This window comes from Saccopteryx bilineata, chromosome 3 (genome assembly GCF_036850765.1).
Source record: "Saccopteryx bilineata isolate mSacBil1 chromosome 3, mSacBil1_pri_phased_curated, whole genome shotgun sequence".
Lineage (NCBI taxonomy): Eukaryota > Metazoa > Chordata > Mammalia > Chiroptera > Emballonuridae > Saccopteryx > Saccopteryx bilineata.
In genome coordinates, this window is record NC_089492.1 from 198,800,527 (window position 1) to 198,872,615 (window position 72,089).

The 72,089-nt window shown below is 37.1% G+C and overlaps 1 long non-coding RNA gene across 1 annotated transcript; it reads right to left on the bottom strand.

Annotated features, from left to right (window-relative positions):
* Window positions 1-21,725: 21,725 nt before the first annotated feature.
* LOC136328966 (uncharacterized) lies at window positions 21,726-23,659 on the bottom strand. The gene is made up of 3 exons (XR_010730121.1): window positions 23,562-23,659; window positions 22,483-23,008; window positions 21,726-21,776 (listed from the first exon to the last, which is right to left on the bottom strand). It is a non-coding gene; the product is annotated as an uncharacterized lncRNA (long non-coding RNA).
* Window positions 23,660-72,089: the final 48,430 nt, after the last annotated feature.

Sequence of the window (72,089 nt, forward strand, 5' to 3'; positions counted from 1 at the left end):
TCCTCCAATTTGGCCGATTAACTTTCTGCCGGTCTTACTCTCTCCTCTCCTTGAACTACACTACCCATAAGTGTTACATCTCCCATTATCTTTTCTCTTCTCTTCCTTTCTCTCTATAGGGTTGCACTCCAAAACCCTTACCTCTCTCTCTCTCTCTTTCTCCTCTCTTTTTTCTTCTTTTAGTGGTTCCCACTTTTTTTCTCTCTCTCTCTCTTTCTTTTCTCCCTCTATATTAGTTTCTTCCTTTCTCCTTTACATCTCCTCTAATTCAAACTTCAATAACAAACAAATTATCTTATCTGGTACTCAAACTTATGTTTGTGGCATTTTGGGGGGTTTTTACTTCACCTTTTTAACTCACTAGCAGTGCTCCCATCCCTGGCTCTCCATATTATCTACTTCTTGTTCCACTAAATACAATAGTAATTTTTTAATTTCCCCCACATTTTTCCATTTTCCTCTTATTCCTCTCATCATAACTCTTAGACAACCAACACCTAAAAGCAAATCATTTTATTCTTGACCCAAATTTTTTCCTTATTTGCTTTTTGTGGGTCCATACGCTCTTTTTTTTTTCTTTTTTCTTTTTTTTTCTTTTTGCCCCTTTATTACTTTTCCCCAATTCAGGCCCTCCATCACAGGCATTGTTTGTTATAATTCACAGTTCACCACAAGATTTTCTCAAGAAAGAGGGGAGAGGAGAGGAGAGGAAAAAAGGAGGGGGGGAATAATTTCATTTTTTAAAAAATTTTTATTTTATTTTATTTTTCTTTATTTCATTATTATTTTTTTTAAAAAAAACAACTCTTTTTGATTTTTTATTTTTTTATTATTTTTAAAAATTTTTTAACTTTTTATTCTTTATTAAATCTCATTAATACTATCAACAAAACCACCCTCAGATGCCATTAAGGAAGAGAAAATCGAATATCATGGATACAAAAGAAAGAGAGGTAACACAGCTAGATGAGGAAAAATCTATGGAGAAAAAATTTATTATATTGGAAACCTTGGAGCTAAATGACAGAGAATTCAAGATAGAAATCCTAAAAATCCTCCGAGATATACAAGAAAACACAGAAAGGCAATTTAGGGAGCTTAGAAAACAACTCAATGAACACAAAGAATATATGTCCAAGGAAATTGAAACTATAAAAACAAATCAAACAGAGATGAAAAACTCAATTCACGAGCTGAAAAACGAAGTAACAAGCTTAGCTAATAGAACAGGTCAGATAGAAGAGAGGATTAGTAAAATAGAAGACAAGCAACTTGAGGCACAACAGAGAGAAAAAAAAAGATACTCAAAAATTTAAAAAAATGAGAGAGCCCTACAAGAATTATCTGACTCCATCAGAAAGAATAACATAAGAATAATAGGTATATCAGCGGGAGAAGAGAGAGAAAATGGAATGGAGAACATACTCAAACAAATAATAGATGAGAACTTCCCAAGCCTGTGGAAAGAACTAAAGCCTCAAGTTCAAGAAGCAAACAGAACTCCGAGTTTTCTTAACCCCAACAAACCTACTCCAAGACATAGCATAATGAAATTGACACAAACCAAAAGCAAAGAAAAATTCTCAAGGCAGCCAGGGAAAAGAAGAATACAACATATAAAGGAAGGCCCATTAGATTATCATCAGATTTCTCAGCAGAAACTCTACAAGCTAGAAGAGAATGGACCCCAATATTTAAAGTCCTGAAAGAGAGGAACTTTCAGCCATGAATACTATACCCATCAAAGCTATCCTTCAAATATGAAGGAGAAATAAAAACATTCACAGATACAGAAAAGATGAGGGAATTTATCATCAGAAAACCCCCACTCCAGGAATTACTAAAGGGGGTTCTCCAATCAGATACAAAGAACAAAAAAAAAACAGAGCCACAAGTAAAAGCTCCAAGAAGAACACAATAAAACCAAATTTAAACTGTGACAACAACAAAAAGAAAGAGAGGGAGAAGATGGAGATTAACAGTAGCAAAGGAGGATGGAGTGCAAAAGTACTCACAAAATAGTTTGCTACAATGAACAGGGTAGGGACCCTTTTCATTACTCAAAGGTAACCACCATTGAAAAAACCACCACAGAAGCACATGAGATAAAAAAGATAGCAACAGAGGAAAGATGTATGGAATACAACCAAATAAAAACAAAAGATAGAAAAACGAAGGAGAAGGATCAAACAAGACACAAAACTAACAGAAAGCAAGATATAAAATGGCAATAGGGAACTCACAAGTATCAATATTTGCACTAAATGTAAACGGATTAAACTCACCAATAAAAAGGCACAGAGTAGCAGAATGGATTAAAAAAGAAAATCCAACTGTATGCTGCCTACAGGAAACTCATCTAAGTAACAAGGATAAAAACAAATTCAAAGTGAAAGGCTGGAAAACAATACTCCAAGCAAATAACATCCAAAAAAAAGCAGGTGTAGCAATACTCATATCGGATAATGCTGACTACAAGACAGGAAAAGTACTCAGAGACAAAAACGGCCATTTCATTATGGCTAAGGGGACACTGAATCAAGAAGACATAACAATTCTTAATATATATGCACCAAACCAAGGAGCACCAAAATATATTAGACAGCTACTTATTGATCTTAAAACAAAAACTGACAAAAACACAATCATACTTGGATACCTCAATACACCGCTGACGGCTCTAGATCGGTCATCCAAACAGAGAATCAACAAAGACATAGTGGCCTTAAACAAAACACTAGAGCACCTGGATATAATAGACATCTACAGGACATTTCATCCCAAAGTGACTGAGTATACATTTTTCTCCAGTGTACATGGATCATTCTCAAGAATTGACCATATGTTGGGCCACAACAACAACATCAGCAAATTCAGAAAAATTGAAGTTGTACCAAGCATATTTTCTGATCATAAAGCCTTGAAACTAGAATTCAACTGCAAAAAAGAGGAAAAAAATCCCACAAAAATGTGGAAACTAAACAACATACTTTTAAAAAATGAATGGGTCAAAGAAGAATAAGTGCAGAGATCAAAAGATATATACAGACTAATGAAAATGACAACACGACATGTCAGAATCTATGGGATGCAGCAAAAGCAGTGATAAGAGGGAAGTTCATATCACTTCAGGCATATATAAACAAAGAAGAGAGAGCCCAAGTGAACCACTTAACTTCCCACCTTAAGGAACTGGAAAAAGAAGAACAAAGACAACCCAAAACCAGCCGAAGAAAGGAGATAATAAAAATCAGAGCAAAAATAAATGAATTAGAGAATAGAAAAACTATAGAAAGAAGTAATAGAACAAGGAGCTGGTTCTTTGAAAAGATCAACAAAATTGACAAACCCTTGGCAAGACTTACCAAGGAAAAAAGAGAAAGAACTCATATAAACAAAATCCAAAATGAAAGAGGAGAAATCACCACGGACACCGTAGATGTACAAAGAATTATTGTAGAATACTATGAAAAACTTTATGCCACTAAATTCAACAACCTAGAAGAAATGGATAAATTCCTAGAACAATACAACCTTCCTAGACTGAGTCAAGAAGAAGCAGAAAGCCTAAAGAGACCTATCAGTAGAGAAGAAATAAAAAAAACCATTAAAAACCTCCCCAAAATAAAAGTCCAGGCCCTGATGGCTATACCAGCGAATTTTATCAAACATTCAAGAAGATTTGGTTCCTATTCTACTCAAAGTCTTCCAAAAAATTGAAGAAGAAGCAATACTTCCAAACACATTTTATGAGGCCAACATAGCCCTCATACCAAAACCAGGCAAGGATGGCACAAAAAAAGAAAACTACAGACCAATATCTCTAATGAATACAGATGCTAAAATACTAAACAAAATACTAGCAAATCGAGTACAACAACATATTAAAAAAATAATACATCATGATCAAGTGGGATTCATCCCAGAATCTCAAGGATGGTTCAACATACGTAAAATGGTTAACGTAATACACCATATCAACAAAACAAAGAACAAAAACCACATGATCTTATCAATAGACGCAGAAAAGGCTTTCGATAAAATACAACACAATTTTATGTTTAAGACTCTCAACAAAATGGGTATAGAAGGAAAATATCTCAACATGATAAAGGCCATATATAATAAACCATCAGCTAACATCATATTAAATGGCACTAAACTGAAGGCTTTCCCCCTTAAATCAGGAACAAGACAGGGTTGTCCACTCTCTCCACTCTTATTTAATGTAGTACTAGAGGTTCTAGCCAGAGCAATCAGACAAGACAAAGAAATAAAAGGCATCCATATCGGAAAAGAAGAAGTAAAGGTATCACTTTTTGCAGATGATATGATCATATACATCGAAAACCCCAAAGAATCCACAAAAAGACTACTAGAAACAATGAGCCAATACAGTAAGGTCGCAGGATACAAAATTAACATACAAAAGTCCATAGCCTTTCTATATGCCAACAATGAAACAACTGAGAAGGAACTCAAAAGAATAATCCCCTTCACGATTGCAACAAAAAAAAATAAAATACTTAGGAATAAACATAACAAAGAATGTAAAGGACTTATATAATGAAATCTATAAACCATTGTTAAGGGAAATCGAAAAAGATATAATGAGATGGAAGAATATACCTTTTTCTTGGTTAGGAAGAATAAATATAATCAAGATGGCTATATTACCCAAAGCAATACACAAATTTAATGCAATTTTCATCAAACTTCCAATGATATTTTTTAAAGAAATAGAGCAAAAAATCATCAGATTTATATGGAACTATAAAAAAACCCAAATAGCCAAAGCAATTCTAAAGAAAAAGAATGAAGCTGGGGGCATTACAATACCTGACTTCAAACTCTATTATAGGGCCACGACAATCAAAACAGCATGGTATTGGCAGAAAAATAGACACTCAGACCAATGGAACAGAATAGTAAACCCAGAAATAAAACCACATATATATAGTCAAATAATTTTTGATAAAGGGGTCAACAACACGCAATGGAGAAAAGAAAGCCTCTTCAACAAATGGTGCTGGGAAAACTGGAAAGCCACATGCAAAAGAATGAAACTGGACTACAGTCTCTCCCCCTGTACAAAAATTAACTCAAAATGGATCAAAGATCTAAACATAAGACCTGAAACAATTAAGTACATAGAAGAAGGCATAGGTACTCAACTCATGGACCTGGGTTTTAAAGAGCATTTTATGAATTTGACTCCACAGGCAAGAGAAGTGAAGGCAAAAATTAATGAATGGGACTACATCAGACTAAGAAGTTTTTGCTCAGCAAGAGAAACTGATAACAAAATAAACAGAAAGCCAACTAAATGGGAAATAATATTTTCAACCAACAGCTCAGATAAGGGCCTAATATCCAAAATATACAAAGAACTCATAAAACTCAACAACAAACAAACAAACAAACAATCCAATAAAAAAATGGGAAGAGGATATGAATAGACACTTCTCCCAGGAAGAAATACAAATGGCCAACAGATATATGAAAAGATGCTCATCTTCTTTAGCTATTAGAGAAATGTAAATCAAAACGGCAATGAGATACCACCTCACACCTGTTCGATTAGCTGTTATTAGCAAGACCGGTAATAGCAAATGTTGGAGAGGCTGTGGAGAAAAAGGAACCGTCATACACTGTTGATGGGAATGTAAAGTAGTACAACCATTATGGAAGAAAGTATGGTGGTTCCTCAAAAAACTGAAAATAGAACTACCTTATGACCCAGCAATCCCTCTACTGGGTATATATCCCCAAAACTCAGAAACATTGATACGTAAAGACACATGCAGCCCCATGTTTATTGCAGCATTGTTCACAGTGGCCAGGACATGGAAACAACCAAAAAGCCCATCAATAGATGACTGGATAAAGAAGATGTGGCACATATACACTATGGAATACTACTCAGCCATAAGAAATGATGACATCGGATCATTTACAGCAAAATGGTGGGATCTTGATAACATGATACGAAGCGAAATAAGTAAATCAGAAAAAACCAGGAACTGTATTATTCCATACGTAGGTGGGACATAATAGTGAAACTAAGAGACATTGATAAGAGTGTGGTGGTTACGGGGGGGAGGGGGGAAAGAGGGTGGGGAGGGGCACAAAGAAAACAAGATAGAAGGTGACAGAGGACAATCTGACTTTGGGTGGTGGGTATGCAACATAATTGAACGACAAGATAACCTGGATTTGTTATCTTTGAATATATGTATCCTGATTTATTGATGTCACCCCATTAAAAAATAAAATTATTAAAAAAACAAAACAAAACTGTGCTATGGTATTCTTGGAGTATATTACTAAAACTGGGATGGGTGGGTCAAAAGGCAGTTTGATTTTTAATTTTTAGAGGAATTTCTATACTGTTTTCCACAGTGGCTACATCAGTCTGCATTCCCACCAGCAGTGCAGGAGGGTTCTCTTTTCTCCACATCCTCTCCAGCACTTACTCGGTTGTTTTGTTGATGAGTGCCATTCTGACTGGTGTGAGGTGATATCTCATTGTGCTTTTAATTTGCATTTCTCTAATGATTAGTGATGTTGAGCATTTTTTTATATGCCTACTGACCATCTGTATGTCCTCTTTGGAGAAGTGTCTATTCATCTCTTTTGCCCATTTTTTTGATTGGACTGTTATCTTCCTGGTGTTGAGTTTTAAAAGTTCTTTATAAATTTTGGTTATTAACCCCTTATCAGACGTATTGTCGAATATGTTCTCCCATTGTGTGGTTTGCCTTTTTATTTTGTTCATGTTGTCTTTAGCTCTGCAAAAGCTTTTTAGTTTTATATAGTCCCCTTAGTTTATTCTGTCCTTTATTTCCCTTGTGCGTGGAGATAAATCAAATATATTGCTGCGAGGGATGTCAAAGAGCTTATTGCCTATGTTTTCCTCTAGGATGCTTATGGTTTCATGACTTACATTTAAGTCTCTTATCCATTTTGAGTTTATTTTTGTGAATGGTGTGTGTTGGTGGTCTAGATTTATTTTTTGCAGGTAGCTGATCAATTTTCCCAACATTATTTGTTAAAGAGACTGTCTTTACTTCATTATATGCTATCACCACCCTTGTCAAATATCAATTGTTTATAACAGTGTGGGTTTATTTCTGGGTTCTCTGTTCTGTTTCATTGATCTATATGACTGTTCTTATGCCAGTACCAAGCTGTTTTGAGTACAATGGCCTTGTAGTATAGCTTGATGTCTGGAAGTGTGATACCACCCACTTTATTCTTCTTTTTCAAGATTACTGAGGCTATTTGTGTTCTTTTTTGGTTCCATATGAATTTTTGAAATATTTGTTCTATATCTTTGAAGTATATCCTTGGTATTTTAATAGGAATTACATTGAATTTATAAATTGCTTTTGGTAATATGGACATTTTAATGATGTTTATTCTTCCTAACCATGAGCACGGTATATGCTTCTACTTGTTTGTATTTTTCTTGATTTCTTTTATCAATGTTTTATAATTTTCTGAGTATAAGTCTTTAACCTCCTTGGTTAAATTTACTCCTAGATATTTTATTATTTTTTTGTTGCAATAATGAAGGGGATTGTTTTCTTAATTTCTCTTTCAGAAAGGTCATTGTTGGTGTATAAAAATGCCTCTGATTTCTGAATATTAATTTTATATTCTGCCACCTTGCTGAATTCATTTATCAGGTCAAGTAGTTTTTGACTGCAACTTTAGGGTTTTCTAGGTACAATATTATATCACCAGCAAATAATGATAGTTTTACTTCTTTTCCAATTTGGATGCCTTTTATTTCTTCTTTTCTGATTGCTGTGGCTAGGACTTCCAGAACTATGTTGAATAAGAATGGTGAAAGGGGGCACCCCTGCCTTTTTCCTGATCTTAAGGGGATTGCTTTTAACTTTTGCCCGTTGAGTATGATGTTGGCTGTGGGCCTGTTATAGATGGCCTTCATCATGTTGAAGTACGTTCCATGTATTCCCACTTTGCTGAGAGTTTTGATCATGAATGGGTGCTGGATTTTATCAAATGCTTTTTCTGCATCTATTGAAATTATCATGTGGTTTTTGTCTTTCTTTTTTTTTTATGTGTTGAATCACATTGATTTGAGAATATTGTACCAGCCTTGCCTCCCCAAAATAAATCTCACTTGATCATGGTGTATGATTTTTTTCATGTATTGCTGAATCCAGTTTGCTAATATTTTGTTGAGAATTTTAACATTTAAATTCATCAGGGATATTGGCCTATAGTTTTCTTTCTTTGTGTTGTCTTTGTCTGGTTTTGGAATCAGAATTATGCATGCCTCATAAAAGAAACTCGGAAGTTTTTCCTCCTCTTGAATTTTTTGAAATAGCGTGAGAAGGATAGAAGTTTGTTCTTCTTTGAATGTTTGGTAAAATTCACCTCTGAAGCCATTTGGCCCAGGGGTTTTGTTTGTTGGAAGATTATTGATAACTGTTTCGATCTCATTTGTTATACTCGGTCTATTTAGGTTTTTTGATTCTTCCAATTGATTTTTGAAAGATTACATTTTTCAAGGAATTTATCCATTTCATCTAGGTTGTCTAATTTATTGGCATACAGTTCTTCATAGTATTTTCTTACAATCCTTTGTATTTCTGCTGTGTCCATTATTACTTTTCCACCCTCATTTCTAATTTCTTTTATTTGAGTCCTTTCTCTTTTTTTCTTGGTAAGTCTGGTGAAGGGTTCATTGATTTTGTTTACTTTCTCAAAGAACCAGCTCTTGGTTTCATTGATCCTCTGTATTGTTTTTTAGACTCTATGTCATTTATTTCTGCTCTGATCTTTATTATTTCTTTCCTTCTACTTCCTCTAGGCTTTACTTGCTGTTCTTTTTCTAGTTCTTTTAGTTGCAGGATTAAGTTGTTTTTTTGAGCTTTTTCTAGCTTCTTAAAATATGCTTGTAATGCTATGAACTTTTCTCTTAGGACTGCTTTTGCTGTGTCCCACAGATTTTGAGTTGTTGTATGCTCATTTTCGTTTGTTTCAAGGAAATTTTTTCTTTCTTTCTTTTTTTTTTCCTGTATTTTTCTGAAGCTGGAAATGGGGAGAGACAGTCAGACAGACTCCCACATGCGCCCGACCGGGATCCACCCGGCACGCCCACCAGGGGGCGACACTCTGCCCACCAGGGGTGATGCTCTGCCCCTCTGGGACTTCGCTCTGTTGCAATCAGAGCCACTCTAGCGCCTGGGGCAGAGGCCGAGGAGCCATCCCCAGCGCCCAGGCCATCTTTACTCCAGTGGAGCCTTGGCTGCGGGAGGGGAAGAGAGAGACAGAGAAGAAGGAGAGGGGGAGGGGTGGAGAAGCAGACGGGTGCTTCTCCTGTGTGCCCTGGCCGGGAATCAAACCTGGGACTTTTGCACGCCAGGCCGATGCTCTACCACTGAGCCAACCGGCCAGGGCCTTATTTCTTTCTTGATCTCATTGTTGACCCAGTCGTTAATAACATGCTGTTTAGTTTCCATGTGTTTCTGTGTTTTTCAGTTTTCCTATTGTAGTTGATATCTAGTTTTATGACCTTGTGGTCAGAGAAGATGCTTGATATAGTTTCAATCTTCTTAAATTTGTTGAAACTCATTTTATGCCCTAATATGTGGTCTACCCTAGAGAATGTACCATGAGCACTTGAAAAGAATGTATATTCTGCTGCTTTAGGGTGGAATGTTTTGAAGATATCTATTAAATTCAGTTGATCTAGTGTATTTCTCAATTCTGTTGTTTCTTTGTTAATTTTCTTTTTTGAGGATCTATCCAGTGATGTTAGTGGGGTATTGAAATCCTGTACTATTATAGTATTGCTGTTGATCTCTCCCTTTATGTCCATCAAAATCTGCTTTATATATTTAGGTGCTCCTATATTAGGTGCATATATATTTATAATTGTTACCTCTTCCTGTTGGATTGCTCCCTTTTTCATTGTGTAGTGACTTTCTTTATCCTTTACTATAAGCTTTGTTTTAAAGTCTATTTTGTCAGATGTAAGTATTGTTACCCCAGCTTTTTTTTCATTTCCACTTTCATGAAATATTTTTTCCATCCTTTTACTTTCAGTCTATTTGTATCTTTTGTTATGAGGTGCACCTCCTGTAGACAGTATATGTAAGGGTTCTGTTTTCTTATCCATTCAGCTACCCTATGTCTTTTGATTGGAGCATTTAATCCATTAACATTTAAGGTTATTATTGATATGTAGTTGTTTATTGCCATTTTATTCTTTAAAGTTATATTTCTCTTTTACTATATTTTCCCCCTTTTTTCTGTTTACAACAGGCCCCTTAATATTTCTTGCAGCATTGTTTTGGTTTTAATGAATTCTTTGAGTTTTTTTCTTTTGTCTGGGAAGTTTTTTATTTCTCCTTCAATTTTAAACAATAGCCTTTCTGGATAAATAAGTCTTGGTTGTAGGCTCTTGTTCTGAATTACTTTGAATATGTCTTGCCATTCTCTTCTGGCCTCAAGTGTTTCTTTTGAGAGGTCAGATGCCATCCTTATGGGGCCTCCTTTGTAGGTGATAGCCTTTATTTTCCTAGCAGCTTTTAATATATTCTCTTTATCACTTAACTTTGGTATTTTAATTATGATATGTCTTGGTATAGATTTCTTTGGGTTTTTCTTTTTCTTTTTTTTAAATTTTATTTATTCATTTTTTTTAGAGAGGAGAGAGAAAAGGAGAGAGAGAGAGACAGAGAGAGAGAGAGAGGAGAGAGGGACAGAGAGAGAAGGTGGGAGGAGCTGGAAGCATCAACTCCCATATGTGCCTTGACCAGGCAAGCCCAGGGTTTCGAACTGGCGACTTCAGCATTTCCAGGTCGATGCTTTATCCACTGAGCCACCACAGGTCAGGCTCTTTGGGTTTTTCTTTAATGGAATTCTTCATGCTTCTTGAACTTGTGTAACCTTTTCCTGCATCAATTTAGGGAAGTTTTCAGCTATGATTTTATTTGAACAAGGTCTCTATCCATTGTTCTTTCTCTTCTTCTCCTGGAACTCCTATGATGCAGATGTTGTTTCATTTTAGGTTGTCACAGAGCTCTCTTAGAGTTTCCTTAGATTTTTTTTTCAGTCTCTTTTCTTTTTGCTGCTCTGCTTCCGTGCTTTTACTTATCTTGTTCTCTAAGTCACTGATTTAATCCTCTGCTTCAGCCTGCTTTTAATTCCTTTCTGTGTAGTCTTCATTTCTGATATTGTGTTTGTCATTTGTGTTGTTCTTCTTTATGATTTCTGTGTTATTTTTGATGCTTTCAATTTCTTTACTGAAGTGTTCATTTAGTCCGTCCATTGTAGCTTTGAGATCTTTTAGCATCCTAAAAATCACTATTTTATACTCTGCATCTGGTAATTTGATTACTTCTGATCTGTCCAAGACTTTATTAGAGGAATTATCTTGTTGAAGCATACGGCTTATGCTTCTCTGCTTACCCATTATTCTTTATGACTTTTAGACTTCTTCCAGCTGTGATCTCCTTACCTAATAGAGCCTCTTTGAAGTCTTAATTTGTTTGTTTTTTTCTCAGTTTTCCTAACTCAGTGGTAGTATTGTTTACTGATCTTATCAGGGGACTTATTTGAAGCTGTATCCAGAAATGAAGGTTACACTGAGACTCTGAAGGTTAGATCATGCAACTTTTCTCCAGGGGCGGGGTGCTTTCTCCATTTCAGTAGGGGGAGGTGTATCTCAGATCTCCATGGAGACCTTAGTTACTGCTCCTCTTCCCCACTTTCTGTTTTCAGCTGTGTCTTGTTGCTATGATTGGAGCTGGAGAGCTTTCTGGAGGTGTGTCACCCAGAACCACTTTAGGCTTATGCTTTGTTGAAGGTTTAACCCCTCCCCCAGCTATAACTACCTTTGCACTGGATGAGTCAGCTTCTCAGGTAATCCCATGCATTTCTTTTTCTGTCACCATCTGTCTCTCTACCCACTTTTCTTTTGGAAGACAATGCAGCCCTCTTAGCACACTTCATTTCCAGGTCCCCAAGCAAGTGGCTGTGAGCAATATTTTGTGTTCTTCTCCTAGTAACGAGAGCCCTTCTGGGCTCTCAGTCTCACCCCACCTTCGTTTCTGGAAGCAGGGGAGACCCACCATGCCTCTGTGCTCCATACCAGGCTTGGTGCAGTTTCTTCTTTGCTCCTTAGTTTTTGAGACCTGTTATTTTAATCCAAAGTTGGTTTTCACACTGATTGTTCCCAAATTAATTGGTAATACAGTTTGTTGGTGTGAGCTGGTAGTCTGTGCAGCTGCCTACTCCGCTGCCATCTTGACTGGTCCCTAAGGCTTAGTTTTAAGACTAAGCCTTTCCCACCCTAAGAGGCTTTATATCAGAGACTTCCTTGTTTGTATATTGGATTAAAGATTTTGATTTCTACACTATAAAATGGAGCAGACCAGGAGCTTTCTCTCTCTCTCTGTTCCTGAGATTAGCATTAGAGGGGAGAGCAGAGAAAGGCCACATGGAGGAAAGGAGAGGCAACCAAGATGGTGGAGTGCTGAAGGAGAAGCCAGTTTGTGCAGAGAGAAGGAGATGGGGAACAGAGGTAAATAAGGTCAGTGAGGAACAAAGCTTTGATCCTAGGAAACTCGGGTAAGTCAGTAGCTTTGTAAGCACTGAATGAGTGGGTTTTGAAGCCCAGTGTGTGTTTTTATTTGCCCGCCAGGTGCAAGCTAGGATTAAAGGTAATGCCCCACCAGTTCTTGGCTCTGTTGTTTCATTACCATCTGTCCGAATCAAATGTGAACCTGCATGGGCCAGGAGGCTATGATGGTGGCCGTGGCTACTGGCTTTACAGGGCCCAATACACAAAGGGCACATTTGGCTTATTTATAAAGTATGTCTATAGTTATATAGTTATGTGAATTTGTCAAGGATAGGTAATTAATTATAAATTATCAGAGGCTTTAAGCTTAGCATAATTCATATTATGGATTGCATATATTTTATTTTAAATTTTAGTACCTGAGTTTACTAAACATCAAAAATCAATTTAATCTCTATTAACTGATAAGACTATAAAGATTTTGTTCCTATTAGAAGCCATATAATTTAGAATAGACTATAATTAATGCAGGAGAATAAGAAACTAAATTAGCAAATGGAAATAAGGCCCACTATCAATCTCCATTTTTCAAAGTCTAATTGAAGCATCAACTTTAAATATTTATTAGTAAAAACAAAGCTGAAGGGAAAAGATTGGGTTAAGGAAAAAGCATTTTGTTGGCATTTGGTCTTAAAAGATGTCACCCATTCTTTTAACAAATATGTATGGTAGACAGTGGAATATAAAGGTGAAAAAAATAGACAGAGTCACCCCCTTATTAAAGTCTAGGAATGAAAGACTCACATTCAACACATAATAATGGGTGGGTACTGCATATAAGGATGAAAGTGGAGAGGAATTCAGGGCATGATGAGACTATCTAGCAGAGGAAATAGCCCATTTCTAACCTGAGTAAGTTCTGACTTCTTTAAATAACAAGAATCATTTTTTTCAAGTCTGGGCATATATTGAGTCCATGATCAGAGATATTAAAAGAGTCACTTTTCCCTTTACTTTATCTTTTTCTGGATATTTCTAATGTTTAATGGTCCTGGGCTAAAACACCATGAATGACTACTATAGCGAAAGTTTATATTGTCTCACAAGGTAAAACTGACTAAGTTTCCAGTTTCAGATAATTTACAGTGAATTACTCTCCTATGTTGCAAATTTTATAGTCTCAGATTTCTAAGTATGCCAAGAATAAGTGATACTAGAATTTAAAGCAGATCATTTGAGCATCATTAGAACTCTTGATGCTGTAATTTTATGTCACTCTGAGAGATTTTTGCAATTCATTTGATTTTACAAAAGCAATAGGTTATTTTTTTAATTCTATTTACTATATATAATGCAAGTCATATTATTTAGGATAATCACAAAATGTCACATTGCATTTCACAATTTAGTATCTAGCTCTGCCAGGTTCTGAATGATTTATGTTTATCAAACAAAAGTACATTATGATCCTCTCTTCCAGTGCCTACTGGTAAATATCTGCACTGACCCAATTCATGCCCCAGCTTTAGGCATATTTGGACTCTGTTAAAGTGGCAGGCATTGTTTTTTCTAGTGTACACATGTGGAATGAAATACATTTATCACTTTTTTCAAGTATTTACAATAAACTAGATTTCAAAGCAGATGGTTACTCTGCCAACCCAGGGGTGGGACTCTGGCATTTCTTACTGAATACTTTGTGCCATTGAGGGTTTCAAACAAGGAGGGAAAGTCTAATTATGCCTAGCTGTGGAGGTTACATTTTTATAATGTCCCATTTTTACAGCAATTTAAGGTTTTATGCCAAGCCATAAATATTTCTAATTTCAACTCAGATCCTTAATCTCAAACATCATGTGCATCTTTGTCTGATTCCTAAACTCTCAAGTTTGTGAAAGTGCAGGGAAGTGGCAACTGCATGTGTTATCTGACTATGGCTGGTCACTAACAGCACCTGTGACCACTCTCAGTTAATTCTCGGTGGCACAGCCAGGTGCCTGTCAGCTCTAATGGACTCATCACCATTAATAAGTTAGGCACCTAATTTACTACGAGTTGGCACTAGCAGTGACACTGAGGAAAGATCACATGTCTCAGTTGATGTGCTGAGTCTCCCCTGATAAAATGGACCTTCATGCCAAAGTCAATGAAAAGAACTGACGGTGCCAAGTGACTAACCCTCCATCTCGTGCAGGGAATTTGGCAGCATGTACCTTTTTGCAAAACACAGCATGATTTTTAAATTCCTTCAAATACTGATGATAATTATAAAGAGATACTTAGCAAGATGGGAAAAGAATGGTTTTCATAGTCTCTGTATGGAACCTACAAAAGCCAGATCAGTGTTGGCAGCAAGGACTTAGAATCACATGTCACAGTGGATTGATTGCCACTGAGCCATGCTTCACTTGCCTGTGCTGTTGGCCAAACAAACATGTCTCATTGGCCCAAGTTGAAAGGCTAGTTTCTGGTCTGTTGGGAAGGATCAAGCAATGGAGAATGAACCCCTTCAATAGCCCCTTAGTGTCTTCTTTGTTCTGGAGAAATGTCTGGAGAGCTGTATGCTGGGTTTTTTTTGTTTGTTTGTTTTTGTTTTGTTTTTCTCTTAGTAACTAGGCATGCCTCTTCCAAATAATGATGTCTAAAGAGCTTATGTGATTTGCAGTTTTATCATCTCTAGATGACCTGGGCATGCCCTGGGCATCAAATACTGTTCTGAGGATATGCACTCCCAGCAAAGGATAATGCTTAGACAATGGAGATCATTCCTTCATATGTCAGGGGCATGCAGAAATAGATCCCCCAAATTAAATGATTCTTCTTCTGCTGTTGCGAAATTTAGATCTCCCATTTTGGAAATATGAAGTCATTGAGGTTTAAGGGCTCAATGTATTTATTATTTTGTGGGATTAAACTGAAAGCTCATGCAAACAAAAAATAGTGAGCTTTCTTCAGTGCCATGCAATTCACGCTTTTTTTGCTTACAAATGTAGACTATGTTTTTTAAGCTCAATAGTATTCCAGATTCAGATTTTAGTTTTAGAGTTAAAAAGTTCTAAAATGTTAAATTAAAATAATTTAGGACCAGCTAAGCGCTGAAAAGAAATAAGTGTTCTGATTATAGTCTATGAGGACAAAAGAATGAGTATGTAAAAAAGATGATTTTGCGTCATGTCCCCTCTATTCTTTTCTTCTAAGACACTAATTGTATGTATTTTAGATCCTTTAATTTTGTCACTGAGACTTTATTCATTTTTCTTTCACCATTTTTCTCTTTGTTCTTCAAGTTAGTTAATTTCTATAGATTGTTAAAAATCTTTTATTATCTCCACTCTTCTGTTATGCCCACCAAGAAGTAAATTTTTGTTTCTCGATTCTATTTTTTTGGATCTAGTTATTTCCAACTGATCCATAATAAATATTCATTTCTCTGATGAGTTTCTCTGGTTGTTCATTTATCACACATATGATTTCCTTTATGGCTTTTTTTTTTTAAGTGAGAAATGGGGAAGTGGAGAGACAGACTCCCACATGCACCTGACTGAGATCCACCTGGCAAGCTCACTAGGGGATGATGCTCTGCCCATCTGGGGCATTGCTCCATTGCAACCAGAGCCATTCTAGCATCTGAGGCAGAGGCCATGGAACCATCCTCAGCACCTGAGCCAACTTTGCTCAAATGGAGCCTTGGCCACAGGAGAGGAAGGAAGAGATAGAGAGAAAGGAGAGAGAGAAGGGTGGAGAAGCAGATGGGTGCTTCTTCTGTGTGCCCTGACCAAGAACCCAGGACATCTATACACTAGGCTGATGCACTACCACTGAGCAAACTGACCAGGGCCTCCTTTACATCTTGAAACAGATAATAAAATTCTTGTCTGCTAATTATACTATCTGAGTCATCTTGGGTCAGTTTTCATTGAAACTTCTGAGTTTCCTCAAATGTTTAACTTTTAATTCAGTTTGGATATTGTGATTGATTTGTTGTAAGTACTCTGAATTATTGTATGCTTTTCTGAAGAGTATTGAGTTTTTTTTTAGCAAGTAGTTAACCTGACTGCACTGAAACTGCAAACACTCTCTTCCGAGTGACTTCCTTCTTCCAAGTGTAGACATCCCTACACTTCTGCCTGCTTTCAGTCTCTCTCCAGTGCCTCCTAGTAATTGCTTTTTATATTTTGGTGTTTTTTGTTTGTTTTCCTCAGGAGTTTTTGGGGTTTTTTTCCTCCTCAGGATTTGGTGAAAGTGTGATGATATTGCAGGGCAAATAAATAATGTAATTGGCGGCTCAGCTTACAAAAGTCTTAATAAAAGCCTAAGGTAAACATTATGAAAAGAATAAAAGTAGCACTTTAGCGTAGCCAGTGATGGTGCAGTGAATAGAGTGTTGACTGGGATGCTGAGTTCCCAATTTCAAAGGCTCAAGTTCTCCAGCTTGAGCTTGGGTTTATCCAGCTTGAGTGTGGGGTCGCCGGCTTGAGTGTGGGATCATCGATATGATCTGAAGGTCACTGGTTTGAGCCCAAAGGTCACTGGCTTGAGCAAGGGGTCACTGGCTCAGCTGGAGCCCCCCACTCACTTCCCTGCCCTGCCATCAAGGCATATATGAGAAGCAATGAACAACTAAAAGTGACGCAACTACAAGTTGATGCTTATTATCTCTCTCCCTTTGGTCGCTCTGTCTCTCTCTCTCTAAAGAAATAAATAAATAAGTAATACTTTAGAGGCTTCTTTTGAATTTTTTTTCTCTGAGTCCTATGTAGTCAAGGCAGCAGCAGACAGCATTAAGAAAAACAAAAGGCTAAAAGGCTATTTGCACTCTTGTCAGTGTGGGACTCAGATGAGGTTGAGGTTGTTTATTGTTAATACTTGCAATAGTCTTTGTGGAGGGGAAGAAAAAATAAAATTCCCTTGAGCTAATTTTTCATACTTCTAGACTAGTAGATGAAAGGACAAGGACAGGATTACATGTGTGTCAGGGAATCTGTCCTTTCATGAAAGAAATGTGCTTCTTATATAATGGAAAGTAGGATGTAAGAGAGCATTTTCTTTCTCTGGGAACAGAGCATTTTTAAAAAGTTGAGATATAATTGACATATAACATTGTATTGGTTTTAGGTATGAAACAATGCTTTGATATATGTATATATTATGAAGTGATTACCAAATAAATTTAATATCTATCACCTCATATATTTACAACTATTTTTGTGTGATGAGACATTTAAGATCGATTTTCTTAGAAACTTGCAAATATACAATGTAGTGTTGTGAATTATAGTCACCATGCTGTACCATACAACCCAGGATTTATTTATTTTATAACTGGAGTTTTGTACCTTTTAATTGCCTTCACCCATTTTGCCCATTCTGCCAAACTCTGCCTCTGGCAAACACTAATCTCTTCTCTGTATCTGTGAATTCAACTTAAAAAAAAATTCCACATTTAAGTAAGACCATAATATTTCTCTGTCTGACTTATTTCACTTAGAGTAAGGTCCATTTATGTGGTTGCAAATGGCAGATTGTTTATCTTTTTAATTTTTATTTTTCAATTATAGTTTACACTTAATATTATTTAGTATTAGTTTCAGGTCTACACATAGTAGTTAGACAATCACATTCTCTACAAAGTGATCACCCCTGTATTTCAAGCACCTACCTGGCACACTATTATGGACCATATTCCTTATGCTGTCCTTACATCTCCATGACTATTCTGTGACTACCAGTTTATACTTCTTCATCCCTTCATGTTTCTCACACTGTCCCCAAACCCCCTTCCCTCTGTCAACCCTCAGTTTGATTTCTGTATCTATGTCCTTCTTTTTTATGACTAAATAATATTCATGTATTTCTTGACCAGTGCTTACAGTTAATAACCATGGGATGGTTAGTGTAATAAGAACTACTGTTCCACTACCATAAACTTGAAGTCTTTGTATTTTTTTGAATTATAATATTTTTAAACATTTCTACTTGAGGAATCTATTTATAGATATATTATGCATAAATCATATTTTTCTATGGTATGTTTTGATTGAGTTATCAAACTCTATAATGTATCCAAATCTCATAATAGAATCTTTGATTCAAAATAAAACCCCATAAAATATATTTTAATTACACATTCTATGCATTTATTTATTCATTTATTCACTTAATAAATATTTACTGAAGGCTTGGTATGTGCCAGACACTGTGTTTGTGATGAAGATAAAATGGAGAATAAGACAGGTATAGTCTCTCTCTTAATAGAATAATTAATAAAATAATTGTAATGATTTCTTACTTTTCTATGTTTAAGAGAAGAGGAAAAAAGTGAGTACAAATCTTGTCCATACTAATTTTATTAGGATAAATAAAATGAAATAATTTCAAAGTAATAGTCTTCACACAGGTCCTGGAAAACACTGAAAATAGAAGTGTAAATTAATCTTGTTCAGAAACTAGCATGGTGGAGATCCTGAGCTTTTTCTTCCCTCTATACTATAGTGATTTTCTTTAGTACAGTACTTAACATATTATTCTTGAAATTTTAAAGTTGTTGCGATGGGAAATTTGTGTCTCATGCTCAAATACTTCACGTTATTATGTAAGATGTTTCTACTCAGATGCCTGCTCAACAAACCAATCCCTTAAATTCGGGTGAGAACTCTAGAGCCAGACATCATTTACCCTGATTCTGAGTTTAAGGAAGACATTACCTAAGATGTGGGAGTGCAGTAGACATAATTTAATTTGGCACTGTACGGGGTATGGCAAAAGTAGGTTACAGTTGTTCATATGGAATATAATACAATAATAAATAAATTACAAGAATAAGCACTGTGTTTCATGTAATCACAACTATAAACTTACTTTTGTTAAAGCCTGTATTTTGGAAGAAAAGTGGAATGCTAAAGATGAAGATGTAATGTCCTGTGATAAAAAACATTGGTTTGGGGTGTCAGAAAATCTGATTTCTCTCCTAAACCTGTTAACCACAGACTTGTCACCCCATTTTATGGAACTCAGTTTCCTCACCCATAAAATGTGAAGACTGGACAATTGATATGCCAATCGAAACAAAATCTCAGTAAAAGAATAATGGGCACTTTTATTATCATGAAGAAGGAAATATCTGATTAAAAGAGAGGGATGTTTATGCTTAATAGGAGATAGCTCCTCCTTGCTCCTGTTATATCCCACCTTTAATCTTTAAGCCCAAGTGAAGATGACTCTCTAATTGCAAAAACAGAAATATATTTGGAGTTCAAGTAAAAATATTTTAGAGGGAGGTCAGGCAGATTTCCAAGACCTCTAAAGTATCTAGTTCGTGCAGGTGCGCACACCCAAACAGACATAGTTTCCTAAGTCTAAGTCCAAGGGCAACACTGAAAATAGATATTCTTAAATCAAAAATGAAGACCTCTCTAAATTCTAGATTTGAACTAAACTAACAATTCGGTCTGTAATTACTCTGGCCCAAAGGCTCTAGTGTCCTATACATATGCACACAGCTGTTTATTTACTGCTAAGTGCTGTGCCTTGCAAGTCAGAGCTGGGGAAAAAAGCTGTCTATGTTCTCTAATCCTCTGGGGCATTCCTGGTACTCTGTGCCTAATGTCCATGACCTGTCATGTGAGCCAAAAAAAAAAAAAAAAAGACTATTGAATCCTGCCAATCTGAGATACTAATGTGCCAATTGACTGGGAATGTTAACAAGGAACAAACAGGGAAGGAGAAGGATACTGGGCCCTGGAGGCAGAGGAAAGAAACATTGTAAGTAGGTGGTGGCCATGGTGGTCTAGCTGAGTCAGTCCAAGAGGCTACTGAGAGATGTCATAGAAGAAGGTATCACCCAGAACTTTAATCTTTTTTTTTTTTTTTTTTAGGAAAAAAACTTTCCAGAGAGGGCTCATACTCAGATTTTGGATGCAATTATTTGTCCCCAAATATTCAAATACAAATCTCCCTTAGATTATACTCTGTTGTCCCACAAAGTCTACTCCAAAACAGCTGTTGGCTTCAAGAAATGTCTAGAATTCCCAAGTTGGGTTCTCTCTTCTGGCCTTGGTGAACCCCACCTTGGAGTATTTGGTGTCTTGGGTGCTTGATGGATATAAAAAAGCAAGCTCTTTGGGGGGCAATAGCTGTGTGCCCTACTTCTTCATCTACCATGTTATCTCCTATGCTCCTTAGAACATTTGTGTCACTAGGTTCCTACAAAAATTGTGCTTTGATTGGTAATTTAGTGATAAGTTTTCAGTCTTTTCTTTATTCAATGACTAAAAATGAATACCTAGGGTGAAACAAGCCACTCTTTTCAGTCCTGGTCTTTGTTCCAGGTCTGTCTCTGAGGATCACTGAGTCAGCAGAAAAGGACACTAACAATGGTCCTTTTTGTCTACTGGGATTCAGAAGTCCATTGCTGGTGAAGCAGATGTGTCCTTTCTTTCAGTTTCCAACATAACCTCAATAACCAAGAGGGCCTTCCAGAAGCAAGGATACTGTCAGCTCTGATTAAACAATTAGGCCAATTAGGTACTTGATAAAGTAGGTTTGAACTTTGTTTCAAATATCTCAATAGGTTGAGAGCCTTTAGAGAAAGGGTTTCCATATGAGTTTGGGGAAAAAAGAGATATGAATGTAGTAACATGCAGGATGGGTTGAGAAGCCCATCCTGCATTCTGGCCTCAGATTGGAGAGGGCGTGAAACTCTGAAGCATTTTTTTTCTATGAGGGCTGTCATGGAATGTCTTAGAGGGAACCCTACTTTCACCTGCCAATGACTGATGACACTCAACATGTGAGTCAAAGGCAATCATCCATAGTTTGGAAAAGCCAGGGGAATGACTTCCATGAGGCTTCATTGTGAAAACCAGCCCAATAAACAGTGTGACCTCAACAATCATTTCTCTCTTCCAAAAAGAGTGAATAAAAGTTAAACAAAGAAGAGGTGATTTTTCCAAACTTGGGCTACACCCTAAACTCCAGGGAGTTAATGTTCTGTTCTCCATATGAGTTGCCAGCAGATTTTCAGTTTGGGGAAGAGTGGCCTACAGTCACTCTATAGCCCCGATACTTCAGTAAATTTCTGGCAACGAAAGCCCAGCACTGAAGGCAATCTGTCCATGCTATTTTCTGACAATTTTAAACTGCCAAAGAAATAAAAGCACTATAGCATATTTTCATTTGAAATCAGGGAGAAATAGTAATCAGGACCTCTGGTCTTTTTATATCAGATAGTTTATCAAGAAATCATATACTGAAATAAAAAAATAAAACTTAGAAAACAAGAAAAAGGAGCTTGAGTATTTTGGTCATTCTCTGAGCAGTCTATAAGCTTCAGAGCTCAGGTCAAAGTCTAAAGCAGCACCTCCATATCCATCCTTTAAATTCTGAGCTCCAGGCCTCCGGCAGTGGCTTTTGACAGTGAGCTAAGAAGCATTGAAGTGCTCTGCCTCCAAGCTGGAAGAACCTTCTTTTTCTTTGAGATCTTATCTCTGAGGTCTGAGTCTGCCTCCATGTGTGTCTGCTCAGTGGTTTTGATAAGCACTGTCTAAGAATTGTGCTGGTTTGCTGTGGACAAGGCCCACCAGGGGTGAGGATGATAGAGTCTCAGAGATCTGACTCCGGAAACTAGGTTCATTGACGCAGATCCGCTTTATTCAGGAACTAAGCTAGCTTATATACACAGGTTCAGGCTACAGGGTGTTACAGAGAGTTCTTCAAAGCCAATGGCTAAAAAGATCAGGGAGCTGCCTGGTTGGAGCTAAGTCACTTCCTTATAGCAGGTGAGCTCCCTCCTGGTTGTGCCTAGAAGGGTTTCAGATGTTGGGGTGTTCTCACAGCATTGCATCAGCCACAGCTGCTAGGAATGTGCTCTGTGCTCTACCTACATTTCCCTCTCTTCTTTTAATTAGGGCCAGTTGGACTTGATGAATGACAGCTTGCTGTTGTTGTCTCTACGGGCAGGATAATGCCAGGGTGGCGAAAAGCAGCCCAGATGTGGGGATCCATCGCATCTGGGAGTTAGTGGTTACTGTAGCACACATAAGCAGGAACAGAGTACCAGGGCCTGGGGGCCCATCAGGGGCCATTCTCTGGGCTTGCTCCACTAAAGCCTTTATATTCCCCTCCAGGAGATGGGGTGCACACATTGGCTGCAAGGTCTTCTCCTGGAGCACAGAGGACCTCCTCCAGGCAGCTGTTCATCAAGGGCGAGGTTTGCCATCTCTTGGGTTGGGGGGCTTGTTAGAGGGGTCATCTTGGGACACTGGAATTGGTCGAATATTCTGTCCTGGAATCCAAATGGGCTGTGAGCTGTTTTCTGGAAAGATACAAGCATAACCTCTCCCTTGCAACAGAAGAGGGTGTGGTCCCTGCCACTGAGCAGTGGCTCAGTCCTTCCAGTGTACCAACAGAAACAGGGTCAGTTGGCTACGAAGGCCTCCCCAATGCCTGAAAGCAGGAGTTATGCCATCAGAATCAAAAGTTAAATAATTGAGAGTGAATACACCACTGAGGAGCACTTCTCCAGGTTAGGCCCCCGGGGCATTAGTTTTGTTTCTGCATGCTCCGCCACAAGTTTAGCAAACTCAATGGCCCAATTACCTTCCTTCTCTACAGGGGGAGGTGAATATGGGGGTAGGGGCTCCTCTGAAAGAGGAGTAGCCTGTAGAACCTTAGGAACCGGTGGAGGTTCCTTAGCAGGAGCACCAGACCAGCAGGCATGTATTGCTAATAGGGTGGGAGTGAGGCTGAGAGGGAAGGTTTGTCCTTCATGTACTTCGGCTGAACAAAAGTGTTGGAGAGCTTGGGCCCAAGTGTCTGGGTCCCAGAGAGGCACGTCCCCAAGCCAGGGATTGAAACCAGAGAGGATCTCCCAGTAAGTACAAAGATCCTTTTCACTAACTTCAACTCACCTACTCCGCAATAGGGCATGGAGGGCTCGAGCTTGCAGGGCTGACTCGGGAGTGAGGAAGAAGGTTTCCCATTGCAGAGGGTCACTCACCTGTCCCTTGGATGCTGGTTGGGTCCCTGTTCAGGTGCCAATTGTGGACAAGGCCCACCAGGGGTGAGGATGACAGAGACACAGAGACCGACTCCGGAGACCAGGTTCATTGATGCAGATCTGTTTTATTCAGGAAGTAAGCTAACTTATATACACAGCTTCAGTCTATAGGGTGTTTCAGTGTGTTCTTCAAAGCCAATGGCTATAAAGATCAGGAAGCTGCCTGGTTGGTGCTGAGTTACTTTTTTACAGCGGGCGAGCTTCCTCTTGGGTGTGCCTAGGAGAGTTTCAGGTGCTGGAATGTTCTCACAGCATTGCATCAGCCACAGCTGTTAGGAATGTGCTCTGCGCTCTACCTACAGTTTGTCATGGACATTTGTGGTGCGATTGAGGTAAGGAAATCCAAAGTGTGTCCTCCACTCCATGTCCTTAGCAACCACAGACTGAAATGGCTGAAATAAAAGAGGCATGAGTGTTCAGCAAGTCAAGATACCAGTTATGTGTCAGTGGGTGTAGATATGTTATCTGTATATCCTAGGACATCAAGATGTTAATTCACAGGATTGAGTTTCTTACAACATTCTCCCAGCCCATCCATAAAGGGCTGTTACTGTTGTGCTCTTAGATGTGAAAAATTTAAGTTATGACATTAGTGTATTCTTATCTGTCTCTCTGAACCCAATTCTCAACAAATTTTTTTGTTGTTTGAATGAGATGTCAGGATTCTTGAGCCAGACCAGGTTCACTTGGGAAAACATACTTTCCCAGAAATACTGATGGGAAGCAGGGAGAGCAGATCTCTGAAAAGGGAGAAGATGAGGTATGTGCTTAGCATACAGGGCAGAAGTATTTGGACCACAATGGCCCACACCTCTGGGTAGCAAGGTTATGCAGAAGGTATTAGTGGATTTTCTTTTCAACTTAAATCACCCTTTCTCAAAATTGTTGTGCTACATTTGGAAAGATTCAAAAGAATTTATATAAAATATATTTATTTCTTATAAAAGGGAATATAAGAAAGGGCATAAAGCAGTAGTGATAATAACTATATAGTTGCCACAAGATAACTTTCAATAGTATATTAGTTTCAGGCGTACAACATAGTGGCTACACATGCTCATTTGGTTCAATCTAGTACCTCCTTCACACCATACATAGCAATTACAATATTATTGACTATGTTTGCTATGCTATAATTTATGTGCTTATGATTATTTTATAACTGCTAATGTGTACATCTTAATCCCTTCACCTTTTTCACCTAGCTCCCTACCAACCTGCTTACCTGACAACCATTAGTTTGTTTTCTGTCTCTGTAAGTTTGTTTTTGTTTTGTTTATTTTACTACCTAGATTCTCATATAAGTGAAATCATACTGTATTTATCATTCTCTGACTTATTCCACTTAGCACAATACCTTAAGATTTGTTTCTTTTTTTTAAATTTTATTTTTTTAATGGGGTGACATCAATAAATCAGGGTACATATATTCAAAGAAAACATGTCCAGATTATCTTGTCATTCCATTATGTTGCATACCCATCACCCAAAGTCAGATTGTCCTCTGTCACCTTCTATCTAGTTTTCTTTGTGCTCCTCCCCCTCCCCCTCTCCCTCTCCCTCTCCCCTCACCCCCCGTAACCACCACACTCTTATCAATGTCTCTTAGTCTTGCTTTTATATCCCAAATACGTATGGAATAATGCAATTCCTGGTTTTTTTCTGATTTACTTATTTCACTTCGTATAATGTTATCAAGATCCCACCATTTGCTGTAAATGATCCGATGTCATCATTTCGTATGGCTGAGTAGTATTCCATAGTGTATATGTGCCACATCTTCTTTATCCAGTCTTCTATTGACGGGCTTTTTGGTTGTTTCCATGTCCTAGCCACTGTGAACAATGCTGCAATGAACATGGGGCTGCATGTGTCTTTACGTATCAATGTCTCTGAGTTTTGGGGGTATATACCCAGTAGAGGGGATTGCTGGGTCATAAGGTAGTTCTATTTTCAGTTTTTTGAGGAACCACCATACTTTCTTCCATAATGGTTATACTACTTTACATTTCCACCAACAGTGAATGAGGGTTCCTTTTTCTGCACAGCCTCTCCAAAATTTGCTATTACCTGTCTTGTTGATAATAGCTAATCTAACAGGTGTGAGGTGGTATCTCATTGCAGTTTTGATTTGCATTTCTCTAATAACTAAAGAAGATGAGCATCTTTTCATATACCTGTTGGCCATTTGTATTTCTTCCTGGGAGAAGTGTCTGTTCATGTCCTCTTCCCATTTTTTTTATTGGAATGTTTGTTGTTGAGTTTTATGAGTTCTTTGTATATTTTGGATATTAGGGCCTTATCTGAGCAGTTGTTTGAAAATATCACTTCCCATTTAGTTGGCTGTCTGTTTATTTTGTTATCAGTGTCTCTTGCTGAGCAAAAACTTCTTAGTCTGATGTAGTCCCATTCATTAATTTTTGCCTTCACTTCTCTTGCCTTTGGAGTCAAATTCACAAAATGCTCTTTAAAACCCAGTTTAGTACCTATGTCTTCTTCTATGTACTTTATTGTTTCAGGTCTTATGTTTAGATCTTTGATCCATTTTGAGTTAATTTTAGTACAGGGGGACAAACTGTAGTCCTGTTTCGTTCTTTTGCATGTGGCTTTCCAGTTTTCCCAGCACCATTTGTTGAAGAGGCTTACTTTTCTCCATTGTGTGTTGTTGGCCCCTTTATCAAAAATTATTTGACTATATATATGTGGTTTTATTTCTGGGTTTACTATTCTGTTCCATTGGTCTGAGTGTCTATTTTTCTGCCAATACCATGCTGTTTTGATTGTCGTGGCCCTATAATATAGTTTGAAGTCGGGTATTGTAATGCCTCCAGCTTCATTCTTTTTCTTTAGGATTGCTTTGGCTTTTTGAGATTTTTTATAATTCCATATAAATCTGATGATTTTTTGCTCTATTTCTTTAAAAAATGTCATTGGAATTTTGATGGGAATTGCATTAAATTTGTATATTGCTTTGGGTAATATGGCCATATTGATTATATTTATTCTTCCTATCCAAGAACAAGGAATATTCTTCCATCTCATTATATCTTTTTCGATTTCCCTTAACAATGGTTTATAGTTTTCATTATATAAGTCCTTTACATTCTTTGTTATGTTTATTCCTAGGTATTTTATTTTTTTTTGTTGCAATCATGAAGGGGATTATTTTTTTGAGTTTGTTCTCAAATGTTTCATTGTTGGCATATAGAAAGGCTATGGACTTCTCTTTGTTAATTTTGTATCCTGTGAACTTACTGTATTGGCTTATTGTTTCTAGTAGTCTTTATGTGGATTCTTTGGGGTTTTCGATGTATAGGATCATATCATCTGCAAAAAGAGATACCTTTACTTCTCCTTTTCTGATATGGATGCCTTTTATTTCTTTGTCTTGTCTGATTGCTCTGGCTAGAACCTCTAGTACCACATTAAATAAGAGTGGAGAGAATGGACAACCCTGTCTTGTTCCTGATTTAAGTGGGAAAGCCTTCAGTTTAGTGCCATTTAATATGATGTTAGCTGATGGTTTATCATATATGGCCTTTATCATGTTGAGATATTTTTCTTCTATACTCATTTTGTTGAGAGTCTTAAACATAAAATTGTGTTGTATTTTATCGAAAGCCTTTTCTGTGTCTATTGATAAGACCATGTGGTTTTTTTTCTTTGTTTTGTTGATATGGTGTATGACATTAACCGTTTTACATATGTTGAACCATCCTTTAGATTCTGGGATAAATCCCACTTGATCATGATGTATTATTTTTTTAATATGTTGTTGTATTCGATTTGCTACTATTTTGTTTAGTATTTTAGCATCTGTATTCATTAGAGATATTGGTCTGTAGTTTTCTTTTTTTGTGCCATCCTTGACAGATTTCAGTATGAGTGTTATGTTGGCTTCATAAAATGTGTTTGGAAGTATTGCTTCTTCTTCAATTTTTTGGAAGACTTTGAGTAGAATAGGAACCAAGTCTTCTTTGAATGTTTGATAAAATTCGCTGGTATAGCCGTCAGGGCCTGGACTTTTATTTTGGGGAGGTTTTTTAATGGTTTTTTCTATTTCTTCTCTACTAATAGGTCTGTTTAGGCTTTCCGCTTCTTCTTGACTCAGTCTAGGAAGGTTGTATTGTTCTAGGAATTTATCCATTTCTTTTAGGTTGTTGAATTTAGTGGCATAAAGTTTTTCATAGTATTCTACAATAATTCTTTGTATATCTACGATGTCTGTGGTAATTTCTCCTCTTTCATTTTGGATTTTGTTTATATGAGTTCTTTCTCTTTTTTCCTTGGTAAGTCTTGCCAAGGGTTTGTCAATTTTGTTGATCTTTTCAAAGAACCAGCTCCTTGTTCTATTAATTTTTTCTATAGTTTTTCTGTTCTCTAATTCATTTATTTCTGCTCTGATTTTTATTATCTCCTTTCTTCGGCTGGTTTTGGGTTGTCTTTGTTCTTCTTTTTCCAGTTCCTTAAGGTGTGAAGTTAAGTGGTTCACTTGGGCTCTCTCTTGTTTGTTCATATATGCCTGAAGTGATATGAACTTCCCTCTTATCACTGCTGTTGCTGCATCCCATAGATTCTGATTTGTCGTATTGTCATTTTCATTTGTCTGTATATATCTTTTGATCTCTGCACTTATTTCTTCTTTGACTCATTCATTTTTTAAAAGTATATTGTTTAGTTTCCATATTTTTGTGGGATTTTTTTTTTTTTTTTTGCAGTTGAATTCTAGTTTCAAGGCCTTATGATCAGAAAATATGCTTGGTACAACTTTGATTTTTCTGAATTTGCTGATGTTGTTGTTGTGGCCCAACATATGGTCAATTCTTGAGAATGATCCATGTATACTGGAGAAAAATGTGTACTCTGTCATTTTGGGATGAAATGTCCTGTAGATGTCTATCATATCCGGGTGCTCTAGTGTTGTATTTAAGGCCACTATATCTTTGTTGATTCTCTGTTTGGATGACCGATCTAGAGCTGTCAGTGGTGTATTGAGGTCTTCCAGTATGATTGTATTTTTGTCAGTTTTTGTTTTAAGGTCAATAAGTAGCTGTCTTATATATTTTGGTGCTCCTTGGTTCGGTGCATATATATTAAGAATTGTTATGCCTCCTTGATTCAGTGTCCCCTTAGCCATTATGAAATGGCCATTTTTGTCTCTGAGTACTTTTGCTGTCTTGTAGTCAGCATTATCAGATATGAGTATTGCTACTCCTGCTTTTTTTTTTGGATGTTATCTGCTTGGAGTATTGTTTTCCAGCCTTTCACTTTGAATTTGTTTTTATCCTTGTTGCTTAGATGAGTTTCTTGTAGGCAGCATACAGTTGGATTTTCTTTTTAAATCCATTCTGTTACTCTGTGTCTTTTTATTGGTGAGTGAAATCTGTTTATATTTAGTGTAATTATTGAAGCTTGTGAGTTCCCTATTGCCATTTTATATATTGCTTTCTGTTAGTTTTGTGTCTAGTTTGATCCTTCTGTTTCATTTTTCTATCTTTTGTTTTTATTTGGTTGTATTCCATACATCTTTCCTCTGTTGCTATCTTTTTTAAATCATGTACTTTTGTGGTGGTTTTTTCAATGGTGGTTACCATGAAGTAATGAAAAGGGTTTCTACCCTGTTCATTGTAGTGCACTATCTTGTGAGTACTTTTGCACTCCATCGTTTTTTGCTACTGTTAATCTTCATCCTCTCCCCCCCCCTTTCTTTTTGTTGTTGTCACGGTTTAAATTTGGTTTTATTGTGTTCTTCTTGGAGCTTTTACTTGTGGCTTTGTTTTTTTTTTTTTTTTTTTTTTTTTTTTTTTGTTCTTTGTATCTGATTGAAGAACCCACTTTAATAATTTCTGAAGTAGGGGTTTTCTGATGATAAATTCCCTCATCTTTTCTGTATTTGTGAATTTTTTTTTCTCCTTCATATTTGAAGGATAGCTTTGATTTGTATAGTATTCGTGGCTGAAAGTTCCTCTCTTTCAGGACTTTAAATATTGGGGTCCACTCTTTTCTAGCTTGTAGAGTTTCTGTTGAGCAATCTGATGATAATATAATGGGTCTTCCTTTATGTGTTGTATTCTTCTTTTCCCTGGCTACCTTGGGAATTTTTCTTTGCTGTTTGTTTGTGCCAATTTCATTATGATGTGACTTAGAGTAGGTTTGTTGGGGTTAAGAAAGCTCGGAGTTCTGTTTGCTTCTTGAACTTGAGGCTTTAGTTCTTTCCACAGGCTTGGGAAGTTCTCATCTATTATTTGTTTGAGTATGTTCTCCATTCCATTTTCCCTCTCTTCTCCCCCTGATATACCTATTATTCTTATGTTATTCTTTTTGATGGAGTCAGATAATTCCTATAGGGCTATCTCATTTTTTTTAATTTTTGAGTCTCTTTCTTCTTCTCTCTGTTGTACCTCAAGTTGCTTGTCTTCTATTTCACTAATCCTACCCTCTATCTGGCATGTTCTATTAGCTAAGCTTGTTACCTTGTTTTTCAGCTTGTGAATTGAGTTTTTCATCTCTATTTGATTTGTTTTTATAGTTTCAATTCTTTTGGAAATATATTCTTTGTGTTCATTGAGTTGTTTTTTGAGCTCCCTAAATTGCCTTTCTGTGTTTTCTTGTATATCTCTGAGTAGTTTTAGAATTTCTATTTTAAATTCTCTGTCACTTAACTGCAAGTTTTCCAATATATTAATTTTTTTTTCCATAGATTTTTTTCTCATCTATCTGTGTTACCTCTCTTTCTTTTGTATCCATGATATTCGATTTTCTCTTCCTTAGTGGCATCTGAGGGTGGTTTTGTTGATAGTATTAATGAGATTTAATAAAGAATAAAAAGTTAAAAAAAAATAAAAATAAAAAATAGAAAAGAATTTTTTTTAATTAAAAATTAAAAAAAAAGAAAATTATTCCCTCCCTTCCTTTTGCCTCTCCTCTCCTCTCCCCTTTTTCTTGAGAAAATCTTGTGGTGAACTGTGAATTATATTGTACTAAATAGAACACACAATGCCTGTAATGGAGGGCCTGAGTTGGAGAGAAGTAATAAAGAGGCAAAAGAAGGGGGTATGGACCCACAAAATTTAAATAAGGAAAAAATTTGGGTCAAGAATAAAATGATTTGCTTTTAGGTGTTTGTTGACTAAGAGATATGATTAGAGGAATAAGAGGGAAACAGGAAAATGGGGGGGAAAATTTAAAAAAATTACTATTGTATTTAGTGGAACAAGAACTAGATAAAATGGAGAGCTGGGTTGGGAGCACTGCTAGTGAGTTAAAAAACTGAAGTAAAAACCCCCCAAAATGTCACAAACATAAATTTGAGTCCCAGATAAGATAATTTGTTCATTATTGAGGATTGAATGAGACAGATGAAAAGGAGAAAGGAAGAAACTAATATAGAGGGAGAAAAGAAAGAGAGACAGAAAAAAAGAGGGAACCACTAAAAGAATAAAAAAAAAGGAGAGAAAGAGAGAGAGAGTTAAGGGTTTTTGAGTGCAACCCTCATAGAGAGAAAGGAAGAGGAAAGAAAAGGTAATGGGAGATGCAACACTTACTGGTAGTGTAGTTCAAGGAGAGGAGAGAGTAAGAGGAGAAAAAAAATCAAGAATGAAGATAAGAGAAACAAATGAACAAATATAATAAAATGAGATAGGTTATAAAGTCTGTGGATTATTCTTGATTTTGATAGGTTATCTTCTTGCTTTTTCTTTTCTCTCCCTCTTCCTGGTTGGTGACTCTGTACCCCGGGTTCTGCCCCTGTAGCACGCTCAGGTAGAGGTTTCCAGTTGATAAGTCTCTATGGTGATGTCATGTATTGTGCTTTAGTCTCGTTGGCAGTCGAGGTTCATTAGCATTTGTAGGCTCTGACAGTGAGAGAGTTCGTGTTCCCAGAGCCTCTCTCCTAGTCTTTCCTTCCTCAATTAGTAGCCTGATAATCCACTCCCAGGGCTTTTGGAGGAATCTCTCGCCCGCTATCTGTGCGCGCCAACCAGGAGATCGGGGCGGCAGTCTCACACTCCGAGTGAAACCCACACCCTGCACGGAAAAGATCCAGTGTTGGAATTAGCTCTCACTCCCTCCCCATGCGCGGCTTTTTCAGGGCACTGGGGTGGTTGAGATTCTGCTTTCGGCCCACACAAAGGCCACTGACTCTGCCTCTCTGTGGGATAACACGGGTGCCCACTCCCAGGGCTTTTGGAGGAATCTTTCGCCCACTATCTGCGCACGCCGACCAGGAGATGTGGGTGAATGGCTGCCCCACTTGCCTTTCTTTATCTAGTTTTTGCGCGAGTGTTAGCTTGTATTGCCTGGGTTGCCACAGGCACAGTTTATCCTTAGCTAGGATCTCCGTGCCACGGCCTGGATCTATTCACCCCCTTTGCCCGCCTTAGTTTCTATACTCTCAGTTCCCAGTGAAAGCAGTCTTATTTAGGTTAGTGAGGAAGGTGGAGTATTTCTTACTTCCTATTTCCTTCGGGGTTTGATTATATATTTAGCCAATTTTTCACTCAACCATACATTTGGGTGTATTGCGGAACATCTGGAGGCTCCAAGGATAGATTTTTCTGTTTCTGGTTTAAGATCTTGTTGAGTTTTTTGGGGAGATTTATCGGTATCGTTTTCTACTGTGCCATTACTCTGACATCATCCCATTCTTTTTTTTTAAAGCCTAGTAATAGTCTGTTGTATGTAATATATATACCACTTCTTCATCTAATTGTTTATAGATGGACACCTAGTTTTCTACCATATCTGGGCTATTGTATGCTTATATCTTTCTAAAATAATGTTTTGAATGTTTTTGAATAAATACCTAAAAGTGAGAATGCTGAGTCAAAAGGTAGTTCAGTTTTTAATTTTTGAGGAACTTCCATACTCATTTCCATTGTAGATGCATCAATTTACAATCCCACTAAGAATGCAGGAGAGCTCCTTTTTCTCCTTGCTAACACTTGTTATTTGTTAATTTAAAAATTTTTTCCTACAGTGGGAGTGGCATAAAGAGAAACAAATATGGGGTGACAAAGAATGATTTGACTTTGGGTGATGGGTGTACAACATAATCGACTGTCCAGATGATGTGGTGATGTTTTCTCTAAATCTGTGTACTCTTCTTGACTGTCACCTGTTAAATTTAATTGTATAAATAAATAATTCTTTTTCCAACTACAGTTGACTTTCAATATTATTTTATATTAGTTTCAGGTGTACATTATAGTGGTTAGACATTTATAAATTTACAAAGTGATGTCACAATAAGTTTAGTACCCACTTGAATATTATGAACTATATTCACTATGCTATACTTTACATCTGCTATTTTGTAACTACTGATTTGAACTTAATTGCTTCACCTTTCTCACCTAGCTGCTTAACCCTTCTTCTATCTGGAAACTATCAGTTTGTTCTCTGTTACCAATGAGTCTGTTTCTGTTTTATTTGTCATTTATTTTGTTCTTAAGATTCCACATATAAGTGATATGATATGATATTTACCATTTTCAGTCTGGCTTATTTCACTTAACATAATAACCTCTAGGTCCATTGATGTTGTCATAAATGGTAAGATTTCATTCTCTTTTATGTCTGAGTAATAGTCTATGGTATATATGTACAATATATTCTTTATTCAGTCATCTATTGACATGCACTTAGGTTGCTTCTATATCTTGGCTATTTTAAACATTTCAATGAACATAAGAGTGCATAGATATCTTTTCAAATTAATAGTTAGGATTTGTTCAACTAAATACACAGAAGTGGAATTGCTGGGTCATAGGGTAGTTATATTTTTAATTTTTTGAGGCTATTCCATACTCTTTTCTAGAGTGGTTACACTAATTTGAAATCCCCAAACCAGGGGTTCCCAAACTTTTTACACAGGGGGCCAGTTCACTGTCCCTCAGACTGTTGGAGGGCCTGACTATAAAAAAAACCCTATGAACAAATCCCTATGCACACTGCACATATCTTATTTTAAAGTAAAAAGACAAAATGGGAACAAATACAATATTTAAAATAAAGAACTAGTAAATTTAAATCAACAAACTGACCAGTATTTCAATGGGAACTATGGGCCTGCTTTTGGTTAATGAGATGGTCAATGTCCAGTTCCATATTTGTCACTGCTAGCCATAACAAGTGATATGACATGCTTCCAGAGCCGTGACATGTGTGTCCCGCGTCACCGGAAGTAGTACTGTACGTGAGCAATGCTGCGCTTTGAGGCGCTGCCACATACAGTACTCTCACTGACCACCAATGAAAGAGGTGCTCCTTCCGGCAGTGAGGCAGGGGCCGGGTAAATGGCCTCAGGGGGCTGCATGCAGCCCACGGGTCAAAGTTTGGGGACCCCTGCCCAAAACCATAAGACCCAGAAATCCCTCTCCTGGAAATTTACCCCAAAACTCAAAAACATTGGTACACAAAGACACATGAACCCCCATGTTCATCGCAGCATTATTCACAGTGGCCAAGAAATAGAAACAACCAAAATATCCTTCAATAAAGGATTGGATAAAGATGTGGTACGTATATACTATGGAATACTGCTCAGTCCTAAGAAATGATGATATATTGCCATTTGCAACAACATGGATGGAATTTGGGAACACATTACTGAGTGAAATAAGTAAATCAGAAAAAGCTAAGAATAAGATTATTTAACATATAAATGGGATATAAAACTGAGACTCATGGACACAAATAAAAGTAAAATGGTTACCTGAGGGAGAGAGTGGGAGGAAAGAAGCAAAGAAGGACAAATATACAGTGATAGAAAATGATTTGACTTTGGGTGGTGGGCAAGTGAGCACCATAAAGGCTATACAGATGTTCACAGAAACTCTAGGTACCCATGTTGATCAATGCCAACACATTAAATTTAATTTAAAAATTAAAAGATAAAAAAACCAAAAAGCCCAAATAAGTATAAAATGTAAAAAATGGATAAATCTGGAAAGAAAAGCATAAGAGGGTTTCTTTTTCTCTACATCCTTGTCCAAATATGTGGCTTTTTTATTTATTGTTGTTGTGATTCCAACAGTGTGAGGTGATATGTTATTCTGGTTTTAATTTTTTATTTCTCTGATGATTATTGACATTGAGCATCTTCTCATATATCTATTGAAAATTTGTATGTCCTCTTTGGAGAAATATCTGTTCAGGTCCTCTGCCCGTTTTCAAATTGGATTTTTTTTTTTTTTTTGTATTTTTCTGAAGCTGGAAATGGGGAGGCAGTCAGACAGACTCCTGCATGCACCTGACCGGGATTCACCTGGCACGCCCACCAGGGGGCGATGCTCTGCCCATCTGGGGCATGGCTCTATTGCAACCAGAGCCATTCTAGTGCCTGAGGCAGAGGCCACAGAACCATCCTCAGCATCTGGGCCAACTCTGCTCCAATGAAGCCTTGGCTGTGGGAGGAGAAGAGAGAGACAGAGAGGAAGGAGAGGTGGAGGGGTGGAGAAGCAGATGGGCACTTCTCCTGTGTGCCCTGGCTGGAAATTGAACCTGGGACTCCTGCACGCCAGGCCGATGCTCTACCACTGAGCCAACGGGCCAGGGCTGGAATTTTTTTTTTTAATGTTGTGTAAGTTCTTTATAATTTTGGACATTAATTCTTTATTGGATATATTATGGGCAAATATCTTCTATTCAGTTGGTTGTTTTTGGTTTTGTGGATGGTTTCTTTGACTGTGCAATACTTTTTTTAAATTTAATGTAGTCCATTTGTTTATTTTTTTATCTTTTTATCTTGTTGAAAAAATTACATCACAAAAAAGATTACTAAGAACAATATCAAAGTTTACTCCTATGTTTTCTTCTTGGGGTTTTACAATTTCAGGTTATATATTTCAATCTTTTAAACAATTTTGAATTTATTCTTGTATATTGTATACAAATATTTCATATTTTTAATTTAATTTTAATGGGGTGACATTGATATATCAGGATACATATGTTCAGAGAAAACATCTCCAGGTTATTTTGACATTTGATTATGCTGCATTCCCATCACCCAAAGTCCAATTGTCTTCTGTCACCTTCTAACTGGTTTTCATTGTGCCCCTCCTCTCCCCCAATCCCTTTTCTCTCCTCCTCCCCCCTCGTAACCACCACACTCTTCTCCATGTCACTGAGTCTCGTAGTTACGTCCCACCTATGTATGGAACCATATAGTTCTTAGTTTTTTCTGATTTACTTATTTCACTCAGTATAAGCTATCAAGGTCAATCCATGTTATTGTAAATGATCTGATGTCATTATTTCTTATGGCTGAGTAGTACTCCATAGTATATATGTACCAAAGCTTTTTAATCCACTCGTCCATTGATGGACATTTGGGCTGTTTCCAAATCTTCCCTATTGTGAACAATGCTGCCATAAACATGGGGGTGCATTTCTCCTTTTGAAACAGTGCTATGATGTTCTTGGGGTATATTCCTAAAAGTGGAATAGCTGGGTCAAAAGACAGTTCAATTTTCAATTTTTTGAGGAATCTCAATACCGTTTTCCACAGTGGCTATACCAGTCTGCATTCTCACCAGTGGTGCAGGAGGGTTCTCTTTTCTCCACATCCTCTTCAGCACTTATTCTGTATTGTTTTGTTGATGAGTGCCATTCTGACTGGTGTGAGGTGATATCTCATTGTGGTTTTAATTTGCATTTCTCTAATGATTAGTGATGTTCAGCATTTTTTCATATGCCTATTGGCCATCTGTATGTCCTCTTTGGAGAAATATCTATTCTTTTTTTTTTTTTTTTTTGCCCATTTTTTGATTGAATAGTTTGTCTTCACGGTGTTGAGTTTTACAAGTTCTTTATGAATTTTGGTTATTAACCCCTTATCAGACGTATTGTCAAATATGTTCTATTGTGTAGTTTGTCTTTTTATTCCATTCTTATTGTCTTTAGCTGTGCAAAAGCTTTTTAGTTTAATATAGTCCCATTTGTTTATCCTGTCTTTTATTTCACTTGCCCGTGGAGAGAAATCAGCAAATATATTTCTGTGAGACATGTCAGAGAGCATACTGCCTATGTTTTCCTCTAAGATGCTTATGGTTTTACAGCTTATATAGTTTTTTATCCATTTTGAATTTATTTTTGTTAATGGTATGAGTTGGTGGTCTAGTTTCATTTTTTTTGCAAGTAGCTGTCCAATTTTCCCAACACCATCTGTTGAAGAGGCTGTCCTTACTCCATTGTATGCTATCACCACCCTTGTAAAATATCAATTGTTTATAATGGTGTGGGTTTATTTCTGGGTTCTCTGTTCTGTTTCATTCATCTATATGCCTGTTCTTATGCCAGTATCAGGCTGTTTTGAGTACAATGGCCTTGTAGTATAACTTCATATCCAGAAGTGTGATACCTCCCACATTATTCTTCCTTTTCAAGATTGCTGAAGCTATTCATGTTCTCTTTTGGTTCTATATAAAATTTTAGAATATGTGTTCTATATCTTTGAAGTATGTCATTGGTATTTTAATTGGTATTGCTTTAAATTTATAAATTGCTTTGGGTAATATAGACGTTTTAATGATGTTTATTCTTTTTAACCATGAGCACAGTATATGCTTCCACTTGTTTGTATCTTCCCTGATTTCTTTTATCGATGTTTTAAAATTTTCTGAGTACAAGTCTTTAATATCCCTGGTTAAATTTATTCCTAGGTACTTTATTATTATTTTTTTGTTGCAGTGATGAAGGAGATTGCTTCCTAAATTTCTCTTTCTGACAGGTCATTGTTGGTGTATAAAAATGCCTCTGATCTCTAAGCATTAATTTTATATACTGCCATCTTGCTGAATTCATCTATCAGGTCCAGTAGTTTTTTGACTGAGACTTTAGTGTTTTCTATATACAATATCATATCATCTGCAAGTAATGATAGTTTTACTTCTTCTTTTCCAATTTGGATGCCTTTTATTTCTTCTTCTTGTCTGATTGCTGTGGCTAGAATTTCCAGAACTATGTTGAATAAGAGTGGTGAAAGGGGGCACCCCTGCCTTGTTCCTGACCTTAAGGGGATTGCTTTTAATTTTTCCCCATTGAGTATAATGTTGAGTTTGTCATAGATGACCTTTATCATGTTGAAATATGTTCCCTGTATTCCTACTTTGTTGAGAGTTTTGATCATGGATGGGTGCTGGATTTTATCAAATGCTTTTTCTGCATCTATTGAAATTATCATGTGGTTTTTCTCCTTCCTTTTGTTTATGTGATAAATCACATTGATTGATTTGCAAATATTGTACAAGCCTTGCCTCTTAAGAATAAATCCGACTTAATCATGGTGAATGATTTTTTCATATATTGCTGGATTCAGTTTGCTAATATTTTGTTGAGGATTTTAGCATCTAAATTTATTAAGGATATTGGCCTATAATTTTCTTTCTTTGTGTTGTCTTTGCCTGGTTTTGGAATCAGAATTATGCTCACCTCATAAAAGGAGCTTGGAAGTCTTCCTTCCTCTTGAATTTTTTGAAATAGGTTGAGAAGTATAGGAGTTAGTTCTTTTTTGAATACTTGGTAGAATTCACTTGTGAAGCCATCAGACCCAGGACTTTTCTTTTTTTGAAGTTTTTTGATAACTGTTTTGATCTCATTTGTTATAATTGGTCTGTTTAGGTTATCTGATTCTTCCAGATTCATTTTTGGAATATTATATGTTTCAAGGAATTTGTTCATTTCATCTAGGTTGTCTAGTTTTTTGTCATACAGTTCTTCATAGTATTTTCTTACAATATTTTGTATTTCTGTTGTGTCAGTTGTTATTTATCCACTCTCATTTCTAAAATTATTTATTTGAGTCCTCTCTCTTTTTTTCTTTGTGAGTCTAGTTAAAGGTTCATAGATCGTGTTTACCTTTTCAAAGAACGAGCTCCTGGTTTCATTGATCCTCTGTATTGTTTCTTTAGCCTCTATGTCACTTATTTCCGCTCTGATCTTTATTATTTTCTTTCTTCTACTACGTCTGGGCTTCACTTGCTGTTCTTTTTCTAGTTCTTTTAGATGTAGGGTCAAGTTTTATTTGAGATTTTTCTAGCTCCTTAAGGTATGCCTGTAATGCTATGAACTTCCCTTTCAGGACTGCTTTTGCTGTGTCCCATAAATTTTGAGTTGATGTACGGTCATTATTGTTCATTTCTAGGATTTTTTTTACTTCTTCTTTGATCTCATTGTTAACCCATTCATTATTTAGTAACATGCTATTTAGTTTCCAAGTGTTTGAGTATTTTTCAGTTTTTCTGTTGTGATTGATTTCTAGTTTCATGCCATTGTGATCAGAGAAAGTGCTCGATATAATTTCAATCTTCTTAAATTTGTTGAGACCACTTTTGTGCCCTAACATGTGGTCTATCCTAGAGAATGTACCATGAGCACTTGAAAAGAATGTATATTCTGCTGCTTTAGGGTGAAAGGTTCTGAAGATATCTGTTAAATCGAGTTGATCTAGTATGTCCTTTAAGTCCGCTGTTTCTTTGTTAATTTTTCTTCTTGAGGATCTATCTAGTGATGTTAGTGGGGTATTGAAATCCCCTACTATTATAATATTGTTGTTGATCTCTTCCTTTAACTCCATCAACTTCTGCTTTATATATTTAGGTGCTCCTATATTAGGTGCGTAGATATTTATGATGGTTATTTCTTCCTGTTGGATTGCTCCCTTTTTTATTATCTAGTGACCTTCTTTATTTCTTATTATATCCTTTGTTTTAAAGTCCATTTTGTTTGATATAAGTATTTCTATCCCAGCTTTTCTTCATTTCCACTTGCAAGAAATATTTCTTTTCATCTTTTTATCTTCAGTTTATGTGCATCTTTTGTTTTAAGTGTGTCTCTTGTAGGCAGCATATGTATGGGTCCTGTTTTCTTATCCATGCAGCTACCCTATGTCTTTTGATCGGATCATTTAATCCATTTACATTTAATGTTATTATTAATATGTAGTTGTTTATTGCCATTTTATTCTTTAAAACTGTATTTCTCTTTTGTTATTTTTTTCCCCTTTTGATCTGTTTACAACAGGCCCCTTAGCATTTTTTGCAGCATTGGTTTGGTTGTAGTGAATTCCTTGAGGGTTTTTTTTTTGTCTGGAAAGCTTTTTATTTCTCCTTCAATTTTAAATGATAGCCTTGCTGGATAAAGTAGTCTTGATTGTAGGTTCTTGCTCTGCATTACTTTGAATATTTCTTGCCATTCTCTTCTGGACTCAAGTGTTTCTGTTGAGAAGTCAGATGTCATCCTTACGGGGGCTCCTTTGTAGGTGATAGCCTTTTATATTCTAGCAACTTTTAATATTTTCTCTTTGTCACTTAGCTTTGGTATTTTAATTATGATGTGTCTTGGTATAGATTTCTTTGGGTTTCTCTTTAATGGAGTTCTCTGTGCTTCTTGAACTTGTGAGACATTTTCCTGCCATAATTTATGGAACTTTTCAGCTATGATATGTTTGAACAAAGTCTTTATCCCTTGTTCTTTCTCTTCTTCTTTAGGAACCCCTATGATGCAGATGTTATTTCTTTTCATGTTGTCATAGGGCTCTCTTAGAGTTTCCTCAGACTTTTTGAGTCTGTTTTCTTTCTGCTCTGCCTCTGTGCCTTCATTTTTCTTGTCCTCTAACTTGCTGATTCAATTTTCAGCTTTACCCATCCTGCTTTTAATCATTATGTTCTTCATTTCTGATATTGTATTTGTCATTTATGACTGATTCTTTTATTTCAATGTCCTTTTTTATATTTGCTCTCTCTGTATTTAGGTGTTTGTGATGACCATCTATTGTTGTTCTAAGATCTTTGAGCATCCTAACAATTGTTATTTTGAATTCCGCAACTGGTAATTTGGTTATATCTGACTCGTTCAGATCTTTTTCTGGGGATTTCTCTTGATTCATTTGTGTTTCATTTCTCTGCCTTCACATTTTATCTGTGTAAAGAAGGTTTTGTCTACTGGAGTCCATTAGGTGTAGCCTTGTGTTTTCTATGTGTGGTCTGTCTGCAGGCCTGCCACCCCCTCTGCTGCTGCTGTTTGGGGCATTCGGGTATGGGTGTTGCCTGTGCCAGGCCACTGGGGCTGTGCTGTGGTTTCTGCCTGTCCTTCACGGCAGTTGCTGTGATCATGTGCTTGAATGTACAAGCCTTGGTGGCCTTGGCCTTTGTTCCAACCCCACAGGTGTGGTTATCCTTGGCTCTGATGGCAGGGGTGAGCACCTTAGCTCAGTTGCATGTCTCTGTCTGATACCAGGCTTTCGCCTCACCTTTGCAGGAGGAGCCCACTCGTGGGATGGCTGCAAGCCTTGGCTGCACAGGGTGGGTGGGGCTTCATGCCCAAGCTCAGTGGCAAGACTCTGCCTGTTCTGGGCTTTCACTCCACCCACTGGGAGGAACCAGCTCTTGCATCAGGCCACTAGCCTCAGTTCCATGGGCAGGGCAAGGCTGTACTTCTGTGCCCTTGCTCATGGATGGGTCTCCAGCCCTTCTGGGGCTCCTGCCCTTCTGCCACAGGCTGAATTGCAGGCTGTCAACAGCTGAGCTTGACCACTTTCACGTGTCCTCTCCTCCCCAGCTGGGCAAGACCGAGCTCACACCTGAGCCTCAGTTGTGGCCAGCTGGCTTCTGTCCTTGCCAACAGAACCATGCTTCCATGTCCCACTGCTGCCTGCCCTCGGGCAAGTCCTCAGCCATGTGGGTGGGGGTGCTGCAGCTCAGACCCTAAAACTCACTGCTTTAGTCCTGAAAGCTCCCTCCTTCTAAGTGACTCTGCTCTAAGTACTGCAAGAGAGCTTGTTTGGCTGGTGTCCTGCTTCCTTTTGCTGGTATTGCTGTTTCCAGGAGAAATATTCACTTCAGATTTGGGGAGTGACTTGTCCCAGGGGTTAGGGTAGCTGTCTCTCTAAGTATTTCTCCCTGTGCCTCCTAGATTACACTCTCTTCCTGATACTCCAGTCCTCTCCTCTCTCCCCATCACCCTGAAGCCCCAGGTGAGTGGTTGTGAGAGAGATTTTCTGTGCAGTCCCTTTAAGAAGAACCCTGGGTCTGAGAAATCAGTCTCTTTCTCACAAACAGTATCCTGACTTGTTTCCAGTAAATACTGTCCATATGCCTCTTCGAGACTCTAGGGCTGCAAACTGGGGCTTTGTTCCTGGGACTCAGAACCTTCCCCTCTCTGCTGAACTCGCTTCCCACCATGCAAGTCTCTCCCGGCTGCTGTTTACTCTGGGGAGCTAGGCAGCCCTGTCCATGTTTTTGCTTTTCCTAGCAGTCTCAGTGTGGCTTCTTCAGTGCTCCTTGGTTGAAGAGTCCTGTTAGTTTAGTCCAAAGTTGGTTTTTCCAGATGATGGTTCTTAAAATTAGGTTATAACCCACTTTGGTTCTGGGAGGTGGAAGTTGGTATGTCCACGTACTCCATCGCCATCTTGTCTCCTATTTCATATTTTTTGTATGTCCAGTTTTTCCAGCACCATTTATTGAATACACTGTCTATACCCCATTGTATATTCTTGCCTCCTTTGTTATATAATACCAGACCATATAGGTATAGACTTATTTCTTGGATCTCTATTCTGTTCCATTGAGATCCCAGAAGAGACTTTACATCAGTACTATACTGTTTTAACTACTATAGCTGTGTAGTATAGTTTGATATTGGGTAGCATAATACCTCTAATTTTGTACTTCTTTCTCAAGATTACCAGCGGCTATTATGAGTGGTTCCATATACATTATTGTATTATTGTTCTAGTTCTGTCAAAAATGCCAATGGTATTTTGAAAGGGATTGCATTGAATCTATAGATTGCTGGAGGAAATATAGACATTTTGAGGTAATTAAGTCTTTCTATCCATAAGCATGGTATATGCTTTCATTTATTTTTATCTTCTTCAATATCTTCTAATTTTTTGAATACAGTTCTTTTACCTTCTTGGTTAATTTTACTTCTAAGTATTTTATTTTTAAAGCAATTGTAAAATGAAATGGTCTTTAAAATTTATCTTTCTTATAGCTTACTATTAGTGTAAAAAATGTAACAACTTTCTGAATATTTATTTTGTATCAGGATTCTTTATTGAATTTCTTTATTAGTTCTAATAGTTTGTTGGTGTAATATTTATGCCATCTGCAAATAATGACATTTTTACTTTTTTCTTTCCAATTTGAATTCTTTTTATTGACCTAATATTATGGTGAATAAAGGTGGTGAAAGTAGACATCCTTGTCTTATTGGCTATCTGATGGTTACACGTTCAGGTTTTTATCTTTGAGTAGAATGTTGGTTGTGAATTGTGATATATGGATGAGAGGGTTTTTTAAAATCATAAATGGGTGCTAGATTTTGTCAAATGCTTTATTTACATCTATTGAGATGATCATTAAATTTTTATATTTAATTTTGTTTATGTTGTATAACATATGAATTGATTTATAGATATTAAACCACATTGCTTCACAGGAATAAATTCCACTATAGCATGGTGTATGATCTTTTTAATAAACAGCTTACAAAAATTAGGGGATATTTTATCACTTCATATTCATTTTAAAATATCTCCTAATTTTTATGAGCATTATGGTATATATTGCTGAAGTCAGTTTGCTATTTTATTTTATTTTATTTATTTATTTATTTTTTTAATAAATTTTTATTAATGGTAATGGGATGACATTAATAAATCAGGGTACATATATTCAAAGAAAACATGTCTAGGTTATTTTGTCATCAAATTATGTTGCAAACCCCTCGCCCAAAGTCAGATTGTCCTCCGTCACCCTCTATCTAGTTCTCTGTGCCCCTCCCCCTCCCCCTAACTCTCTCCCTCCCTCCCTCCCATGTCCTCCCTCCCCCCCCCCCTTGGTAACCACCACACTCTTGTCCATGACTCTTAGTCTCATTTTTATGTTCCACCAATGTATGGAATCATGTAGTTCTTGTTTTTTTCTGATTTGCTCATTTCACTCCTTATAATGTTATCAAGATCCCACCATTTTGCTGTAAATGATCTGATGTCATCATTTCTTATGGCTGAGTAGTATTCCATAGTGTATATGTGCCACATCTTCTTTATCCAGTCTTCTATTGAAGGGCTTTTTGGTTGTTTCCATGTCTTGGCCACTGTGAACAGTGCTGCAATGAACATGGGGCTACATGTGTCTTCACGTATCAATGTTTCTGAGGTTTTGGGGTATATACCCAGTAGAGGGATTGCTGGGTCATAAGGTAGTTCTATTTGCAGTTTTTTGAGGAACCACCATACTTTCCTCCATAATGGTTGTACTACTTTACAGTCCCACCAACAGTGAATGAGGGTTCCTTTTTCTCCACAGCCTCTCCAACATTTGCTATTACCCGTCTTGTTGATAATAGCTAATCTAACAGGAGTGAGGTGGTATCTCATTGTAGTTTTGATTTGCATTTCTCTAATAACTAATGAAGCTGAGCATCTTTTCATATATCTGTTGGCCATTTGTATCTCTTCCTGGGAGAAGTGTCTGTTCATGTCCTCTTCCCATTTTTTTATTGGATTGTTTGTTTGTTTGTTGTTGAGTTTTATGAGTTCTTTGTAAATTTTGGATATTAGGCCCTTATCTGAGCTGTCGTTTGAAAATATCAGTTCCCATATAGTTGGCTGTCTGTTTATTTTGATATCAGTTTCTGTTGCTGAGCAAAAACTTTTAATTCTGATGTAGTCCCATTCATTTATCTTTGCCTTCACTTCTCTTGCCATTGGAGTCAAGTTCATAAAATGTTCTTTAAAACCCAGGTCCATGAGTTTAGTACCTATGTCTTCTTCTATGTACTTTATTGTTTCAGGTCTTATATTTAGGTCTTTGATCCATTTTGAATTAATTTTAGTACACGGGGACAGGCTGTAGTCGAGTTTCATTCTTTTGCATGTGGCTTTCCAGTTTTCCCAACACCATTTGTTGAAGAGGCTTTCTTTTCTCCATTGTGTGTTGTTGGCCCCTTTATCAAAGATTATTTGACCATATATATGTGGTTTTATTTCTGGGCTTTCTATTCTGTTCCATTGGTCTGAGTGTCTATTTTTTTAGTTTGCTATTTTATTGAGGGTTTTTTGCATTTATGTTCATCAAGGATAATGACCTATAACACTGGGGAACAAAATTTTTGTTGCATCCACAAAAACACTTGTTTTTACCAAATTTGAGTGTGCTGATCTCAAATCTGACATTAGTTTTTCTCTATAAGCTACAGGTTTTTTTGCAATTCAAGATTTTAGGTTTTCATCTTATTGTAAAATTTTCACCATTTAGTTTAACATAATGAAGTAGAATGTCTCTTGGGCATCATCTTTGTGAAAATATAATAATTTATATAATGCAGTAAATACACTAATACACTAAAAGATATGATTGCATCAGAATTTGTCTACAGTTTTATAATAGAACATATTAAAACACTTATTTTAATTATAAAATTTGCACAAAACTTAATTTAAATTCTATTCAGGCAAAATTTTGCATTTGTAACTCTTGTGTTTGTGTACTTGTTGAGGACAATCTCATTTGATGCTCCAGCAGTAGTCTGCCATCATATTTCTGTCCCATCACCTTGATAACGCTCTTTCATTGTCTTCAGATCTTGATGAAAACATTCTCCCTGCTCATCACTAACAGCTCCAAGATTTTCAGGTAACTTATCAATGGGACTCTTCAGGAAGTGAATCTTAATGCTCATGTTACATCCAATGTCATGGAAAGCCAACAGCATCCTTTGAACCAAAGTTTATAGTTTTCTGCTTTTTTGTTGCCAAGGAAGTTCTTTGTAACTGCCACAAAAAACTGCCATACTGCTTTCTCCTCCTTATTCATCTTTCTGGTAAATTCTTCATCACATATGAGGGTTCAAATTTGAGGTCCATTGAATACACCTGTTTTTATCTTCTCAAAAGATAAGGCAGGAAAAGCAGAAATAATATGTTGAAAGCATTCACTTTCTCTATTCAAAGCCAGAACAAACTGCTTCAGTGAGCCAAGTTTGATGTGAAGTGGTGGAAAAATGATCCTGTCTCAATTAACTACAGATTCATTCACAATATTTTGCATCCCTACTTCCAGAGCTTCATGTTTCAGCTACTCCTCCAGTGTCCAATGTTTCTTCTGAGCTTGGCTGTTCCACAAACACAGAAAGCAAGGATACCTGTGAAACCTCTCTGTTGTCCTAGCAGGAAATTTACCATTTTAAGATCCACACAAATGATCCAGTTATGCTTCTCATACTTCAGAAAGTTGAGGACAATTTTTATGTCATTATAATCTTCTCACAGATGAGTTAAATAACCAATTGGAACCGCTGAAAATAGGCAATATATGCACCTGTCACAAATGATGAAATATTGTGCCTTTGATGTTGAAGTGTGTCACAGCCACATATATAACAGAAGGTGTCAGGACTATTCTTACATTTACACCTACTCGGAGAAGCCATGGTTCAATCTTAAAACAAAATAAGAGGGTGTTTTTTATCAGATAATAATCTTTTACATTTAAAAACAACTACAATTATATAAAAGTGATGTTTGTAAAACATTAATTGCTTTGTGGTAATTTATTATTATTATTATTGTTGTTGTTGTTATGGGTAATGTCTCTGTCTGGTTTTGAAATCAGGGTAATGGTGACCTCATAGAAAGAGCTTGAGAGTCTTCTCTCCTCTTGTATTTGTTAGAATAGTTTGGCAAGAATATATGTTAAATCTTTAAATGTTTGGTAAAATTTACCTGTAGAACAATTCAGTCCAGGATGTTTTTTGTAGGGAGTTTTTTGATTGCCAATTTGATTTTGTTGGTAGTAAACGGTCTGTTCAGATTTCGTGTTCCTTCTTGATCTTCCAAGATTATACGTATAAGAATTAGTGTATTTCGTTCACCTAATTTGTGGGCACATAATTGTTCATAGTATTTTCCTTTAATCATTTTTATTTCTGTGATGTTACTTCTTCTTCACTTCTGATTTAATTTATTTGTGTCCTCTCCTTTTTTTTTCTTTTGATGAGTCTAATGAAATTAAATCTTTCTCACAGTTTTCATCTATGATTGTCTTTCCCTTCTTTTTTTTTTTTCTTTCTCTTTTCTCTGGCTCTTCCGTCTCCCTGTAACCACATCCCTCCCCTATTCCTTAGTCACTATGCCTCATTACCACTGCCCACCCTCCACCCTGAGTCACACACACACACACACACACACACACACACACACACACACACACTTTGATCACTTTTCTCTGTAGTGGACAATTGCTAAGTTTATAATTGTTGCTGCTGGTGTTATTGTTTTGTTAGCCAGTTTTTAGACTCCCTTTATTGGTTGCCCTGGTGCATGCAGCTTAGTGGGAGTCAGGGTGCTGTGTTCATCACCCCAAAAGGGCCATTTATGACCTCTTCTTGTTTTTGGTATACTGGATGTAGACCAGACTTGGTCAGCTGGATGGCTCATGTAGGACTCAATATCGAGAAATAAGTTAAAGGATAGAAAGCCCATTGGAGACTCCATGAGAGGGAGATCTTAATGGAACTGGTTCTGTGAATGCACCTTAGGCATGCCCTCAGCCACCCAGATAATCAGGCATTCTGCCTATTTTACAAGCCTGTTTCTTGGCATTCCTGATGATTCTATAGCTATTTTTCAGTAAATTCTTTTTTTTTCTTTTTTACTACAAGCTCAGAATTTATTTTATTTATGAGTCTTCAAGAATTCTGTTCAGTCCTGACCAGGTGGTGGCACAGTGAATAGAGTGTCAGACTGGGATGCAGAGGACTCAGGTTCAAAATCCTGAAGTTGCCGGCTTGAGCACGGGCTCACCAGCTTGAGCTCGGGATTGTTGGCTTGAGTGTAAGATCATAGACATGACCCAATGGTCACTGGCTTGAGCCCAAAGTTGTTGGCTTGAGCAAGGGGTCACCCATTCTGCTGTAGCTCCCAGTTAAGGCACATATGAGAAAGTAGTCAATGAACAACTGAAGTGACACAACTGGGACTTGATGTTTCTCATCTCTCTCCCTTCCTGTTTGTCTATTCTTATCTTTTCCTCTCTCTCTGTCTCTGTCAGAAAAAAAAAGAATTCTGTCCAGTATACAAAGATCCAGAGAGTCTCCATTTTCTTCAATTTCTCCATTTATCATAAAAATTAATTTGGTAAAGAGTTGTTATTGTTTGTTGTAAATATCCAGAAAATTCATATTTAATATGCATAGGGGCCATACTCCTTTTGAGTGTGGAAAAGCAGACATAATCTCCTCTAGATTTGTATGCTAGTGGTACTGCTGAAGCCTCAGAAATGGGGTGGCTGCTTATTATGTGTGCTGTTAGGCAGTTGGTCTGTTTTCTGTCCAAAGCACCCATATCTTTTTGCCAGGTCCCCCCAGGGCAGAGGTCTGGATGAGAAAAGTGAGCAAGTGTCCTTGTTTTGATCCCACAGATGGGACCTTCTCCCACCTGAATTCAGATCTTTAAAAGAACCTCCTTTGTAATTTGCATGTTATAGTATCAGACACCAAAGACATCACAGTTACAATTGATTTTTTTTTTAGGTCTAGTTAAAATTCTTACAGCTGGGTTGGTTACTCCAACGTGGTTCTCTTTCTGTCTTGGAACTTTTGAGCTTCAACCCTTCTGCCTCCTTATGTAATCTGTTTTTTCTTCATGCTGTCATTTAATTGCTCAGATTACATGAGTGGCAGCATAGAGGTTAATAGTAAGTGTTTGTTTACCTGTCGGTGGGCACATGCATGCAGTAGCATTAATATATGTATATATAGATGTCATCAATTCATAGGTCTACTTGAACCTGTCCAGGCTCTGCCATGGCTCCCACTGGTATCTCCGCACTTTGCAGTAGAAAGGGGTCCTTTTACTGCATCTCTTTATGAGGTCTCCAAACAGAAGCATCTCTTAAATAAGAGCCAAAAGACACCTCCCACTCTAATTCCCCCGCTTCTCTCCTTTTGCTTGGTTTCTAGTGCTGAGTTGCTATAAAATGGCAAATTTCTGAACAGAGTAGGAATCTATGTGATAATTCATTCAGATGTTCTGATTCTAGTCAACACTTTTGTATTTAACATATAACATGTAATAAAAGCCATTTTTGTGATAATTGGATAAAAGAAAAGTCTGGCTAATTACTAGAAGCAGGCACAAGAAGGAAAAGACAACTGATTAAAATTAAACTAATTGATTTGATAATTTAAAGTCATCTAGTAAAGCAATAACTTTTGTGGGCCCTTTCCCCTCACAGACAGATAATGGGGATCCCAAAACTGTAAATATTCTACATGTTTGGTTTTTTAAAAAATTGAACAGAATCAGTAGGTCATATACATTTTTGTACATTTCTGACTTCTTGGCAAGCTGCATAACCACCAGTAGGCTGTGGTCCCCAAAGACACCATTGGCCAGTCCAGTATTGTAGACATGTTCCTGGCTTCTTTGGAGAGGTCACTAGCTTGGAAGGTACCTGTAAAGCCAGTAGTTGCAACCACCATCACAACTGCCTGGCCTATGCAGGTTCGCATTAGATTCGGAAAGATGGTAATGAAAAAATGGAGCCAAGAACTGATGAGCCATTACTTTTAATCCTAGCTTGTATCCAGTGGGCAAGAAATACACACACTGGGTTCCAAAACCCACTCATTCAGTGCTCACAGAGCTACTGACTTATCCGAGTTTCCTAGAATCAAAGGTTTCTAGCTCACTAGCCTTATTCACCTCTATTCCCCATCTCCTTCTCTCTACACAAACTCTGCCCAAACTGGCTTCTCCTTCAGCACTCTGCCATCTCGGCTGCCTCTCCTGGCCTTCTCCACGTGACTTTTCTTTGCTCTCCTCTAGCATGGGCTCCTCCTAGAACATAATCAGTCTTCTCCCAGAACAATGTGATCTCTCTTCCTTTTAAAACCTTTTGGCATGAAAGCTCTCCCTCAACACATATTAACATAATCACACCCATCCCAAGCAATCACATGGGCGAACGCCATCTTTAACAAAGTAAATATAATATATTTTATATGCCCAACAGTACCTTTATACCTGCCTGTGTCTCTCATTTCTGTTGGCTTCTCCCCCTTTCCACAGCCCAGCAAATTTTTCTGACATGCTCAGTACCCTGAACTTGGTAAAGCCAATAAGCAATTCTGGCACTTCTTGGTGACTTTGAATGAGACAATTGGTTTTTCAGGCACCGCTTCTACATTGATCAGTGAAGGAGTTGATCTGAGTGATGTCTCAGATTTCTCAGGTCCCTCACACTCTATATGACAATGATTTCCAGTTTAGACTGAGGGTGGGTGGGGGCTGGAAATCCTTGGAATTCATTACAATTCAATTAGGTTGCACAGGGTGTATACATGGCCCTGAAGCTGTTGAGCTTTAACAGGTAAATACTTGACTCTTGCGTGGCAGCTCAAGCTTGTTTACACTTGACTTATAACCTGAAATCTCCCAAGTACTTCACACCCACCAGAGGCAGTGCTCACCTTCCCTGAATCTGAGGTAGGCATCCAAAGGAGCCCCTGTGGGGAAAGGTTTACTTACCTTCCTGTCTTGGAATTTACCTTTGCATGATATCTGAGAGCAGGGATGTTTGGGTTTGTTTGCTAAAATGATAAATCTACAAATACCTGTGTAATGCATAATAGTAAACCTAGGTAAATCCTTTTCCAGACCTTTCCTAAGGATTCAGTGCTGACAACTTCTTAATATCAAATATTTTTAAAGTAAAAAAAGAAATAATTTCAATCATGTTGAATGAATCCCAGAACTCCTTAAGGGGAATTTACATGGCTATCATTTTTTCTATAGCCTGTCTTCTTGCTGAGTGTTGTCAACACTTCTCCAAACAGGCCTAGCCTGTGGATTTCCACATAGAGGAAGCCTCAAGACCTGTCCTCATCTCTTTATATACCAAGTGAGAGAACATCAGTCTATTTCTATAAATAGAGGGAGGAGAAAAAGAGAGAGAGAGAGAGAGATATACTCATGGCAAGTATTTTTGTTTGTTTTTCTTTTTAGAAAAAGAGAAAGAAAGAAAGACAGAGACAGACAGGGACAGATATACAAGAAGAGAGACAGAGATGATGTGGGGTAACCCTGTTAAGCTTGCTCATGAATTTACCAACTGCAAGCACTTTGCTTGATTAGTGCATGAGCACATGGCAGAGGCACATGTGCATAGCCTATACAGGGCTATGGGTGTGTCCTCTGGGCAGTGATTCTCCCAGATTGCTCTCCCACCACCGTGAGGTGCAGTTTTCCTGGCTTCTTTGCCCTTACTGCGAATAGCAGATTTTCTTTTGTTTATTAGCTCTTTCCCTTTTGTTGTTTATTTGCTCACCTGTCTTTGTCAGCCTCCAATAAATGGGTATGGCCCGACACTTTTCAGCTCAGCAGTTTCTCTACTGTCTGCTCAAATCCAGTGTGCTCCTGCCTGGCCTCGGACACTGGCATTACAGATGAGAAGCATCAATTCTTCATTGTAGCACCTTAGTTGCTCATTGATTGTTTTCTCATAGGTGCCTTGACTGGGGAGCTTCAGCTGAGCCAGTGACCTTTTGTTCAAGTGAGAAACCTTGGATGATGTTGGGATTCAAGCCACTGACATTTTGGCTCAATCTGTTGACCATGGGGTCATATCTATGATAAGTCAGCAACCCCGCACTCAAGCTGGTGTGCCCACACTCAAGCCAGCAAACTTCCTTGGGGTTTCAAACCTGGGTCCTCAGCATCCCAGGCAGATGTTATATCCACTGCGCCACCACCTAATCAGCAAAGTTTTAAATTTAACAAATCCACTGTTCCAGAAATTGTGGTGAAAAAATAAATGATTGAAATATAATCAATGGGCAAAGATTCCAAGATAGTTGCAGAGTAGTGAATGTTCTATTCACTGGCTCCCAACTATAAGCCAGATTTACAGCTAAATTATACAGCAATCAACCTGAATAACCAACTGAAGAGTAGCTGAACTGAGCTATTATAAGCAAGGATTGGCAGAAAAAGCCATGTGAGATTGGTAAGAAGGGCAGAGACTTTGAAAGGGCTGGCCCATGTCCAGGTGTAGTGGTTTCAGCAGCAGGACTCCTTCCCTCAACCCCAAGCAAGGATCCCTGGCCCAGAGTGGCAGGGGTGGGAAGAGGAGTCCACAGAGCAACTGTTGGTGAAAACTGGAGGAGATTAAGTCAATCCAGGTCATCCAGATGCTATGTACACAGGGGCAAACTCTCCCATTGTTATAGTATCATTATGGGGAGTGCACTCTCCCACCCTACCCCATACGGCTGTCATGGCCACTCTGCTAACATGGTCCTGCGAAGGGGGCTGTAGGCTGCAACCAGCAATGACTTTTGGGATACTCTCTCTCAGAGGAGGCTCCTAAGGGAGATTCAAACATTGACTAGGTAGGAAGGCTTTGGAAAAAGAACCCGTTTCTCACATCTTGAGTGCACAGTCTTCCCTCCTGCCCCCAGCTAGAGGGACTCTCAGCTGAATTCACCATGTGAAGGGATACAGGAGAACAGCACAGAGTTGAGACTTCCTGTGGTTTTGGAAGAAGAGCCATTTGATTAGAGGCATGTAGGGAGACTCGGGTGCTTGCAGCTCTAGGGAAAAACAGGGGTGGGAGATGGCCACCAGGATTCCCATGCTGAGTCATTCTCTAGTACCACAGTCACCATCCTTTTTGGGTAGAACCATCCCTGTGAGTGGCATTAGCTTGAGGGAAACCAATTGTCCCACCCTCTGGATTTCCTCTAACCTCACCTTGAGGAGATTAGACCCTGCTGAGGAGTCAGAGCCTGCACCAGAGAGTAGAGGTCTGAAAAGTTGTGTTTTTATTTTCATTTGTTTCAAGATTGATTTTATTTCTTGTCTGAGTTCCTCTTTGATACATTACTTGTTTAATAGCATGTTGTTCAGTCTGTACATATTTGATGATTTTTCCATTGTTCTTCCTGCAGTGTCTCACATTGGCCTGTAACAGAGTAGAGGGTGGCAGTTACTCAGTTATCTAAAGTGTGAAGATACTACCCCCACCTTTCCATGAATCTTACTGGCATTTCTCCCTCACAGGAGATTCACTAGAATTGTCCTTTTGTTTATAAAGGGTTAGACTGAGATTGGAGGCTCTGGAGTGGAGTCCACACCAACCACCTCCCCTGAAGCTTGACAGGCACCTCCCCCACAGGAGAAATCCACTAGTCCCATCCTCCTGAATCTACTAGAAGCTCTTTTAGTGACAGAGCCTAAAGACAACCAGAAGTAAGAGGCAGTTGGAGGCAGTTCTCAGGGCTCCTGGGACCTTTTGCTGACCTGTCCCCAGGCCCGGTGCTGGCAAAAACTGACCTCAGTGTGCAGGTTGGTCCCTCTCATGTACTCCTAAGCAGAGGCAGCCAAAATAGGTTAAGGAGGGCTGGTCTAAAGCAGTGTCTCATATTGGCCTACACCATGCTCCCTCCCAAGAGCCCAAGAACCATCACACCAGAGGACAGCTCCAGACAACATCAGAGCAGGATACAATTAGTTACACGAATAGCATATCCAAAAGGCGATCACGTAAAGTACCAAACCCAGCTGAGGCAAATTCTGCTTCTTGTGGTAGGCACCTGCACTGCAGTTCCCATGAATTGACAAGGTAGAACCTCACAGTCAGCCAGCATGCACAGCAGACCAATAGCAACTAAGTCTCAATTATAACAGGAGAATCCACATAGCCCACATAGAGGTCATTCCTAGAACACCCAGCTCAGGTGATCAAGGTGATTGCACCACTGGACTCAACAGAACACCTGGTATATAAGGCCACCTCACAAAGACTGGGAATAAAGCAGATCTATCTAACACATAGAAACAAACTCAAAGAGGCCCTAGACAACTGGCTCAGTGGTGGAGCATCAGCCCAACATGTGGATGTCCCAGTTTTGATTCCCAGTCAGGGCACACAGGAGAAGTGACCATCTGCTTCTCCACTGCATCCTCTGCCTCTTCTCTCTTTCTTCCCCTCCTGTAGCCTTGGCTCTTTGATGATTCTTGAAATATCTCTAGTGGCACTGTGTCTTCCTTTTTATTAGTAATTTCATTAATTGGGCTCTCTTTTGTACTTGGTAAGTCTGGCTAAAGGTTTCTCAATTTTGTGTATCTTTTCAAAGAACCAGCTCTCAACTTTACTAATTTTTTCTATTGTTTTTCACATTTCTATTTCATGTAGTTTTGTTTCTAATCTTAACTATTTTCTTCCTTCTGTTTATTTTGGGTTTTATTTGTTCTTTTTATTTTTTTGGTTCATTTAGGTGTAGAGTTAGATTGTATGTTAGAGAATTTTCTTGTTTTTGAAGTAGGCCTGTGTAGCTGTGCACTTCACGCATAGAACTGATCTTGCTCTATCCCATACATTTTGAAAAGTTGTGTTTTCATTTTTATTTGTTTCAAGATTGATTTTATTTCTTGTTTGAGTTCCTCTTTGATACATTGCTTGTTTAATAGCATGTTGTTTAGTCTGCACGTATTTGAAGATTTTTCCATTGTTCTTCCAGTGGTTGATCGCTAGTTTCATGAACATTGTGGCCAGAAAAGATGCTGGATATAATCTTAATCTTTTTGAAATTATTAAGCCCTGTTTTGTCTAATATGTGATCTATGCTGGAGAATGTTTCATGTGCACTTGAGAAAAATGTGTATTCTGCAGTTTGGGGATGAAATGTTCTAGAGAAGTCTATTAAATCAATCTGCTTTAATGTGGCATTCAGGCAATTATTTCCTTATTAATTTTCTATCCACTGATGTGAGAGGGGTATTAAAATCCCCTACAATTATTGTATCATTGTATTTCTCTCTTTACGTCCATCAGTAATTGCATTATGCATTTAGGTGCTTCTGTGTTGATTGTGTAGATATTTATGACTGTTATATCCTCCTCTTGGGTTGTCCTTTTAACTATATAGAATGCTCTTTTTTGTCTTCTTTTTTTTTACTTTCTTTTGTTTGTTTCAAAGCCTACTTTATCTGATATGAGTATTGCTGCCTCAGTTTCCTTTACATTTTTATCTGCATGGAATATCTGTTTTGACCTCTATACTTTCGGTCTGTATGTTATGTTTCTAGATTTGAAATGAGTCTCTTACAAGCCACATATAGATGGGTCTTGTGTTTTAATCTATTCAGCCACCTTATGTCTTTTTATTGAAGCATTTAATCCATTTACATTTAAAGTAATTATTGATAAGAATGTACTTATTGTCATTTTGTTCATTGTTTTCTGTTTGCCTTTATTTTCTGTTCCTTTGTTCTCCTGACTACTTCTCTTGTGGTTTGCCATTTCTCTTTAATATTTTACTTGGGTTCCTTTCCCTTTGTTCTTTATATATCTTTTGTTGCTTTTGATTTATGGTTACCATGAGGCTTCTGTATGTCATTCCATATCTATAGCAATTTATTTTAGGTAATAAGCGTTTAAATTTGAACATATTGTATAAGGACTACATTACTGTCCCCTCCACACTTTATGTAATGCATGTCATGTTTTAGCTCTCTTTATGTTGTGTACTTTCTAACTACTTATTGTAGCATGAATTGTTTGATACCTTTTTTGTTTGACCATAATAGTAGCTGCTTAAATGTCTAATTTGCTGATTTTTATTATATATTTAGCTTTACCTGTGAGCTTTTTCCCTTTCTATTATTTTCTTTATCCTGGTTATAGCTTTTTAAAAACATTTTTATTTATTTGTTTGTTTGTTACTTAAAGAAGATGCTGTAACATTTTTTATAAACTTGGCGTAATTATATAAACTTCTTTATTTTTGCTTGTTCGGGAAACTTTATTTCTTCTTTAAATATGAATGATAACCTTGCTGGGTAATTTATTCTAGATTATAGCTTATTTACTTACAGCATCTAAAAGATGTCCTCTGACTGCCTTCTGGCCTGAAAAGTCGCTGCAGAGAAATCAGTGGAGAGCCTTATGGGGTTTCCTTTGTGATATTAGAACACTTACATAGACTGATGTTATATCTGCCTTTTGTGGTTTTCTCGTGCTGTGTACTGGCTCTAAGTAAAAAAAAAAAAAGTCAAGATCTGCTTGTGAAACTCCATGTACTTGGATTAGTACTATATGACTCCTTGGCCTGGGCCAGAGTTACCAGTTGGGCAGTTTCAAAAATTAAGTTCATTTTTAGCTATATGGTCTAGCTGAGTTGGAGGATATCACTAGACAGAATCCAAAACCCCTCCACAATATCTCCCATCTCTTTCAGACACTCCTTAATATTTACAATGTACACATGTTTTTACTTTCTGTGGCCCTGTTGACCTAGAAGAACAGTCCTGGACCATCTATTTGACCCTCAGAGCTCCTGGCACCTAAGATCCCTTTGTTGTGATTAATAGCAATTTAAGACAATGTGACTATGTTTGCTTTTGTGTGTGTATAGGTGTGTATATGTGAGTATTTGGGGATGTGTATAATCCCTGAGACTTTCATGGATACAAGAACTCTGGACATTTATCTTTCTTTGAATAACTCCTTATGGATCCTGCATCTTCTGAAACAAAACAGCCTTTGACAGACTCAACTCAGATCTAGATGATTCTATTGGCATTTCAACTTTCTAGTTCTTGTTCTCAAATAAGAACTGAAATTTTAAAATGCTGGTTTTCCCCCATTATAATCTCTGTAAGATTATTTGACTCTGTATTGTTATTAACTTGAAAGATTTAATTAAATCAAAACCATCCTTTATTAATATTATTGTATTGTCTCTCTTAAAGACTGTTTATTCAATCAACAAAATTGACAAACCCTTGGCAAGACTTACCAAGGAAAAAAGAAAAAGAACTCATATAAACAAAATCCAAAATGGAAGAGGAGAAATCACCACGGACACCGTAGATATACAAAGAATTATTGTAGAATACTATGAAAAACTTTATGCCACTAAATTCAACAACCTAGAAGAAATGGATAAATTCCTAGAACAATACAACCTTCCTAGACTGAGTCAAGAAGAAGCAGAAAGCCTAAACAGACCTATTAGTAGAGAAGAAATAAAAAAAACCATTAAAAACCTCCCCCAAAAGTCCAGACCCTGATGGCTATACCAGTGAATTTTATCAAACATTAAAGGAGACTTGGTTCTTATTCTACTCAAAGTCTTCCAAAAAATTGAAGAAGAAGCAATACTTCCAAACACATTTTATGAGGCCAACTTAACCCTCATACCAAAACCAGGCAAGGATGGCACAAAAAAAGAAAACTACAGACCAATATCTCTAATGGATACAGATGCTAAAATACTAAACAAAATACTAGCAAATCGAATACAACAACATATTAAAAAAATAATACATCATGATCAAGTGGGATTCATCCCAGAATCTCAAGGATGGTTCAACATACATAAAACGGTTAACGTAATACACCATATCAACAAAACAAAGAACAAAAACCACATGATCTTATCAATAGACACAGAAAAGGCTTTTGATAAAATACAACACAATTTTATGTTTAAGACTCTCAACAAAATGGGTATAGAAGAAAAATATCTCAATATGATAAAGGCCATATATGATAAACCATCAGCTAACATCATATTAAATGGCACTAAACTGAAGGCTTTCCCCCTTAAATCAGGAACAAGACGGGGTTGTCCACTCTCTCCACTCTTATTTAATGTGGTACTAGAGGTTCTAGCCAGAGCAATCAGACAAGACAAAGAAATAAAAGGCATCCATATCGGAAAAGAAGAAGTAAAGGTATCACTTTTTGCAGATGATATGATCCTATACATCGAAAACCCCCAAGAATCCACAAAAAGACTACTAGAAACAATAAGTCAATACAGTAAGGTCGCAGGATACAAAATTAACATACAGAAGTCAATAGCCTTTCTATATGCCAACAATGAAACAATTGAGAATGAACTCAAAAGAATAATTCCCTTCACGATTGCAACAAAAAAAATAAAATACCTAGGAATAAACATAACAAAGAATGTAAAGGACTTATATAATGAAAACTATAAACCATTGTTAAGGGAAATCGAAAAAGATATAATGAGATGGAAGAATATACCTTGTTTTTGGCTAGGAAGAATAAATATAATCAAGATGGCTATATTACCCAAAGCAATATACAAATTTAATGCAATTCCCATCAAACTTCCAATGACATTTTTTAAAGAAATAGAGCAAAAAATCATCAGATTTATATGGAACTATAAAAAACCCCGAATAGCCAAAGCAATCCTAAAGAAAAATAATGAAGCTGGGGGCATTACAATATCTGACTTCAAACTCTATTATAGGGCCATGACAATCAAAACAGCATGGCATTGGCAGAAAAATAGACACTCAGACCAAAGGAACAGAATAGAAAGCCCAGAAATAAAACCACATATATATAGTCAAATAATTTTTGATAAAGGGGCCAACAACACACAATGGAGAAAAGAAAGCCTCTTCAATAAATGGTGCTGGGAAAACTGGAAAGTCACATGCAAAAGAATGAAACTGGACTACAGTTTGTCCTGCTGTACTAAAATTAACTCAAAATGGATCAAAGATCTAAACATAAGACCTGAAACAATTAAGTACATAGAAGAAGACATAGGTACTCAACTCATGGACCTGGGTTTTAAAGAGCATTTTATGAATTTGACTCCACAGGCAAGAGAAGTAAGGCAAAAATTAATGAATGGGACTACATCAGACTAAGAAGTTTTTGCTCAGCAAGAGAAACTGATATCAAAATAAACAGAAAGCCAACTAAATGGGAAATGATATTTTCAAACAACAGCTGAGATAAGGGCCTAATATCCAAAATATACAAAGAACTCATAAAACTCAACAACAAACAAACAAACGATCCAATAAAAAAATGGGAAGAGGATATGAACAGACACTTCTCCCAGGAAGAAATACAAATGGTCAACAGATGTATGAAAAGATGCTCATCTTCTTTAGCTATTAGAGAAATGTAAATCAAAACGGCAATGAGATACCACCTCACACCTGTTTGATTAGCTATTATTAGCAAGACAGGTAATAGCAAATGTTGGAGAGGCTGTGGAGAAAAAGGAACCCTCATCCACTGTTGGTGGGAATGTAAAGTAGTACAACCATTATGGAAGAAAGTATGGTGGTTCCTCAAAGAACTGAAAATAGAACTACCTTATGACCCAGCAATTTCTCTACTGGGTATATATCCCCAAAACTCAGAAACATTGATATGTAAAGACACACGCAGCTCCATGTTCATTGCAGCATTGTTCACAGTGGCCAGGACATGGAAACAACCAAAAAGCCCGTCAATAGATGACTGGATAAAGAAGATGTGGCACATATACACTATGGAATACTACTCAGCCATAAGAAATGATGACATTGGAACATTTACAGCAAAATGGTGGGATCTTGATAACATGATACGAAGCGAAATAAGTAAATCAGAAAAAACCAGGAACTGCATTATTCCATACGTAGGTGGGACATAAAAGTGAAACTAAGAGACATTGATAAGAGTGTGGTGGTTACGGGCGGGAGGGGGGAATGGGAGAGGGAAAGGGGGAGGGGGAGGGGCACAAAGAAAACAAGATAGAAGGTGACAGAAGACAATCTGACTTTGGGTGATGGGTATGCAACATAATTGAACGACAAGATACCCTGGACTTGTTATTTTTGAATATATGTATCCTGATTTATTGATGTCCCCCCATTAAAAAAATAAAATTATTATAAAAAAATACATATATATAAAAAAAAGACTGTTTATTCAGATTGGGCTCTGTCGTTATTTAGTGTTAGGATATTAAAGTCATACTTACACTTTTAAAGAAAGAAAGAAACAACTCTACAGAAGAATGAGAAATATTCATTACATAGCAAAAGTTGATTATAAGAAAAAAAGAATTACACCTTTGAGCCTAAATTTTCAGATCTGTGTTAACAAAGAATCTTAGTCGACAATGTCATTGACTGTCAGCTGTCCTGGCTCTAGTCTGAGTTCTCTGAAGCCTGGGACTCTGTGTCACTTATATTTCAGTCCTCTGTACTCAAGTCAGAAACTGTGTCAGACTTGGTGGTCAATGTTTATATTCACAAAGAGATTTTGGCTTCTTTTGCTTAGACTTATTAACAATCCTTTTTTTTCATTATTAGTATTAGACATGCTAATTTATTATCACTTATGTTTTATTAATTACATCACTTATATTTTCTTTTATTTTTATTTATTTTTATTTTATTATTTTTTTTATTTTTCTGAAGCTGGAAATGGGGAGAGACAGACAGACTCCCGCATGTGCCCGACTGGCATCCACCCAGCACGCCCACCAGGGGGCGATGCTCTGCCCACCAGGGGGCGATGCTCTGCCCTTCCGGGGCGTCGCTCTGCTGTGACCAGAGCCACTTTAGCGCCTGGGGCAGAGGCCAAGGAGCTATCCCCAGCGCCCGGGCCATCTTTGCTCCAATGGAGCCTCGCTGTGGGAAGGGAAGACAGAGACAGAGAGGAAGGAGAGGGGGAGGGGTTGAGAAGCAGATGGGTGCTTCTCCTGTGTGCCCTGGCCGGGAATCGAACCTGGGACTTCTGCACGCCAGGCCGACACTCTACCACTGAGCCAACCAGCCAGGGCCCACTTATATTTTCTTAATTCATCCTGTACCATCACTGCAGTGATTTTTTATTTAAAGGACAGGTTGACTTTTTTTCTATCCAGAGAGTATTGTAAGATTTCAGTTGGTCATTGATGCTCATGTATGAGTGAGAACAGAGAAGGATTTTTCATTTGTTTCTGATTCTTGTGAGTCTTAGAATCCTAAGCAGGGTCCCATCTGTAAAAATGGAGAACCCTGTGAAAATGCCTCTAGGTATGGCTTTTAAGGTGTCTCTTGGAGGTCTCAGCTATTGACAATTCAATCAAAACCACTCAATCTTATTAGAATCTGTCCTCAGGGGAGCTTATTCTGATTCTCCTGATTTAAGTCACTGGGAAACCATTGGATTCTTACATGAGACAAAAAGAACACTAAACAAAGGGAAAGAGACTTCATTTTGATAGCATGTTTTCCCTATACTCAGCCATTGCCTACTGTATGTGGAGCTGTATGTTTCTCTGTATAGCTGGTACCTGTAGCCAATTCCTCGCTCATAGACTCATCAACTAGAAACATAATAAAAGGCTTATACATAAAATTTTCTTCCCTAGTTTAAAAGTAATGCACAATCATTGTCATAAAATGTAAAAAAGTACAAAAAAGAAAATAGCAGTGTGAGGGGGTGGTGTAGCTTAGGCCTCAGACCCAAAACCTGTGTCTCTGACATGCCCTCTGCTTCTGAACAACCCTTTGCCTTGACTGAAGCAGGAGAGACACCAGTGGGTGGGGTAATTGATTCCCTTTCCTGGTGCCACCAAAAGGTGTTGCTTCTCCAGAAAAAATGGCCACTTTAGTATTAAAGAATGACTCAGCACTGGAGTGGCCTTCCCCCACAGTGTCTCTCCCTGGGCCTCTACATTTACACTTTCCTCTAACAACTCCAGTCCTTTCAGCTCTCCTTGCCACTGGAGCCCTGGGTAAGTGGCTGTAAAGGAGGTTTTCTGTGTGGGCCCTTTAAGACAGAGCCAGTGTCTGAGAGTTCTGTGTCTCTTTCTCACAAACAGTAACCTGGCTTTTTTCTCAGCTAAATACTGTCTAGGCACTTCTTCTAGTCTCTGGATCTCTAGGCTGGAGCTCTGGCCCTGGGGCTGAGGACCCACACCTCTCGGAGCAACCCACCCTGCCACGAAAGTTCCTCTGGCTGCTGCTTGCTCCTGGGAGCAGGGCAGCCCTTTCCACATCTCCGCCCTTCCTACCAATCTTCATGTGGCTTCTTCAGTGATCCTTGCTTATAGATTCCTTATTTAATCCAAAGTTGCTTTTTCAAGGTAATTGTTATTAAATTGAGTTTGAATCCAATTGGTCCTGGGAGGTGGCAGTTGGAACATCCACATTCTCAGTCATCATCTTCTGGCCTGCAGCAGTGATGGCATGCCCGGCAGGCAAACCACATCTCTGGATTTCAAAGGCCACACGCACTGGACACCTGCGGCAACACACTACTGAGGTCTGAAAAAAAAAGTTTGGATAGAATGACACCTGAAGCCAAAGGGAAAGCCACATCCACTACCTTTCCTAATCCTTGAATTTCTGTGCTAAGCCCAACAAGCAGTCAGCAGTAAGAAGTGGCAGAAAGTGGGACTCAGGGGCACTTGAACTTTTAAGTGGACTTTCTCCCAGGCCAAGATTAGATAAAAGCCAGCCTAGAAGTGCAGTTGATATTTACAATGGCACCTGGGCCCAGCAGAGGCAGCCACAAACTCTGGATCACTTGTGGCTCCAAGAAGGTTACTAAGGTCCAGTCATAGGCAGTGGCCCTCACTAGTCTGCACAAGGTTTCTGCCAGGGAAGTCTAGGGTTGGCACATCAAGTAGCCAGATGTGGAGACCATCAGTTCAAGACACAACAATCCTTGTTAAAGTGGTATCATAAGGAAGGGCTCCTCACACCTGACCCAGCTAAGACATAGAAAACATCACACAAACAGCAAAAAGAACAGTAGCTGCAGACAAGTAACCCACAGTGGATTATAAACAACAGCTGATGCCAACACAAGAAGATCTAGAAACAACACAACTGGAAGCTGGAGGCAGACAACATCAATCCTAGACTCAGCTAGCTACACAAATAGCACACCCAAATGAGTGGTCTATACACAGACAAAATGGGAAGACAGAGAAATACAATCCAAATGAATCAGTAAGAGAAATCTCCCGAAAAAGAACTGAATGATATGAAAGAAACCAAACTACCAGATGCAGAGTTTAAAACAATGATTTTCAGGATGTTCAAGGATCTTAGACCAACAATGAATGGACAAAATTAGCAACTAAATAAAGAGATAGCAAGCATCAAAAAGGACATTCAGATCATAAAAAAGAATCAGTAAAAAATGACAAATAAAGTATCAGAAATGAAGACTGCACTAGAAGGAATTAACAGCAGGCTGGAAGAAGCAGAGACATCAGCAATTTAGTGGACAAGATAAACAAAAGCACAGAAGCAGAGCAGCAAAAAGAAAAGAGGTTCAAAAAGTCTGAGGAAACTCTAACAGAGTTCTGTGACAATATGAAGAGAAACAACATCTACATCATAGGGGTGCCTGAAACAGAAGAAAAAAGAACAAGGGATAAAAAACCTGCTTGAAGAAATCATAGCTGAAAACATCCCTAAATTGATGAAGAAAAAAGTCACACAAGTTCAAGAAGCATAAGAGTCCCATTAAAGAGCAACCCAAGGAGGCCTACACCAAGACATATCATAATTAAAATACCTAAGTCAAGAGACAAAGAAACAATACTAAAAGCTGCAAGAGAAAATCAGTTAATTACCTACAGAGGAGCCCTCATAAGAATGACATCTGAATTCTCAACAGAAACAATTGAGGTTAGAAGGACAAGAAATATTCAGAAATATGCAAAACAAGAACCTACAACCAAGACTTTTTTATCCAGCAAGGCTATCATGTAAAATTGAAGGAGAAATAAAAAGCTTCCCAGACAAAAACAACAACAACAACAACAACAAAAACCTCTTCAAGGAATTCATTACAAACAAAAAAATACTGCAAGAAATGTTAAGGAGCTTGTTGTAAACCGAACAAAGAAAAAAAATAATCTAGAAAAAGAGGAATGTAGATCTAAAAAATAAAATGGCAATAAACAACTACATATCAATAATAACCTTGAATGTAAATGGATTAAATACTCCAATCTAAAGACATAGGGTAGCTGCATGGATAAGAATATAAGACCCGTACATATGCTGTTTACAAGAGACCCACCTCAGAACAAAAGATACACATAGACTGAAAGTGAAGGGATGAAAAAAAAAATTTCACGCCAAATGGAAATGAAAAAAAAATAAACAACTGGGATAGCAATACTTATATCTGACAAAATAGACTTTAAAACAAAGGTTATAGTAAAGGATAAAGAAGGTCACTACATAATGATAAAGGGAGCAATCCAATAGGAGAATATAACCATTGTAAATATCTATGCACCTAATATAGGAGCATCTAAATATATAAAGCAGATTTTGATGGGCATAAATGGTGAGATCAACAGCAATACTATAATAGTAGAGGACTTTAGTACCCCACTAACATCAAGGGATAGATCCTCCAGACAGAAAATTAACGAAGAAACAGCAGCCTTAAATGACATACTAGATCAACTGGATTTAATATATATCTTCAGAACCTTTCATTCCAAAGCAGCAGATTATACATTTTTTTCAAGTGCTCATTGTACATTCTCTAGGATAGACCACATGTTAGGACACAAAATGAGTGTCAGTAAATTTAAGAAGATTGAAATCATATCAAGCATCTTCTCTGATCAGAATGGCATGAAACTAGAAATCAACTACAATAGAAAAACTGAAAAACATTCTAACACTTGGAGGCTAAATAGCACTAATAACATTATTTAATAACAATTAAATAATGAATGGGTTAACAACAAGATCAAGGAAGAAATAAAAATGTTCTTGAAACAAATGAAAATGAACATACAACAACTCAAAATCTATGGGACACAACAAAAGCAGTCCTGAGAGGGAAATTCATAGCACTGCAAGCATTCCTTAAGAAGCAAGAAAAAGCTCAAATAAACAACTTGACCCTGCATCTAAAAGAACTGGAAAAAGAACAAACACCAAAAAAATTCCCAGAGGAAGTAGAAGGAAGGAAATAATGAAGGTCAGAGAAGAAATAAATGACATGGAAGCTAAAAAAAAAAAAAAAAAATACAGAAGATCAATGAAACCAAGAGCTGGTTCTTTGAGAAGGTAAATAAGATTGATGAACTTTTAACTAGACTCATCATGAAAAAGAGAGGACTCAAATAAATAAAATTAAAAATGAAAGTGGAGAAGTAACAAACGACACTGCAGAAATACAAAGGATTGTAAGAAAATACTATGAAAATCTGTATGCCAAAAAATTGGACAACCTAGATGAAATGAATAAATTCCTTGAAACATATAATCTTTCAAAAATCAATCTGGAAGAATCAGAAAACCTAAACAGGCTGATAACAACAAATGAAATTGAAATAGTTATAAAAAAACTCTCAACAAATGTAAGTCCTGGGCTTGATGGCTCCACAGGTGAATTTTACCAAATATTTAAAGAAGAACTAACAGCTGTCCTTCTCAAGCTATTTTAAAAAATTCAAGAGGAGGGACAACTTTCAAAGTCCTTTTATGAGGCAAGCATTTCAAAACCAGGTAGACACTACAAAGAAAAAAAAACTATAAGACAATATCCCTGATAAACCTACATACTAAAATTCTCAACAAAATATATATTAGCCAACCAAATCCAGCAATACATGAAAAAAATCGTACATCATAATCAAGTGGGTTTTATTCTGGGAAGGCAAAGCTGGTACAATATTTGCAAATCAATCAATGTGATTCATCACATAAACAAAAGAAGGATAAAAATCAATGGTTATATCAATAGATGCAGAAAAAATATTTGATACAATCCAGCACCCATTTATGATCAAAACTCTCAGCAAAATGGAAATAGAGAAAACATACCCCAACATGATAAAGGCCATCTTTGATAAACCTACAGCCAACATCATACTCAATGGACAAAAATTAAAAGCAAACACTTTAAGATTAGGAACAAGACAGGGGTGCCCCCTTTCACCAGTCTTATTCAACATAGTTCTGGAAGTCCTAGCCACAGTAATCAGACAACAAGAAGAAATAAAAGGCAGCCAAATTGGAAAAGAAGAAGTAAAAGTGTCAGTATTTGCTAATGACATGGTACTATACATAGAAAACCCTAAAGGCTCAGTCAAAAAACTATTAGACCTAATAAACAAATTCAGCAAGGTGGCAGTATATAAAATTAATATTCAGAAGTCAGTGGAATTTTTATACACGGACAATATACTGCCTGAAAAAGAAATTAAGGAAACAATCCCCTTCACTATTGAAACAACAAAAAAAATAAAGTACCTAGGAGTAAATTTAACCAAGGAGATTAAAGATTGGTACTCAGAGAATTATAAACCATTGATAAAGGAAATCAAGGAGGATACAAACAAGTGGAAGCATATACTGTGTTCATGGATAGAAAGAATAAGCATCATTCAAATATTTATATTACCCAAAACAATCTACAAATTAATGCAATTCCCATTAAAATACCAATGGCATACTTCAAAGATATAGAAAAAATATTCTAAAAATTTATATGGAACCAAAAAGAACATGAATAACCCAGCAATCTTGAAAAAGAAGAATAAAGTGGGAGGTATCACACTTCCTGACATCAAGTTATTCTACAAGGCCATCATACTCAAAACAGCTTGGTACTGGCATAAGAACAAGCATATAGATCAATGGAACAGAACAGAGAACCCAGAAATAAACCCACACCTTTAAGACCAATTGATATTTGACAAAGGAGGTAACAGGATACAATGGAGTAAAGACAGTCTCTTTAACAAATGGTGTTGGGAAAATTGGACAGGTACATGCAAAAGTATGAAACTAGACCAACAACTTACACCATACACAAAAATAAACTCAAAATGGATAAAAGACTTAAACGTAAGTCGTGAAACCATAAACATTTTGGAAGAAAACATAAGAAGTAAACTCTCCTATATCTCTCATAGCAATATCTTTGCTGATTTATGTCCATGGGCAAGTGAAATAAGACAGGATAAACAAATAGGACTATATCAAACTAAAAAACTTTTTCATAACAAAAGACACCATGAACAAAATAAAAGGACCACCCACACAATGGGAAAACATATTCGCCAATACGTCTGATAAGGTGTTACTAACCAAAATTTATAAAGAACTTCTAAAACTCAACACGCAGGAAGGTAAACAATTTAATTAAAAAATGGGAAAAAGAACTGAACAAACACTTCTCCAAAGAGGACATATAGGTGGCCATAGGCATATGAAAAAATGTTCAACATCACTAATCATTAGAGAAATGCAAACTAAAACCACAATGAGATACCACCTCACACCTGTCAGAATAGCGCTCATTAACAAAACAACACACAGTAAGTGCTGGTGATGGTGTGGAGAAAAGTGAACCCTCATGCACTGTTGGTGGAAATGCAGACTTGTGCAGTCACTGTGGAGAAATGTATGGGGTTTCCTCAAAAAATAAAAAAATGGAACTACGTTTTGATTCAGCTATCTTACTTTTAGAAATATATCTTAAGAACACCAAGTCACTGATTCAAAAGAAGAAATGCACCCCCCCATGTTTATTGCAGCATTGTTTACAATAGCTAAGATCTGGAAACAGCCCAAGTGTCTGTCAGTGGATGAGTGGACTAAAAAGCAGTGGTACATATATACAATGGAATACTATGCGGCTGTGAAAAACAAGGAAATCTTACCTTTTGCGACAGCATGGATGGACCTAAAGACTATTATACTAAATGAAATAAGCCAGGCAGAGAAAGACAAATATCATATTATCTCTCTTATATGTGGAATCTAGTGAACAGAATGAACTGAGGAATGGAATAGAAGCAGAGGTGGAATCACAGGTGCATATATATATATGCAGTTGGTTTTTATATATATATAAAAGCAGTTGGTTTAAAGTCGATTTAAAGAAAAATGTTAAATGAGTAGAAGTATAAGTTAATTATGTGTGTAGAAAAATCAAGAATGACTGAAGTTGGGGAAGAAATATTCTTAATGATTTTTTGTTGGACACTTAAGTAGTTTCCAATGGTTAGCTATAATATACAATGCTAAGAGGAACAGCTTAATACATAGATCTTTGTTTGTGTGTGTGATTATTTCTTTAGGATTAATTCCTACCAGTAAGATTTTAACATTAAAAGTCAATTTAATGACTGGTTTAGGCTCCACAACAGTGCAAGCATCCCAAGTTCCCATCAGTAGTTGAGTGTGGGGGGGGGGAATTGTGGTATATTTACACAATAGAATACTACTCAGCTATAAAAAGAAGAAAATCTTACCTTTTGTGATAACATAAACAAACCTAGAGAGTATTATGCTAAGTGAGATAAGCCAGTCAGAGAAAGACAAGTATCATTTGATTTCATTTATAACTAGAATCTAATGAACAACATAAACTATCAAACCAAACAGAAACAAACAGACTCATAGATACAGAGAACAGACTGGCAGCTGTCAAAAGGGATGGGAAGGTGAGTGGCTAGGTGAAAAACATAAAGAGATTAAACAAAGAAAATAACTCATAAACATGGACAACAGTACGGGGATTGACAAGCAAAAGAAAGTAAAAAGAAATACAAAGAAGAGCATTCTATAGTTATAAGGGGGACAACCAAAGAGGAGGATTTAACAGTCATAAATATCTACACACCCAAAACAGAAGCACCTAAATGCATAATTCAATTACTGATGGACATAAAGAAAAAATACAGCCTGACCAGGTGGTGACACAGTGAACAGAGTGTCAGACAGGGACATGGAGGATCCAAGTTGAAGCACCAAGGTCGCTAGCTTGAATGCAGGCTCATTTGGTTTGAGCAAGGCTCACCAGCTTGAGCCCAAGGTCACTGGCTTGAGGAAGGGGTCACTCGCTCTACTGTAGCCCCCCGGTCAAGGCACATATGAGAAAGCAATCAATGAACAACTAAGGAGCCACAATGAAGAAATAATGCTTTTCATTTCTCTCCCTTTCTGTATGTCTGTCCCTATCTGTCCCTCCATCTGTCACAAAGAGAGAGAGAAATACAATGATACAATAATTATGGAGGATTTAAATACCCCTCTCACATCAGTGGATAGAAAATTAATAAGGAAATAATGGCCTGAATGCCAAATTAAAGTAGATTGATTTAATAGATATTTCTAGAACATTTCATCCCCAAACTGCAAAATATATATTTTTCTCATGTGCACATGAAACATTCTCCATCATAGATCACATAGTAGACAAAACAGGGCTTAATAAATTTAAGAAGATTAAAATCATATCCAGCATCTTTTCTGGCCACAATGTTCATGAAACTAGCGATTAACCACAGGAAGAACAATGGAAAAAACTTCAAATAAGTGCAGACTAAACAACATGCTATTAAACAAGCAATGTATCAAAGAGGAACTCAAACAAGAAATAAAATCAATCTTGAAACAAATAAAAATGAAAACACAACTTTCAAAATTTATGTCATGCACCAAGATCAATCCTAAGAGCAAAGTGCATAGCTATACAGGCCTATCTCAAGAAACAAGAAAAGTCCCAAATGCACAATCTAACTCTACACCTAGAAGAACCAGAAGAAAAAGGAACAAATCAAATGCAAGTAAACAGAAGAAATAAAATAGTTCAGATCAGAACAAAACTAAATAAAGTAGAAATTTCAAAAACAATAAAAAAGATTAATAAAATTAAGAGCTGGTTCTTCAAAAAGCTACACAAAACTGACAAACTTTTAGCCAAACTCATCAAGAAAAAAATAATCCCAATTAATAAATTCATTAATGAAAGAAAAGTTACAATGCCACTAGAAAGATTCCAAGAATCATTAAAGAATACTATGAACAATTATATGCCAATGAATTTGACAGTCTAAATAAAATGGATTCAGTTCTAGAAGTATATAATCTCCCAAGACTGAACCAGGAATATATATATAATCAAAACAGATTAATTTCTGACATTTAAATTGAAGCAGTAATTTTTTAAAAAATCTCATCAAATAAAAGTTAAGGACCAGAGAGATTTACAGGTAAAGTCTACTAAATATTCAAAGAAGAATGAATACTAATCCTTCTTAAAACTATTCCCAAAAAAATCACAAAGGAAAAACACATTAAAACTTATTCTATGGGCACTGGCCTGTTGGCTCAGTGGTAGAGCGTCGGCCTGCTGTGCAGGAGTTCTGGGTTCGATTCCCGGCCACGGCACACAGGAGAAGTGCCCATCTGCTTCTCCACCCCTCCCCCTCTCCTTCCTCTCTGTCTCTCTCTTCCCCTCCCACAGCCAAGACTCCATTGGAGCAAAGTTGGCCCGGGCACTGAGGATGGCTGTGTGGCCTCTGCCTCAGGCACTAGAATGGCTCTGGTTGCAACAGAGCGATGCCCCAGATGGGCAGAGCATCGCCCCCTGGTGGGCATGCCAGGTGGATCCAGGTTGGGCACATGCAGGAGTCTGTCTGACTGCCTCCCTGTTTCCAACTTCAGAAAAATACAAAAAACAAACAAACAAACAAACAAAAACCCTCATTCTATGAAGCAAGCATTAACCTGATACCAAAGTCAGACAAAGATATTACAGGAAAAAAAAAAAAGAAAAAAGAAAGAAAGAAAAGAAATGAAAAGAAAAAAGTAAAGAAAAAACCAGGGGTAAATATCCTGGATGAACATAGATTCAAATTTCTCAACAAAATATTAGCAAACTAAGTTCAATAATATGATACATTATAAGGATTATATACCATGAACAGTGGGATTCACCCAGGGATGCAAGGATGGTTCAACGTCCATAGATCCATCAATGTGATGTATCACTTTAAAAAAAATAAAGGATAAAAAACATATTATCATCTCAATAGATGCAGAAAATACATTTGACAAAATTCAACATTCTTTTATGATATATAAAAAGAAATCCTTAATAAGGTAGATATAGAAGAAATATATCTCAATACAATAAAGGCTATATATGACAAACACACAACTAGTATTATACTCAGTGATGCAAAGTTGAAAGCCTTTCCTCTAAGATCAGGAACAACACAGGGATGCCCTCTATCCCCACTTCTATTCAACATAGTATTGAAAATTCTAGCCACAACAGTCAGACACAATAAAGAAATAAAATGGGATCCAAATCAGAGAAGAATTAGACACTCTTATTATTTGCAGATGTCATGATACTATATATAGGAACATCAAAGAATTAACAACAATAATTAAAACTAATAAATAAATTTAGTAAAGTTACAGGATACAGAATCAATATACAGAAATACATTGCATTTCTATACACCAATAACAAATGATCAGAAAGGGAAATTTAAAAAAGAATAATCCCTTTTACTATTGCATTTTAGGAATATATGTAACCAAAGTGGTGAAGGACCTGTACTATGAAAACTATAAGGCACTGAAGATATGCATAAATGGAAAAATATACCTTGCTCTTTGATTGGAAGGATTACTATTGTTAAAATATTCTTACTACCTAAAGCAGTATACTGACTCAACGCCATCCCCCTTACAATGCCAATGACAGTTTTTGCGGAATTAGAATAACTAATACTAAAATTTATATGGAACCACAAAAGACTGCAAATAACCAAAGAAATCTTGAGAAAGAACAAAGTAGGAGGCATCACATTTCCTGATATCAAACTATACTGCAAAGCTACAATAATCAAAACATTATGCTACTAACATAAAAACATATATAGATCAATGGAATAGAATAGAGAGCCCAAAAATAAATCCTCACTTATATGGTCAGTTAATCTACAACAAAGGAGGCCAGTATATGTAATGAGGCTATGTCTTCAATAATTGCTGTTGGGAAAACTAGACAGATATATGCTTAAAAAATGAAACTAGACCACTTTCTTCCACTATATACAGAAATAAACTCAAAATGGGTTAAAGACTTAAATGCAAGATCTAAAACCATAAAACTCCTGGAAGAAAACATAGACAGTAAACTCCAACATTGCTCTTAACAATATTTTTATGGATATTTCTTTTCAGGCAAGGGATTCACAAGCAAAAATAAACAAATGGGACTATGTTAAACAAAGAATTTTTTTTCACAGTAAAAGAAACCATTAACAAAACAAAAAGACAACCCACTGACTGGTAGAATATGCTTTCAAATTATATATCTGATAAGGAGTTAATATCCAAGATATATAAAGAACTCAGCCAACACTAAAATATCAAACAATCCAATTTAAAATGGGCAGAGGACCAATAGACATTTTTGTGAAGAGAATGTACAGATGATTAACAGATATATGAAAAGGTGCTCACTATCACTAATTATCAAGGAAATGCAAATTAAAACCACAATGATTTCACACTTGTCAGAATGGCTATAGTCAATAAACTAACAAATAACAAGTGCAGGTAATGATGTGGAGAAAAGGGAACCCTCATGCACTATTGGTGGGATTGCAATTGGTACAACCACTGTAAAAAGCAGTATAGAGTTTCCTCAAAAATTAATAAAAGAGTTTCCATATAACTCAGGTATCCCATTTCTGGGTATTTATCTGAAGAATTCCAGAACACTAATCTGAAAAGATATATGTACCCATGTGTTGACTGCAACATTATTTACAAAAGCTCAGATATGGAAACACTCTAAATGTCCATCAATAGACAAATGGGTGAAGAACATGTTG